Consider the following 72089-nt stretch of genomic DNA (forward strand, 5'->3'; position numbering starts at 1 on the left):
CGTAATCCCTTCCCTTATTATTATATATAGATGCTTCTAATTTCACTTTCTAAAATCGCCACGAGGATTTCTGGGCTCCATATATTGACGCTTTATCTTGGTAAGATGAAGACTTGCTTAATACACTATTTTGAGATCACCGCTACATGATCACAAGCATCACCGCTGATATATAAGAAGGTATGTGTATGAAGAGAAAATGATACAGAGAAGACAAATGATAACAATATGATCTAGCCTTTTAGCCTCCTCTCAAAATTAGAGAACGAAATTACAGAAAGATAGGTTATAAGTGTGAGCATCTATTGGTGTGTGATAGACTTTCAAGCCTATTGGTCACTTGGCAATGCAGAAGTACCATGCTCATGTAAATAATCAACAGCTGTGTAAAATAAAAATCTCAAGAGAGGATTGGTAGATACAACACAGATATTAACTGCAAGAGGTAGTGCAACCCAATGTAGTAGCAACTCTACAATACCATCGCCACTACGTACAACACTATTGAAAAGTATATGAGCAAATAAGCCATATATCTACTTGAGTCTTCCTTTCATTCTAATGATTCAAACAACATAAGATGATACTCAAGACCTCTTCCTTGTTGCCCTAGCTAACTCAATAGCCTGCAAGTGTTTATCACCATAAACCTTCCAAAGTTGGCCAGACACCCAAGATCCATGCGTTTGCATAATGAGCATAGCAAGCAAATGTCTTGTGTATATACATAAAACTAACTTCAGGAAGAAAAGGGCCCTTGAGCCCAAAAGAGTTAAAAGAGGAGAGCGTTTCAAGGCTTGTGCTTCCATACACACTAGAATCAACTAATCACAGGGCCGGAATCAGACAGCAGCGAAAGACAATTTAAGATGAAAACTTCTCAACCACAGGAGAGAAAGACAATTCACCACAGCTCGCCTTCTCCACAGTGTCGCACAGCTCAACAAAAAACTCTGAAACCCGTCCGCCTTCTCACTACACACCTCAGCAAGCCGCATCGCCATCACCGATTCGCACTCTTAATGCTCGTGCCACATCACCACCGAACCCTCACTGTGTATTGAAGACCTCACCACCGGCCTGCCCACATTTCGTGCTCTCTCGCGAGTTGAAAGTTTTCCATACTGTCCTCAGCTCATGTCGCATCGTATTAAAGGCTCTAAAACGTGCTCTAAACCCTAATCATCCACGTGGACGCCATCCGTCAAAGGACGCCCAACCTAGCCCAATACTAAAGCCTTTCTTCAGCAGGCCAAAAACAAACACCCTCAACATCAAGAAAAAACCTTCACATTCACCAAAGAGCACTCCTCACTTGGAGAAAGTGCAAACCTTTTAATGCCAGTATGTCTGCCCAATCTTTGCAAGCACATGAATTAAATCGAATCTGAGAAGATGCTGAGTATTTTTGTGAAGGATAAGGCCCAAAAAGCGTGAGCGTGGCGCGTGTAGAGAGAGAGACGGAGAGAGATGACTTGTGGCAGGTCGTTGGGCAGTGGATTTTTTGCCTTTGGATACTGTTCGATATTGTCCTGAGTGCAGGTGGGAGGGGGGGTAGGAAGCGCACGCCGAGCAGAGGCGGAGAAGGGGAGAGAATAAGAGAGACACGACGCAGCTGCAGGCATCCACGCGATAGTGGGCACATAGGGTATGCAAGGGTAGGAGTGCGTAGGGAGTGTGAGAGTGGAGTTGGTTCAGATCGAGCACAGGCCAGTGCAGGAACAGAAAGATGGAGGAGGTAGGGGTGAGAGCATCAGGCAGGTCGCATGAGCAGGAGCTCCTTGTGAAGACAACCGTGTGCAGAAGGGCGAGACGAGGTGCACGCAGGAGATGATGCCAGAGCTGCTTAGAGAGAGCGCCGCTTGCAAGCAACTTGGCGCGTGCACCGCATGCAACCAAGAACTTGCGTTTAATTGTTAAACTGCAGGCGAATCTTGCCAACTAATTATGCCAACTAATTAATTAACTAAAGCATTGCAGACCCGTATGTGTGTATGTACTTGAAGCTTGCAAACCTTTTAATGCCATATTGTTTGCAAGCTTCAAGTACAGACACACTTCCTTTCACGAAAGGTTGGGCTTTGGACACGATAGAGGCTCCCAAAGGTCTTTTAAGCTTGGAAATGTGTACCTAGATGAAAAAAGCATAAAGAGTTAACATGTTTATTCGTGCAAATAAGGCAAATACCCATGTTTTCCTACTATTTTTTCAGGCATTTAATTGAAGGCTTCGTGGAACAGAGAAGCTGCACACAATATTCACAGCTGCAAGTCTTTTGATTTTTTAAATTGCACACAAAGCTCAAAGAGTATAAGAAGATATATATGTTCGAATGTTCTTGTTGAAATCTTTGAAGAAATTGTTTTTGCAAACAAAAGAACCAACATCACACGTGGTAGACAATACTTGAAGCACACATTGCTTTAAGCACTATGAAGCATTAAAAAGTTGTGGAGAAAATAGTGCAGCACTTGGAGAAGTAGTTGAAGCATTGAAAAAAACTTTAAAGCATTTATAAGTAGGAAGAAGCACTCATAAGTAGTAGTCCTAAGTACTCCGAGGCACTCTAAAGCACTTAAAAGCACTGCAAAGCACTTTGAGACATTTTAAATCTCTTCAAAGCACTCAAAATGATTGTAAATCACTTTGAAGCACTATGAGGCACTCCAAAGCACTTGGAAGAGGTTTGAAACACTATTAACCAGTGTTACGCGCTCTCAGGCACCATGTAGAAGCATCGTGGAGCAGCATGAAGCACTTCAAAGCACTATATAAAGAATTTCAAAGTAGCTGGAGCCATTATGAAGCACTATGAAGAATAAATGGGGAGTTTTGAATGCTTGGACTCGCATCCGTTTAATGATACTCTCCCACCAGTATATTCGGAGAAAGGTCGGTTGAAAATCATTCTCTCCCGCGCCTTATTGTTCCCTAAAGTTAACCCTTTTTGAATCCTCAAAGAAAGTGGTGTCTAAGATGTGCAAGAAACACAACATAGTGACATTGCTAAAAGAGTGTGGAAATGAAGGTTGACTGCAAGTCCGCCTTGAAATAAGGGAGCTACCACATGGACTTCCCTTGTGTAGGGAAATCGGTCTCCTGGCCTTAAGATTTAACGGTATTTTTTAAGTTGCAGTGTTGAACTGTGTATGAAGTCCTACTATTATGTGTCTAAGACAGCGGCTTGGAAAACCAAGGTCTTTTCCCGCTCTCGTGACTTTTCAAATGTATGTGTGCGCCCATAAATCGGTATCTGAGTAATATATGCTTTAGGAATGAAAGGAGATCATGAACTTTGAAGTGAAAGCTTTTGATTTGTCGAGAGGAAATGGTTCCTATATGACTTTTCTCTATCTAGTGATGGATTAAATTTTAGTCTTCGACAAGACGTAAGTTCTTAGCTAGACACATTGTGATCACAAGAAATTCACATGATCACGTGATTATTAAATCCCTTCTATCATGATGGTGTTTGCGACGGTCACCTTGCATTAGATACCACTAGCAAGAAAGTATTGCAAGTTGGATTTGTCTAGCCTAGCGTACAATAGGATGTACATCACTGCTGTAAAACATGCCAAGAGTGTCAAAAAACTGGTGACAGGCGATGCACTTATGAGATCACAAAAACTCCCATACTTTCGTATGGACCTTTTGAAAAGTGGGATATTGATTCTATTAACCCAACACCTAGAATATCTCCGAGGTAGTGTGGGCATTTTAAGACACTCAAGAAAGTGGGTGATATGACCTACAAACTCTTAGTATTTGTGCAATCTTGCATTCATTCTCAGCATTCATTCAATATCTCATGTAAGTCATTTACAAAAATGCTTACATAAAGACAACAATGTTATTGATCGGTAGATTTTCCTTGATTTCATTGAACCTCTAACCTAATTGCATGAGCCCGAGTCTATTTGTCGCGAGTATCATGGTCTATGTACATGTCATCCATGTATGTCGACAAACATTAATCAAGTGGAAAGATAGACTTGAGGAAGGTAGCACTTGGGAAACCATTAGCATTCTTAAGAAGAAATTTTCCACTTTTGTATTGTAGGACATAAATGCTTCTACAAGGGAGGAGTAATGTCAAGAAAAGGGCCAGAGGTCAGGGGCCAGAGTCAAAGGCTCAAAGGTACCTATATAGAGGGCAATCTATGGGTAGAGAATTAGAGTTTAGGCTCCCTTTGATCTTAGACTCCACATGCTCTTTGCAAACACACCTTCTCCATTGAGCCTTCATGTAGGCATCACATAATCCAAAGAGTGAGAGCCTCTCACACGCATCTTGGAAGGGGGGGAGATTCACTATATGTACACCATAGATATGCGTTCAAGGACTAGTTATAAAACCCCTTAGCTGTGATTTTTTCACCAATAAATAGGACACTTTCCTAACTCATTCTATAGTTTTTTCTTGAATACCCTTCTGTATTTGAAAATGTAAAATAATATAGAATATAAGAAAATCCCTCCTTTTGAACCCACATGATATGTTTTTTTAAAATTGTAGTGACCCCCTCCCCAAGACATGCATGCAGTCCCATTGCATGTATCTATTTATACTACCTACCTTGACTTCCCAGAGCACAAAATTGATTGTCTTATTGTTAGCTCCATTGAGAAAGGCCACCACACTTGGAGCGTTATGGAGGTTCTAGCCATCACGTTACAATTTCTCTTGTGTGATGTCCCTCTTCATTACTGTGCCAACACCATGTTTAAAGATATCGTGCTCATGTCATCTCAATAGTAGTAAAATTGAAGATTTTGGCAACAAAGAAACATTGAGTGTCTTGCTTTAGATTGTGATGCGGCACAGGTAATACCCAGTGGTGCTTCACGTTCCATTCACTGCCTTTCACCTTCTCATTGTGGATCGAGTAGAAAAGGGTGTTGCATAAACAACGTGTCATGGGTCTTATCATCCAAAATATAGAAATGGGTGGTCTTATGAATCTCACCCGCCACTTAGCACACAAAAGAGATTTGAATAGGTTTGGTTACCTAGCTTGATCTCATTTTGCACCTTGAATGCATTATTTTTGAAAGGTTCACTGCAAAACCCACAATTTCATCTGGAAAGTTCCACAAATATTCATTTTAATCGATCTACTTGCCTCTTTCTCTTGTAGCATAGAGAATTAACATGTCTATTAGTGCAAATATGGCAACCGCAAAGCGCATGACCATCCATGTTATCTAATAATTTCCTTTTACACATTTGATTGAAGGTTTTCTTAGAGTCCACGGGTTGCATACAATATTCACAATTGCAAGTCTTGTGATCTTTAAAATTGCGCATAGATATCAAAGAGTATGAGGCAGATATTTATGTCCGGATGTGGTTGCTAAAATCTCAGATGAAATTGCTTTTGTAAACAAAAGAATGAACATCACACATGCAGGTAGACAATACTTCAAGCACACATTGCTTTAAGCACTATGAAGCACTGAAAGGTAGTGGAGAAAATTATAGAGCACTTGGAGAAGTAGCTGAAAGCACTGAAAACAACATTGAAGCATTAAGAAGCAGTACGAAGCACTCAAAAGTAGCCGTAAGTACTCCGAGGCACTCTAAAGCACTTTGAAGCGCTGCGAAGCACTTTGAGACATTTTGAATAAATTCAAAGCACTCGAAATGATTGTAAACCACCTATGAGGCACTCCAAAGCACTTGGAAGAATTTTGAAGAACTATTAAACAATGTTACACACTCTTAGGCACCATGTAGAAGCGCTGTGGAGCTGGAGGAAGCACTGTGGAGCACTTCAAAGCACTATATATGAAGCATTTCAAAGTAGTTGGAAGCACTATGAAGAACAAATCAGAAGTTTTGAATGCTCAGACTGGCATCTGCTTAATGAAGGCCCCCCCACCACTATATTCATATAAGGTCGGAAAACAATTTGAAACTCATTCTCTCCCCCGACTTATTGTTCCCTAAACTTGACTAGCTCTCTTTGAAGCCTCGAACAAAGTGATGTCGGAGACACCTCTTTGTGGAACCACCACTTGACCATCCTTCATTCTAGCTTAGGAGATGTGTTGGGGGGTAGTGAGGTGCAAGAAACACGCCACAGTGACATTGTTGAAAGAGTGTGCGGTCTGCAGGCCCTGTGGAAATAAGGGAGCTACCGCACGGACTTCTTTGCGCACGTGATCTACCCCTGATATGTTGGGAAATCGCCTACGCGTAATTATTTTACCCCATCGCTAGGAGGAAATGACTTTTACCCCATCTCTAGGAGGAATAAATTTGAGTTTCCGACAGTGGGTGAGGGCATCTGCAAGTTCTTAGCCTCTGGAGTCTGGACCCAATATATATATATATATATATAAAAGCTGTCGCGTGTAATTTCTTGTGTGAAAAGTTAAAACATTGTCTTTCTGCAAAATGAAGAGACAGCGTTTGATGGAGGGCGAGGCGCAGCAACTGCAAAACATAACAACGGCCACTTCACCACCGAGAATAATAACTGCAGTGCTCCCACATTCGACCTCATCCTCACTGCAGGTCATGACCATATCTTCCTGTCTGAAGATCTTCTAGTCTACGAGTTGCTTCGCCTGCGTGCAGTTCATCCCTCCTTCACCCAGGCCATTGCAACACTCTTCGGCCCAAGCCTTAATCCTCAGCCCAAGCCGTAAAATATTATACTCTTGCATTTGCAGTTTATTACAGATAAGTCCAGTCCAGGTTATTAACGCTAACTCTCTCTCTCTCTTCATGCGTTTCTCTCAAAGATATATATGCTGGCAGGCCCATATTGTACCTGCCCTGGTTTTACTGCATGGTTGATACTGCAACCCAAGGTACCCTCCGTCGTCCTCAATATGACACCATAGCATTTGACGTAGGCTGCAATACATGGCACTGTAAAGAATGAGGATGCAAGAGAGCTACACAAGACAAGCACAAAGCACACAGAGATGGAAAGCTTCTTCTTCTTCTTCACAGAAAAGAGAGTACAAAATGACTAAGTGCTAAAGCTGAAAAGTAGCACATATGTACATGCGGTCACTAAGTGTGAACTCGCTAGAAGCGTACTAGGCTGGCACTATAAGTGTAGTCCAGCTGTAGAATCACTGGTAGAGATCCTCCGTGTCGGTCACCTAACGCGCCAGTGAGTAAATGCCGTAAGCGGCCAAGACCCGTAGTGGATGCCAGCTCAAGGTGTAGAGCTCGACATCTCAACACTCCCCCTCGAGCTCTGCATGTCGCAGAGTCCAAGCATAGTCCGGAAACGTCGAAGCTTCTCAGCTCCGAGGGCCTTGGTAAAGATATCCGCTATCTGCTCCTCTGTGCTGACGTAGACCAAGTCGATGTCGCCCGCCAACACTCGCTCTCGAACGTAGTGGTAATGGACCTCTATGTGTTTGGTCCTAGCATGGAACACTGGGTTCCTAGCCAACTGCATGCTGCTGAGGTTGTCACAATGAATGAAAATCTGCTGGTCCACCTGCACTCCCAAGTCCTCAAGTAATGTACGTAGCCAAGCTACCTCGCACGCCGCAACTGCTGCACCTCTGTACTCGGCCTCTGTGCTCGATAAAGCAACCGTAGGCTGCTTTTTGCTACTCCAAGTAACAGCAGCACTCCCAAAAGAGAACATGAAGCCACTCGTAGATCTCCTATCAACAATGCTACCTACCCAATCTGCATCTGTATACACATACAATGCTAATGGTGCATCTGCTGCATAGAACAATGCGTAGTCAAGAGTCCCTTGCACATACCTAAGTGTGCGTCGTACTCCATCCAAATGTGGCTTCCTCGGAAGCTGCATGAACTGACTCTCCAAGCCTACTGTGTAGCTCAAGTCTGGCCTTGTGATAGTCAAGTAGATTAGACTACCCACCATCTTCCTGTACATATTGACATCCTCAACAACATCACCCTTCTCTGCACTCAGCTTTGCATTCACATCCAAGGGAATGGAAATCGGCTTACAATCAGCCATACCATACTTTGACAACATGTCCAAAGCATATTGTCTCTGTGACAGCCATACACCCTCTGGAGTCCTGATCACCTCAATGCCAAGAAAGTAGCGCAACTCGCCTAAATCTTTCATTTCAAACTCCTGTTTGAGAAGACCCTTCACATGGTCAATCTCCATAGCATTGTCACCAACAATAATAAGGTCATCTACATATATGGTAATGACCACAATCCCCACATCACTCTCACGTACATAGAGTGAATGATCAGCATGAGCTCTCCTAAAACCAATACTGACAAGATACTTGGCAATCCTGTCATACCATGCTCTAGAGCCCTGCTTCAAACCATACAAAGCTTTGAGAAGTCTGCATACATAATCTGGGTAACCTGGATCGACATAACCAGGTGGCTGATCCATATACACTTCCTCTTGCAACTCACCATTCAAGAAGGCATTCTTTACATCCATTTGATGCATAATCCATCCTCTAGATGCAGCCACTGTTATGACAGCTCTCACAGTCGTCATCTTTGCCACTGGAGCAAAGGTCTCCTCATAGTCTATGCCATACGTCTGTGCATAACCCTTTGCAACCAGCCTTGCCTTGTGACGCTCAATGTTACCATCAGCCTTATGCTTGGTTTTATACACCCATTTACAGCCAATAGCTTTCTTGCCACTTGGCAATGGCACCAACTCCCATGTGTCATTTGCTTCCAATGCAGCCATCTCTTCATTCATTGCATCATCCCAATGCACATTTCCAACTGCATCCTCAAAACATGTGGGCTCCACATCCTGTATCACCTTAGCCATGTAGGCTTGGTGATGCGCTAGATACCCATCATAAGTCAATTTCTGAACTGGATTTCTGACTCTATTAGATCTGCGCGGTCTTGGGTCACTCCTTTGCCCCCTAGCATCTTCTTGTACTTTCCTTACACCAGGTGTCCTGACAGCCGGAATTCCAAATTCCTCATCAAGACTTTGTTCAGAACCATCTGAATCCATGTCTACATGTGAAAAACCTGATGATGCATCAACCATAAAGGGAGGTTCATCAACCTTTTCCTTTCCTTTTCGTGATACATTCCCTGTACCTGTTGGTGGAGTAACCTGCGTACGTAGTCTACCATTCCATGGTTTCTCAACAGAGCCACGAGAAGAGGACTCTTATGGTCCACTCAAAACCTGTGACTGTGGCCTCACATTTTGTACAACCACATCATCTTTTACATCAGCCCCAATAGTGCCATGTGCATTACTGTACCAGCTGCTCATCTCATCAAAGACTACATCTCTGCTCACTCGTAATTCTCGTGTAGTAGGATTGTAGCACCTGTACCCCTTTTGTTCAAGGGAATATCCCACAAGAATACATTTCTCTGCTTTAGGATCCAATTTCCTACGCAACTCATCTGGTACATGCACGTAAGCTATGCAGCCAAACACTTTCAAGTGTGCCAAATCAAGCTTTGTACCTGTAAACTTTTCCTCAGGTGTTACATCATGCACCGCAGCTGTAGGTGTCCTGTTCATAATGTACACAGCTGTATTTACAGCTTCAGCCCAGAAATGATGAGGCATGTTCTTCTCATTCATCAATGCACGTGCAACCTCTGCAATGTGCCTGTTTTTCCTTTCTGCGACCCCATTCTGCTGTGGAGTATATCTGCATGTAAACTGCCTGTGTATACCATGCATTCGCAGAAAATCTGAAAAATCATTGGAGAAGTACTCTCCCCCTCCATCTGACCTCAATGTCTTGATTTGCATATCTGTCTCCTTCTCAATCATGACTTTGAAGTCTTGAAAGTGACCAAACACTTCACTTTTGTTACGCATGAAGTAGACCCATACTTTTCTTGTATGGTCATCAATGAAAGAGACATAATACCTGCAACCATGTATACTTGCAGTATCGGTTGGACCCCAAACATCTGTGTGCACCACCTCAAGTGGCCTTTTACATACATTGCGCTCATGTGGAAATGAGCCCTTTGACTGTTTTCCAAACTGGCATGCTGCACACACTTTATGCATACCATCCACCTTGAATTTGGGCAAACCTTTTACAATCTGTTTTGATTGCATGCTGCGCAATCTCTGCTCATTGACATGGCCAATGCGTTTGTGCCAAATGTCAACATCAGCCACAACACCTGTGCCCTGTGCAAATAATGCAGCTTTTACCTCAGGCATGTCTACATTCAGCGTAAACATTCTGCCCACACATTTGCCCTCTGTGATCAGCTTACAGCCATTCTGGAAATCTTCTACATAACAGCCATTTGGATTGAAGCGAACCTGCAAACCTTGCTCAACCATTTGTCCAACAGAAACAAGATTCTTTGTAATGTTTGGGACATGAAGTACATCTGCTAAGTACTTTGATTTCCCACTCTTCGTATTTAGAGGTATGTCCCCTACATGAGCAATGGGGTGAGCTGTGTCATCTCCTGTCTGCACATAGCCTGACACATCTGGTTTGCGCATATCTCTAAACCACTCTCCACGAGACGTCATGTGATTAGAGGCACCTGAATCCACATACCAAACATCATCTTGGGTGGAATTCTCTGCAGTCATTGTATTCATTACATGCTGCATAACAAACATGCGCTCGTTTTTGTTGTCATCTGCATCTCTGCTAGTAGATGCATAGTTGCCCTGTTCTCTCTTTCTACTTGCTTTTCCCTTTGGACAGTCACGTGACATGTGACCTCTTTCACCACAAGTCCAACATTCTCTACTATCTGGAGTATGTTGCTGTCTGCTTGATCCTGCACCATGACCTCTTTGCCTCCCCCTGCCTTGAGACTGGTTTCCCCTACCACCTGTATTGTTTTGATTTGATTGACCTTCCAGAAATTGGCCCCTGCAACCCCTTGGGCCTCGACCACGACCTCTACCTCTACCTCTGTTGGAGTTAGAATAGAAGGCCTGTTCAGAATTATTTATGCCATGAGAAGAAGATGTGTCAAGGTTCTTCTCCTCAAGAATAAGCATAGAAATCAAATCTTGGAACACGGGGATGTCGTCTCTTGTATTCATGGAAGACCTAAAATGTACATACTCATCTCCTAGACCATCCAAGCATGCACGGACAATGTCATCGTCTTCCACTGAGACTTTAATAGATCCAAAAGCCTCAATGATACTCTTGATCTTCAAGGCATAATCATTGATTGAGAGGTTGTTCCTCTTAACCTGATTTAGCTCCGACTTTAGTTGAAGCTTCCTGGCCTTGGTGTTCACCTCGAACACTCTGCCTAAGTTTCTCCATGCAATGGCGGGGGTTTCAGCATCCTGTAGATAGCCCATCATGCCATCTGTGATGCTCATAGAAAGCCAATACATCACTTTGCTCTGGCCTTGTTGCGAGTCCCTCAAAGCTTTCCTTTGTTCTGCTGTAGCATTTGCCTCGGGAATCTCTGGTTCCTTTTCATTGTCTCCTTCTACATAGTCCCAATAACCTTTTCCTTTTAGGAAATTTGTTATTCTGAACTTCCATGCAGGGTAGTTATTTTTCTCAAGCTTCTCAGTAACAATCTGACTGAAACCGTCAGACATCTTGAAGCACTAAGACAAAATAGCTGCAATCTGAAAAAACCTGCAAATCTGCTGAACCTGCTATCGTGGTTCCTGTAACGCTTTCTACACTCAACGAGTGTCCACAATCAAGCGTTTCACAACCACTGTACTTGTACAGTAAATCTCTGTATACTGCACTTTGGAGACCTGTTCAGAAACTTGTGCATCTGGTCGTGGATTGCGAACGAAGGGATGGTGATGCTCTTGCTCTCTAAGCCTCTCTTGCCTGCACCAGGCTCTGATACCATGTAAAGAATGAGGATGCAAGAGAGCTACACAAGACAAGCACAAAGCACACAGAGATGGAAAGCTTCTTCTTCTTCTTCACAGAAAAGAGAGTACAAAATGACTAAGTGCTAAAGCTGAAAAGTAGCACATATGTACATGCGGTCACTAAGTGTGAACTCGCTAGAAGCGTACTAGGCTGGCACTATAAGTGTAGTCCAGCTGTAGAATCACTGGCAGAGATCCTCCGTGTCGGTCACCTAACGCGCCAGTGAGTAAATGCCGTAAGCGGCCAAGACCCGTAGTGGATGCCAGCTCAAGGTGTAGAGCTTGACATCTCAACAGGCACTGGTTACCACACCCGGCACATCGCTCCTTGAACAAAGATTTGCATCCCTGTCGTGTCCAGCCCATCTGCAGTTTGGGGAGTTTGGTCTGCTGGGAGTACATTCTTGATCATAGGCCATTTACAAGTGTCCACTTTTTAATCCTCAGCAACCCCTTTACCGGTGACAAGGTGACTTTGCCACTCTCTACAAGGAGGTACGTTATGCGTGGATTTGGAGGTGAATTGCGCTTGGAACAAAGTAATGAGACTGGTCGTATTAGCATCATTCGTGTATCACCTCGGGAACCTGCGCACAGATCGATACACGCCTACTGACCCAATGTGCCAGCAATTGGTGCTCCAAGGCCGTTGCATACAGAGTGTACTAGAGACATCCATACCGTTGCACAATAACATTCCCCATGTCTGCTACTACCATCAAGGCACACTTGAAACCTTTTATCACATGCACCATCACATCTTGCCGGAGTTGTCTTTGTATGAAGGATCACATTGGCGCCAAGTGTGCATGCCCGACGACTTTACTAATTCACAGAAAAGCATGCTAGATGCCAGGTATGAAGTGCTTCAAGTGGATGCCGAAATCCTGCTTTTGGTATTTAAGAGAAATCCAACGTGCAAGAAAAGTCGAGTTTTTGTGTACAAGTACGACTTTGAGCATGGAAGGTGGTTGCGTGTCTTTGACGACTATACTCTCATAGTCTCTATCCCTTATTGGAGAAACTCAGAGTGCAAAGACTTGCATGATGTTGCACGAGCTAACATCCTGGTGCTCTCTATCGGCGATCAAATAATCCTTTGCAACCTTGTTTCAAATACTTGGAGGTCGTTGCCCCCTTGCTACAACCCTACATGCAACTGGAGTAAGAATTCCTATTGTCAAGGTGGCATGTGCTCTAGATCCTACATGCAGAATAGAGCAGGTGGCATGTGCAAAAGAGAACATTCAATGGAACAAATCCAAGTTTGAAATTTCTCCGATAGGAGAGAATAAATTAAGATTAAGTAATTTTGTTTGAATATGATAACAATGAGAGTAGGGTTAGTGTAGATGTTTATGTGCTCCTTTTAGTGTATATGTAACATATCTCATTGGATATTAAAAGTATCGATTTTATCAAAATTGTCGACCAAATATTCATCCCAATCTTGAACATTTAAAACTTGCAACCCAAGTAATGTTTATCAGTAGATGTATCCAATGTTGTAATCATATTTAGAAATAGATTTTGGTCCAGTCTATATGTCTAGTTGCTAACTGAATTAAACATGGTAAGTGATGTACGTATTAGTTAAGTACGTTGAGTTTTTTGGACAAATGACTTGGTTGTATGCACATATATTACAAGAAAATATTGTGCCTTGGTTAAACTAATTATATAGTGTTTATCTATGGCCTTCAAGATTATTGACAAGATAAACTAAAAATAATAGGTATCTCTCATGTTGAAGATTCGCCGGCCGCACTTCAAATAAGCGTTTCTACATCCAATCTTCCCAATGTTGAGACCTAGAGATTAGGAGGGGGGAAAAAACGTCCTAATGATAGATAAAAAATGGACATCTCCATTTTTCTATGAGGCATTTGTAATTAAGCTAAGACAAGATAAGATAAGATAACCAAAAATATGGAAAGATAGGTTATATGAGATCATAACGTTCCTCGAAATAGAGAGAAATCTAGATGGAGTTTTCACAACAAAAAGAGCTGAAATTTTAGCCCGAAAGATCGTCCATGATCGAAAAACAAACGTCTATATTTTTCCTTGAGAGTCTTTTTGGGATCAAAGAATAGAACTCAAAGAAAAGAAGTTCCCAATGCCACACAATAATTGCATGGGCTTTTTCTTTGGACAATACTCTCTCTAGTGGAGAGATTTAAAATATATAAGAAAAATACATCCTTACAAACAATCGATGCTCAGAATGAGCCATGGAAACCAAGAATTATTGGGGGATCCATTGGCTAACAACGGAACTACCATGCCACTACCATAATAAGAGAGAATATAGATCTAAAGAAAACACCCACAAGGAATTAGAGGAGAGTATATTAATGCAATATGGGGGGAGCTTCACAACTCCATCACCAAAAAAAGGAGTCTCCACCTGCACACTAATGTCTCCCCCTTTGAACGGAGTTAGCTGTGCGAGGAGTTGCAGCCACCAATAGGAATCCGAAATTGGGTTTCTAAGGAGAGCCGTGTATCTTGGCAGACGATGGTGCAACTAAAAATTTCTAGAGCTAGCAATGGATCTAAGCCAAGTCAAGGTTGTATATAGGTGCATATATGCCAAAGCACAATAGCAAGTATGAGGGGTCAGTACAGCGAAGGGTATCAAGAGTTGCATGGTTTTTTGGATTTGGAAGTTTTATTTTGCGTTGGAGGTAATATAAGCGATAATAGGCACGGCAATGGTGTGTCATCGATATACGTGTGGCAAGCGGATATATATTCGCTACTTGTTGGGCATCCCATCGTTGCAATAGCTCCAATGACAAAAAAATTATCAATCCAGAGGGATGAGCTACCCGGCTAGGACATGGAAACACTCACACGGTTAGTGAGCTAATCGTGGTAACACAAATGGTTAACTCTACGAGGTGAGCTTCTCGGCCTATGGACGAGCTAAGCCGCAATGAAGGTCAATCTCCATATCCACTTCTCTTCACCTCTAATCAACCCAATCACACATACTACGATTGCAAGACGCACACAACACTAATCCTATCACAGTAATCGCAAGCACACACACATAGATCTATCGAGCACCACACTCCAATGAAACCTACATGCACACACTAGCAAAAGAGGGAAATCACACAAGATTAGAGAGAGATTAACCACTAATTAGTGTAGATCTAGCTAATCTAAGCATCATAGACAATCATAAGAAGCATGAGAGAGGCATAGGAAGAGAGAATGAATCATTGATTAGTGTTAATCAAATCTCATGAGCAAGGAGAAGCTCAAGGACTCCATAGCCATACACCTCAAGAGCTCTCACCAAAGAGTGCTCTCAACAAATGACTTGAGAACCCTAATTTCTTTTACACACTGCCTTATATACCTAGGTTAAAAATATGCAATGTCCAGGCACCCAAGGCCTTTAGCGCTCACCACTTACTGAATCTGCAACCTAAGCACAATAAGTGACCTATTCTTTACAACTTGGAACTCCCATTGAACCCGTAACACATTAGAAATATTACAATGGTTTCAAATAATTCGGGAATTTACAATACGTGACCATTTTGGGAAAATGTGAAAAATGTGTAATTCTAATCTTTGCTGCTTCTTCGTATTCATCCTTGATTTGCATCTGTGCGTCTTTTGTTAACTGATGTTGACTCAAGTAACATTCCCCCCTTCCTATTTTAGTGCCCGTTCTCGGGCACTGTTGAAAAGTGTCCATGGAGGCTGTGGAAGGTTTTGATTGATTGTTGATGGATGGATCTTCATTTTGTCGTTAGATTTTTTGATGAGGTTCAATTTGCTACAACATCTTCATTGGTTTGAGTAGTCAATTTTGAGAGATGATGTTGCATTTGTCCGTTGTAATAGCATCATGATGAGGTTGATGTTTATTTATGAAAAATATGTACAAGGGAATTAGAATGATGAGGTTCTAAATTAGGGTATAATACCTGGATGACCAAAGAAAAAAAAACCAGTGGAAAAAAAGCGCCTTTGGGATACGTGCATCATTGGAGTACTTATTAGCATGGGAAATATTAATAAAGTACTGAAGGGATTATTTGCTGATAGATATGGAATTAAAAAGGCTGCAAATGTGAGAGGGTAGCATGATGGAACATTGGTTTGCCTGTTGTAGTCCACTCAAGGTGCATAGGTGGAAGCAAAAAAGAGTGTCTAATGCATATGTCCAGTGATGGGACATCCTATTTATGCAGCACATAAATGCATGGGAAATAATATGCTGTGCAAGAAAGATTTTGATGGGTAATTTAGAAAGATGGTGTAGCTATAAAAGCATATGGAATGGATTTGCAAGCTCGCACCCCTTTAAGAATGGTTTTCATTGACGAAGATATGTGCTCTCATCTTACTGTGCACTATGCGTGAGTGTTGGACTCCACGACACTCCACCGATTGTAAGTTAATAGACTTTGACTCTTATGATCATCTCATCCAGCATGAGCAACATGACTTTATATATTCTCAACTCTTCCATCTTGACCGTAAGCTTAATAACTACGACTCTCAGCACATAGTTTAATATGATTTGAAGCTTTGGGACTAATGCTTTGCTCATTTTATGGCTTAGCAGCTTGACTCTGACTATGCCAAAGAGTGTTTCTTGCACCCTGGTGACTTGACTTTTTACATTCTTGTGCTTACTAAAAACATTTCGTCATGTAAAAGTAAGCTTGAATCCTCAAAAAGAGGATTAGTGAAGGACCAAGCTGGCATTGAAGGTTTCTTTTTCTGTACATGTTTTATCTTCTTCGAATATGCATTTGTGTTGGTTGGGTCGTCCTTCTTTGACTGTGAAGACTCCATTACCTGTTTGATTCTCCAATTAGGCCTATTGATAGGAGTCTTTGATGTTGTCGTATGCCTCTGCTGGCTGTCAGCATCTGGCTTTTGACTAGGAGCATTGGAAGACTTAGGAACCCAAATCTTTTGAGGACCTTTGTAACTCCTTTTTTGACTTTGCTTCACTCTAGGTCTTGTTGAGTTCTTGAGATCTTCATGCAGATCTGGTGTAGTTGCAATTGACTTGTGATTGACTGGTAGCCAAATCTTTGTATATCCTCTGTAGAATCCTTGTCCAAGAGGAACATTCTTTGAGATCCATCCTGGTTCTGTATCCTCTTGTGAGTCGTGGTAGACTTTAGCATCTTTCAATGTGGTTCTGTTGTATACCTACTTCTTAGGTATCCTAGGATATTGTTGAAGTTGATACCTCAGGTGGGCCTTCTTTCTTGGGAGGATCTTGAAGTTACTTCATATGCTCTAACCTACGGTTTTGGTACCCATATGTGTCAGTTACCTCTATAGTACTCTTGTTCCTTTAAGCTCCAATGTGATGCTATCCATCCCATGTGTTTGTCTTTCTCTGTTGATTTCTTGTCTTTAATCCAAACCGGATCATTGACTTTGACTAAACTACTCGGAACAAACACCTTCTTGATTATCTTTTGCTTTCTTGAGTACTTTGGCTGAAATATCTTTGCTCTTCTAGGTGGCTCCTTAGAGGTTACCATTGGGTCAGCAATTGACTTAAAGTTTTGAAATCCTGTCTTGCTTGAAGAAGCTGATCTATAAGGGTTCTTTGATGTAGAGGCATATGTTGTCACAACTTCTTTGCTAGTTGGTGGAAGCTCCACTTTAGCTTTACCTTTGTCTGCTGATTTGACTGGCACTATCTGATTGATCTTTGGGCTTCCTATTTCTTCTTGATTGTCTGCAACCCCGTTCTTCTTAACTTTTGGCTTTGGTGGCATTATCTGCTCAATAGCTATTGTGGTTGCTCTTTGTTCTGTTTGATCTCCACTTCTTATTGCCTGATTTTCTTTAAGCTCTTTTGAAGTTTGGTCTGATGGAGATGAATCATCTTCCATAAGATCTTCTTTGATATAAGTCTCCATTTTAACTGTGCTCGAGGACTTTGTGCTGTCGTCCGCGGGTGACCAGTCTTGGGTCTTCATTATTTGATGCCTGTGATGACTCCGCCATGTTTGAATTCTATATTTTTGACATCTTCTGAGCCATTGGCATTCCTAATATGATGTCTTCTGGCATATCTTTTGTTGTGATCACATATAATTGAGTTGTAATGACCTGTGAACTTACCTCAATGGTGGTGGAGATGATTCCCCAACATTCTGCTTGTTTGTTTCCAGATATGCCCACAAATTCAGGAGCATCTTCCAACTGTGGTTGGCCACATATTTTCCAAGTGCGAAAAGACATGAGGTTCTTGTCTAACTGAAACTCTACCTTTACTTCTCTTGACAGCTTTTCTTCGTGTTCACCAATGATGTTGTACTTGATCTTCTCAGGATTCGTATCTGAATTGACTGCTTCGTTGTGGCAGTGTCCTTTGGTTGAGCTTTATCTGCATTTGCTTTGCTTTGATTACCTGATTTCGTTGATGTTGGCTCCATTGACTATGATACTGCACTTTTTTGCAATTGCTGAGCATTGTCCTCTTGCATTTGAGTAACCTTTGACCTTAAAAGATCCATTGTACTTTCTAACAAAATATGTCTCTTTGGAGGAGATTTTGATGGTGACCTTTGTGTAGATTTCTAGACTTTAGGTTTCGTTGACTTTGCCTTTTCTATCACCTGTTCTGGCAGCTTGAGACTTTGCACCATCTTTAGATAGTCTTTGATTTCAGTCGGGCCATTTGTAGGGGATTGTACAAGGTCATGATCTTGCTAATATTCGTTACGATGTGCATCTTGATATGCATATGTGAGCTTGATCACATGTAACTGTTTGAACACTATTGGACTTGTCGGCTTTTGACTTTGACTTGTGGAGATCAGTTGAAACTTTTGTCCTTGATGATCTTCATAGAAGCATTTATCTGTAGACTCTGATGGAATCAGGGTCAATTGAAAACTTCCTACAACCATATGATCTTTCAATGGTTTCTGTTTTGAAGAGGTATGTTGGCTAGAAGCTCTAGGGCTTCTAACTGCTGTAGCATTTTCTAGTGCCTGAGCTGAGCTTGATGAATGTGCAGCTCCCCCCTTCCTAGGGTGATCACATAGCGTGCTTCATTGTAAGAGTTCAGAATTGTTTGGCTCTGATTTAGTCTCACCTTTTGGGACTGCGAAGGTACACTTTGGGTAGCGTTGTTAACGTTTATCATTTGTAACCCTTCTACATAGTTTTCTATGTATCTTCGTGAAACATGACAAACTATTCCCCAAGTCAAGCTGTAGATAGTATTATCTTTGCCCTGATATTGTCTATCCCCTGGGTCTCCTATGATATGAGCTTTTGTGGTTTCAGAACCCAAGGCGTCATAGATGCTAGACTCTCGTCTATATCTACGATTGTTTTGGTCAAAATATATGCTTGTTTGGTCAACATCGAAGTTTGATTTTCGATAGAGGAGAGTTTGGCTCTAAACAGATTTCTAGGTTCACCTAGGTAATATCCGTCAGCTCTAGAGAGGATGGGCTATAATAGATTCTTTCCTCTGAAATGAACCATCCTTTTTGATGTATCACTGGACGTACTTCTATGAGCTGGTATGTGGGTCGTTTAAACACTGGTTGATACTTTTCGTACAGTTTTCCTTTTTGGTCTACATAGTGTGCATATGAATGATGTGTACCATACAATGCTAACATCATTTTGTTTGATATGTCCCTTAGACTTGTGAATGATTGCACACTTGTGGAAATGGATGCAGAATCATTTGCAAATTTAATAGTTTTTTCACCCTTCGGTGATATCTCAACACCTTTACTAAATTCATGCAAGAATTTTTTGTTCAAAGAATCAATTTTAAGCTTTTCAAGTGCCTGTGCATTTTTATGCTCATTTTGAACTTACAATGCTTTAACTCATGCTTCTAATGGTAATGCAAAATCATTTGATTACACTAAAAGTGACGAGTTAAATGCACTTACATCGAGATTCTCATTTCCAATTTGCTTTGTACCTTTCTTGTTGGTATTTGATGTATCCCTGTTGTCTGGATTTCTTGGACAATCTTCAGTAAAATATCCACCTTTTCTTCCACATTCTGAGCAATACCGCATGATTGGTGGTATTTCATTTGGTTCTATCATGTCAAGCTCTAGCTGAGAAGCTTCTTTTTTTGTGCTTGCCAAAATGTTGGCATCTTCTTTCAGAGCACTGAGCATCAAGCAGTAGATTGCTCCATCTTTACCTTTTTACCGTCTTTGGCACGGTTCTCCAATTAGACTGTCTTCTATTGGTTGATCTGTTGGATCTTGTAATTCTTGCTCTCGATTATAGGTTTGACCACTGTAATCCATGTACAATGACCCTGATTGCATATGCACCAAATGGATGCTTTGCGGACTTGTGCAAATTTCTGGATAACCATTTGGGTCACTTCTTTGCACTTCTATCTGCACTTCATCTTTAAGCTTGCAATACCTGGCTCCACTGAAGTCAGTGAACATCTGGGAGTTCTCTGAGTCTGGCTTTAGTCTGCTCAATAGGATCTTGGCTCCTGTGGTGTTTTTATTGCTCATAAGACACCTATGACCTTCTATATCTGTGTACAAAAATTTATTCCCATTGTATCCATAAAGTTGTAGAATCTGCTTCATTGCAGTTTTGCTTGTGCTGCCACTACTACTGGCTTGCTCTGTTGTACTTGAACTCACAGCTCGATTTGAGTCCATGTTGGCTCAATCTGTAAAAACTATCTCCCTAGTAGATGCTATTGTTGATTAGCAAAATTTTTGCTGCTCGTACTAGCCTAATCTGCAATCACATGTGAGTTGTGCCACTATTCGTCCGATTAGAAGCTCAATTTGCAATGCAATTGCTTGCACTTGCCAATTTTGATTTGCACAATGACTTTTAGTCCCTGGCGTTCTTTGTCTGAACTGTGGGAACAATGTCTAGATCTGTGCTAGAAGTGTGATGACCTCAGCTCAAATGATCACCAAAACTATTTTCGCACTTCTCGATTTTTTTTTCTACTGATTTTCTGTTGTTTCTGCCTTTTTCGTTGTTTGCTCGCTGTGAGATTTTCCCGGTGTTTCTATATTTTCTTTTTTTTTTGGGTTTTTCTGGCACTTTCTGGCTTTTCTGGCTCTAAAATTGGTCACTTTGTTAAAGTCGTAGCCAAATGTAGATCTAGTAACCAAATCGAGCTCTAATCACGCGTTAGTGTGCTAAGAATAGCCAAAAGCGACCAAATTGAGATCTCGCATGTGAACACGCTCTAAATATCTAAATAAGGTCAATATCAAGGCCAAAACAAATCTCTATCCCAAGTCGAGGTCAAATATGGTCAATCGTCAGACTCTACGGTCAAATCAAGCCAGAATGCAATATTGCGCGTGAAACAGCTTTAAAACGTGTAATCTGAAAAATCGTAGACCCAAAATCAAAATCCGCGTCAAACAAGGTCTGTGTGTGTGATCTGGCTCGAATTTGCTAAAAACAGCTCAAATCGACAAAATCGGATAATTTCGGATGAAATCTGACTCTCGAAGCTCTAAATGCGTCTATTCGTGTTTAAATGCATGTGAACGGGACGTGTGCGGATGTTTGATGCATGTGCAATGTAATGAAGAGAAACAAAACAAAGAAAAACAAACAAAAACAAACAAAACAAAAAATTTTATTTTTTGACTTTTTGTTTTTGTTTTTTTGTTTTCTTGGTTTCTTGTGTGTGCGCCAGAGAGAGAAAAGTGTGTGTGTGTATGTTTGTTTGTGACTTTGTGAGTTTGTTTGTTTGTGTGTTGACTTTCTTGTCTATTCTTCTTTTGTTTGTTTGTTTGTGACTTTGTGAGTTTGTTTGTTTGTGTGTTGACTTTCTTGTCTTTGCAATTGGTGCTCCAAGGCCGTTGCATACAGAATGTAATAGAGACATCCATACCGTTGGTGCAGCTAAAGTTGGTCCGAGCTAGGAGATGGTCAATGCTAGGTAGAGGTAGCATGTGAGTGCAGTGCAGAAGGCTAGGGCAGGTACCAAAGCCCTAGGCAGCCAAAGGATAGCGGAAGTGTATGCTCGAAACGATTTTTTTAGGCCAAAGGTGTGCTGCAAAGAGCCAGGCAGGTTGGTGGTCGACATGTGGATTTTATGTCCTAGAATGTGGTCTTTAGTGTGCTTTCCAGGCTAGTCTAGACAACTCGTCAAACGGAGCCCCGATGTTCTAGATATTGCAGTTCAAAGTTGAAGTGTGTAGCAAATCCCCGACGGACAGGGCAGTTGGGGACAGGTGGCCCAGGCTGATGTCAGTGTATACATGTGTAGTGCTCGAGTTGTGGAGCATGCCTGTCTTCTCGGAATGCGAATCGGAGCTCTGGATAACAAGATATGATCAATTGAAGATTTTCAGGAGGTCGGGTCTGAGCCCACTTGGCCGCATTGGAAGATGTGCCATCTGGCATTTTTTGGGCCTCGCCAAGGTTCTAGAGAGTAGCATGCATCATGCGGGTCAAGCAGAAGTTGACGGCTCGTGATTTTGAGCCCTGAGCATCGAGTTACAGTGTGGAGAAAAAGCGGAGCATTGGACGGTTGAATGCTTGCATATACATTTCCCTTTTTTGGCGGCCTCCAACGGCGGACTCAGAAAAGTCAAAGGGTTGCCAGGTTTGCATCGCACTGGCCCGATATAGTGAAGGTCCGGCATGGTTTCGCGACACGACAATTGGGTAAAAGAGCCGGGAATGGTAGGGCATCCGATGCAAGCAAAAGAGGTGTTTTTGGTTTAAAAAATGAGGGGATTTTAGGGGTTTTTGGAGGCTTCTCACGGGCAGCTGCCACGTGGCGCTCACAAAACCCACATGCGCAGGCGGCAGTTCGAGTGGCGGGCTATAAGGGCAGGGGCGTCAAGCCCATATGGTGTATGAGGAGGTGTGGAGAGCTCTTGGGAGCTCGTGGCCATGGCGCAAACCCTGATGGCGTTGTGCAGGGCGAAAGGCCGGCGGTTTTGGCGAGTGTGGCGGGGGTGTAGGTGGCGCGCCCGTGGCGGAGGAGGGTGTGGTGGTGCCGGTTGGCGGTGATGACGTGGCAGCCCCAGTGAGGGATGGTCACACGGCCCTAGGGGCACCTAAATTTTGAGGAGAAGGAGGAGGGCAATAGCGATATCGCTATTGCCTCCCCCCCTCAGGTAAGGGGAAGTTCCCACAGTAGGCGGGCAAGGTCAGAGAGAGAGAGAGGGAGAGTCGGAAGCTCGAGGGTAGTCAAGTGGGCAAGGCCAAGTGGCCGGACAAAGAAGGACAAACCAAGGTGCAAAGCCAAGCCAAGCCAAATGCAAGGCCAAAAGAGGAGCCGGACAAGTGGACTTAAAATCAAAATTTGAGTAGTGCAAGGCTAAGCCCAGAGAGGGTAAAAATTGAAGGATAAAACTAAAACATAAAAATGCCAAGGGCAATAGCGACGTCGCTAATACCCCCCCCCCCCCCCCCCAAAGAGCAAAAGAGAAAAGGAGAGCAGATGAAAAAAGGCGGTGCCTCCCCTCCCAAGAGATACCAAAAAAAGGTGCCTAGTTTTTGTGCTGTTTTGAAGCCATGCAAGAGGAGCTCACTGACAGAGGGGTGTGCCTGTCAAGCCCTTTGCATTTTTCATGTGTAAATGTCCATGGTGATGGAAGTGTGAGTCTGTACAAGTGTTTTTGATGAGTGCAATTGAGTCATTGTTGCCTCCCTTGCTGTGGTTTCCCCTTCCCCCCTTCTCTTTCTCCAGCTTTCATGGTTCTCTCCGGTGCCGACTGTGTGGAAGTGTGTGCCCCCCCGGACCGATGGTGTTTTGAGTGAGAGAGTGAGATTGAGTGGCTGTGAGCGTGTGTAAGGGTGGAGACAAGCAGTGGTAGTAGGTGTATCCTGTGTGGTGGTTTTGTGGAGTGTGTGAGCAGTGGCGATCGAGCAGGCGGTGGTCTGCTAGTGTGAGTTGTGTGTTTGAAGGTGTTTTCGGAGAGGATAGGGGTGATGTGAATACCCTGAGCTATAGAGAGGCCCGTTTGTGTTCCCCCTCCACCGTTGCACAATAACATTCCCCATGTCTGTTACTACCATCAAGGCACACTTGCAACCGTTTATCACATGCACCATCACATCTTGCCGGAGTTTTCTCTGTATGAAGGATCACATTGGCGCCAAGTGTGCATGCCCGACGACTTTACCAATTCACAGAAAAGCATGCTAGATGCCAGGTATGAAGTGCTTCAAATGGATGCCGGAATCCTGCTTTTGGTATTTAAGAGAAATCCAACGTGCAAGAAAAGTCGAGTTTTTGTGTACAAGTACGACTTTGAGCATGGAAGGTGGTTGCATGTCTTTGACGACTATACTCTCATAGTCTCTATCCCTTATTGGTTAAACTCAGAGTACATAGACTTGCATGCTGTTGCGCGAGCTAACATCCTACCGCTCTCTATCGGCGATCAAATAATCCTTTGCAACCTTGTTTCAAATACTTGGAGGTCGTTGCCCCCTTGCTACAACCCTACGAATGGAGCAAGAATTCCTATTGTCAAGGTGGCATGTGCTCTAGATCCTACATACAGAATAGAGCCGGTGTGCAAAAGAATCTTCAAAGGAGTAAAGCCCATTATTAATTTCAACCTTAAAGTTGTTTTTGTTTGGTACTAGCTGCTATTGCTCTTGCAAGTATTTTGATATACTAGCCCTTCATACTATCATACTATCATGCTGGGTCTTTTTCACTAGTTTTCATTAATTAAACGCGTAGATTCTCTTCACTCAGATAGCCTAAAGTTTGCCTTGGAGCTTGACTCTTGTTCTTACGTTCGACCCCGTCTCTCCCCCTGGCCTGCAGGTCGCGACGACAAGCAAGAAAGGGCCTGCTGCTCGCGATGACAATGCCATGCAGCAAACCATACAGTCTATGGTTGACAATCCCCTGCAGCAAACCACACTCTACGCAGCATGGATAGACAGAAGCTGCCTATCGGCTCGGGATCTTCCTGTTGCGTTCATGGAGCTGCCGGCCTGTCCATTAGCTGTGCGATGCCCTGTGTATGGATCCCTCATCCTCGTCTCTGTCTCTTTATGCTTGCAGACGCCCTATGCATGCGGTCCCTCATCCCTAGTGCAGACGGGGCCTCGCTGTACACAATCGAGAGAGAGAGAGAGAGAGAGAGAGAGAGAGAGAGAGAGAGAGAGAGAGAGAGAGAGAGAGAGAGAGAGAGAGAGAGAGAGAGAGAGAGAGAGAGAGAGAGAGAGAGAGAGCGAGCCCTTGACTACGTGATGGCCCAAGAGAGAGAGGCGTTCATTGCGCCAACACGTCCACTGGTAGAGAGAGAGAGAAAGAGAGAGAGAGAGATATCTGCATCTCCCTTCATCATGCGTCGACTGGTACAGAGAGAGAGAGATATCTGCATCTGCAACCTCCACGCACGACTCGCTGCACCATTCACCTCATGCTTCTCGCCCCTGCGATAGCTGCAATTCTCTCCCATTGACCCCCATGCCAAAAATCTACCCCCTCTCGTACCCTCTCTCCTCCACGTGCCAATTTTTCTTTTTTTGCTTGCTAGAGATGAGAGCATCTCACTCAGATTCCTATTAATTGTCCTGCTTCCCAAAATTAGAGCGACATATTAGCCTTTCATACTAATAAGGCCTATCTACAATGTAAGGGTTAATTTTGTCCTTGTGGTTTGCCTTGCTAAAGTGACATGCCTTGTTCATGCATAAAAGAGAACATTCAATGGAACAGATCCAAGTTTGAAATTTCTCTGATAGGAGAGAATAAATTAAGTAATGTTGTTTGAATATGATAACAATGAGGAATGTAAATGAGTAGGGTTAGTGTAGATGTTTATGTGCTCCTTTTAGCGATAGATATTAGGAGTATGGATTTTATAAAATTGTCGACCAAATATCTAAAACTTGCAACCGAGGTAATGTTTATCAATAGATGTATCGAATGTTGTAATCATATTTAGAAAATAGATTTTGGTCGAGGCTATATGTCTAGTTGCTAACTGAATTAAAGATGGTAAGTGATGTACGTACTAGTTAAGTATACTGATTTTTTTGGACAAATGACTTGGTTGTATCCATATATATTACAAAAAAATATTGTGCCCTGGATAAACTAATAATATAGTGTTTATCTATGGCTAGAGGGAAAACAGATTCAACAAAAAGAGCTAAAACTTGAGCCCAAAAGATCGTCCATGATAAAAAAACAAAAGTCTATATTTTTCTTTGAGAGTCTTTTTGGGATCAAAGAATGGGACTCAAAAAAAAAAGTTGCCAATGCCACACAAAAATTGCATGGGATTTTTTTATATACAATACTATCTCTAGTGGAGAGAGTTAAAATATATAAGAAAAAGACATCCTTACAAAAAATCCATGCTCAGAATGAGCCATGGAAACCAAAATGTCCAAAAAAAATTATTTGGTGATCCATTGGCTAAAAAGGGAGCTACCATGCCACTACCATAAATTTTGGGCATGGAAACCAAAATGTCCAAGAAGAATTATTGGGTGATCCATTGGCTAAAAAGGGAGCTACCATGCCACTACCATAATACGAGAGAACCTAAATCTAAAGACAACATCCACAAGGAATTAGAAGAGAGTATACCAACGCAGTATGGGGGGAGCTTCAAATCTCCATCACCAAACTTAGGATCTTTCCAATGATGTGTTGGTTGATAGCGTTTTGACAAAGCATCTATGTACTTCACCGGGTTGTCCACTTTGGACAAGAGAGGAAAAGTCAAACTTTCTTATATGGCCCCTTTTAGAGTCCAATTGTTTGATGGGCTACCAAGGGATAACATGCACCACTTGACTACATAGTATGACAGAGGGAGTCGTGAGAAGATCCCATTTATCTTCCTTCTTATAGAAGAGAAGCTCAAAAAGACTAGATCCTGAGTAAAACAAATTCTTCACAATACGGCATTTAAAACCATAGTCAATTTTGCTAGCAATTACTGCTAAATCCAAAAGTTTACCATTGAAAAACAAGACAACAACTCTTTCAAGGACGACAAACAATTGAGACCAGACCACTCATAAGTTAATGGTGACTTTATGTTTACCAAAAATATCAAGTTCAGGTGTCAAGGCACCCTCGAGAATATTGGCCATGACATTGGGGTCAAAATCCTCTGAGCCTTTCCTAGCATGACTGACCGTTGTGTGTGGATCCAATTGGAATGTCAGGGGAAGGAAAGCCATGCTCAATGAGTCAAGTATGGGCCTGGTTCGATGAGGGAGTTGTGAAGGGTATCCTTGGTGAAGAAGAGTTTCCTCTCAGCTCGTGCATGCTTCGCCTAAGCGAATATGGTGCCATAGAGTTAACCCTAGGAAGCCATATCCACAATCTCTCTCTCTCTCTCTCTCTCTCTCTCTCTGTCTCTCTCTCTCTCTCTCCCCCCCAGCTGCAACCACATGCACTGGTTGCATCACTTTAACAAGTTACCATCTCGCTCATTTTATCTCTATGTATCGACTAGCATCATATATCTCTCTCTTCCATATTTGCTATACACACATGCACCCACTTGCACATCCAATTCCTAACTCTTTCTCACTTTATATTTACCACTAAGCATTCCTTCTCCCTAGCTCTTTCCCTCACACTATTAGAGTATCTCTCTCTCCCTCTCATCTTTGAGTGTCCACTAATTACCCCTTTCCATCAAAACATTTAAAACCTCTTGTTTATTCATCAATCTTTAGTAATAAGTAACCCAAACTTCATTTTCTCCCTCCCTCTCCTCTCGAGCCAACTCTCAACCATTGGTGCAGTCAAAGTGTCTCAACCATAGAAAATGGCACAAGCTGGTATGTGTAGGCTAGCAAGTGCATGGCAAAGGGCTACAGCAAGTACAAAGATCCTGGGTAGGCAAGTAGACAAGTGGCAATGGTGATGTATGCATTATGTAGTTTTTTAGACCAAAAGGACTCTATGAATGGCTTGGTAGGGTGACATGTGAAGGAGGTTCAAACTGCTGGTTTCTGGCTTGGATATGTAGAGCTTAAAGTGGTGAAGGAGTAGGTTCATATTTCTTGTCAAACGCAACTACAAAGTGCAAGATAGTAAGGTTTGAGCCCACGATTTCAGAGCCAGTTTGAAGTGACGGATGTGTAGTTCTTGAATTATGGAGCCTGTCGATCTTTTTAGATCCGAAATCTGAGCCCTGGATGACAAGTTACGGAGCTATAAAGTTTTGCAAGAGGCCGAGTTTGTGCCCAATTTCCCGCTTCGAAAGGCATGTTTTCATAGGTTTTTGGAAGCTTGATGAGGTTTGAGAAGGTAGAGGAGAACATACGGAGCTGACAAGGGAGAAGTGGCATGTCAATTGGAGCTACAGTTGGTGAGATACGACCTAATGAAGTTTGAATCATTTATTGAACAAGGGAAATGGGCAACCTTCTTCCATTTTGAGCTACTCGGTTCAAGCCCATTAGGGAGTCCTGATATGGCGAGATCTATGGGAATTATAGCCAGTGGCCAAGTTTACCAATCGGACTTTACAGATCAAAAATCCAATCACTTGGCAAAAGTTTATAGGGCCTTGAAAGCAAGGGCAAAATCATTTTTTTGATGTCTTTTTGGAAGATTTTGGAAGCGTTTAAGGCTCAACTCACGAGCGAGTGTAACGTGGAAGGTTTAGAGAACCCACATGTGGGGTTTTGGGAACTGGAGTTTGGGGTATATTGGCTACAATAGGCACCCCCATATGGCAATGTTTTGACGATGGAGCTCTCCTTGACAGTCCTACTCTGGCGGCCTTCTGGCACCCGTGGGCGGTGAGTTGGTGGTTTTGATGGTTGACGGTGGTGTGTTGGTGGCCCTTAGAGGCAACGTGCACTCGTGTATGTTGTTGATGTGGCAGCCAATGGGGCCCTAATATCACGTGTCTACTGGCAAACCTTTTTGAGGATAAAGGGTAAGAGCATCAATGGTGCCATCAATGCCCCCCTCAAGGGAGATGTCATGTGCTGATGGAGGAAGGGGAGATCTCGTGGCCCCATAGGGTGCCATTGACATGCACTAGGAGAGCAAGTGGTGGACTGGGCGGCTAAGTGGCAGTTCATGAGCCAATAAAAGGTAATGCTTATGGATGTTGTCGATGCTTATGTTGATAGATGCGGAGAAGTTGTAGATAATGTTGTTGCTGATATATGGACGTGCCAAGAGTTGGTACAATGCTTTGAAGAGAAGTGATTGAAGTTCATGGCAAAAATTGTAGAGGTAGTTTCTCAAGAATTTTTGAGAAGTGATCACTCCGGTAGAGGCTGATGCGAGATTGAAGGCGGTGTTCCATGATGTAGATTTTTCAAATTTCTTTGATCAATTTGAAGCCTTTGGAGGAAGTTCGAGGTTGCCACTAGGGTCTAAGGGAATTATTTTTTGAAGTTGTCAAAGTTTCTTGAGTGCTCGCATCCAAGGATTAGGGATAAGGTGGAGGACGGTGCTGATACCTATGAAGATATGGTCTATCTAGCCAAGATGAAGAGTCAAGAAGTGAAGCAGAAGTTGGAGTTGGGCTTGTTGAAGCCTGCAGATTATGTGTTTGTTGCAAAGGTAGAAAAGTATTCTATGGTTCACTCAAAGGTGGTGTCAACTGTTCAAAATGCAAAGCAAATTGAGGTAAGGCCAATAATTGATTATGTTCCTTGGAGGTTTTTGGTTTATGAAGAGCATGTGCCAATGATGGATGAGTCGTCTGTCATAAAATTTAATATTTAGCTTTATCCAAATGATTTTCACATGTTAAACTGATCGTTTAATATGGAAAAATAAAAGGGAAACAAGAGCTAGACATAGATATGTGGTTTTAGACCAAGATCAGCACGGGTCAAAAGGAAGATGGTTACATCTCGGCAAGGGCTCAAAAGGAGATGGTCTATTGAAGAGCAATGTGTTAATAATTTAGCTGGTTAGCTCCATTAAAAACCTCCAAAGATTAGTGTTACAAGTCCTTAGACCTAGGACCTTAGAATTAGGCAAGCTAGGCATGTGCTTGAGGTGTTCAAGTAAAAAATGAGCCCTAATTAGGAGCATGAGAGAGAACACTCTCTCTCTCTCTCTCTCTCTCTCTCACACACACACACACACACACACACACACACACACACTCAAGGCAAGCCCAAGACTCAAGAGACACTAAGGTCACATGTCAGGCCCCTAGCAATATTGCCCTCCTAAGGTACCTGGACCCTATTGGATGACCTATAGGAAGGTCCAATGAGAATTTAGATTTAGTTAAAAAATAAAGTTCTTTTTCTTAGAAGTATTTGTGCTATTTTAAATCACTATTTTCCGTGTCCTAGCCACTCGAATCTAGGTGATTCCCCCTTCTTTAATTTGCCGTGATGAGCTCGGCGTGCACGGTCCTGGCATTGAGGCCGTCGCGGTCCGTGCTGCGCTTTGCGCCTATCATCACCAATTAACCATCCTTCGTTCTAGCTTAGGATATGCGTTGGGAGGTAGTGGGGCACAAGAAACACGCCACAATGACATTGCTAAAAGAGCGTGTACATGAAGATGCGGACTGCAGCCCCCCTTGGAAATAAGGAGCTACCGCATATACTTGTTTGCGCACGTGATCTACATGTGTGGAGGGAAATCACTCTCTCATCCTTAAGATTTATTTGTAATTTCCGAACCGTAGCGTCAGCTGTGTGTGAACTCCTAATATTATACATTTGAGACAACATCTTGGCAAACCAGGGGTTTTCCCCGCTCCGGTGAATTTTGCAAATGCATGTGCACGCCCATAAATTGGTTTATGAGTTAGAGATGATTTAGGAATGAAAGGAGATCATGAACTTTGATGTTTGGCCTAAGAATCCATATAAAGCATACATCTCTACTACCACCTTCCTACCCAAGTCTTCCATAACTAATTTAGCCCTTTACTTTCATCTTTCAAAATACGTACCATTGCTTCTGCCCTCTGCTATGCTTGACACACTTTGGCTGCACCAATGCCATATCGACCTTCATATCGACCAATGCAAAAGCCTTTATCTTTTCGTCAACTTCTTGTCTAACTAGGAGCAATTAGTGTGCTCCTCAGTGGGGGTACCAGAAGGTGGACAAGGGGAATGGGGAACACACCCAAGACACAAATAGATGCCTCTCTATAGATCAGGGCATTCACATGACCCCTATCCTCTCAAAAACACCTTCAAAAGTCACAATGCATGCTAACATGCCATCGCTTGCACACCTCTTAGCACACACATGCTAGCAAGACCATTCTTTCAACTCACACACACACCAATGCTTGTTTCAACACATCCACCAACGCACGTTGCTACTCAATTTTCACTCTCTTTGCACCACAAAGTGGTTTCATGGGCACAAGCCTCTACCGGCCCCAACACACATGCAAAGAGCAAGAGGAAAGAGATAGGAAGGGAGAAACAACACTAGAGAATGGAGGGAGCGGCTTTCAATCTCTTAGCCAAATCATACACAAGAATTTATATGCCACGAATGGAGAGCTCATCAAAAAACGGTCCCAAGGGCTTACTTCTGGCTGTTCTTGCACCTCATTGTTCAAAAACAGATAAAGAAGCCCATATTGAGGGCTCCACCCATTTTTAGTACCTCGGATTCTATTGGATCCCTTACGCTTCAATTTAAGTATTTCATAGAAGGCTTCAAACTTTTGGTTGACTTCCCTCTCCCACATTCTCACATTGCACCCTTGGAGGTCGAGGACGGGGGGGGGGGGGGGGGGGGGGGGGACACTAGCGCTAGTGCTAGTGCTCCCTTCCACTTTTCCTTCAAAAATGTTGGGGGCCAATGGCTGTGTGAACCCGCCCATCATAAAGAGAGTGCCATCTTCCATGTTAGCAGTAAGAATCACCACTCATCTAGCGTCCACAATTGACATCCATTGTTGCCACCATCCCAAACCGCCACAAGAGCCACCCTGTCCACACTTGCAGAGCCTAATGGCCACCACAACAATGCTGCGCAAGACTCTCCATGCCCACGGGAGAGGAGAACTTCTCCCTCTCTCTCTTGATGCGCCTTATGGGTCTCATGCCCTTTCCGCTGTGCACTAGGCTCCCTGTCCTTTGCCTTTGCATGTGGATCCATCTACTGGCCACATGGCGGCATTCGGTGCTCTAGGCCCCTTGTGTTCTAAGAAACCCTCTTATGATTAAGCATATAAAAATGTCCTTTTTATACCACCTTCCCAATACTTTCATATCCTTCCCAATGGTTGGAATCCCAAGCCATCAAGCCATACCAAAAGTCCTCATGCTCGGACCTAACTCACAAAGACCCTGCCACACACTGACACTTCTGAGCTTGTCAACAGAGAATACAAAAACGAGGGAAAAAAAAACGGGCACTTCCCCTTTGGTACTTGCATCCAACTTCAACCTGCCATAACTCGGCAACTACAAGCTTGATGGATGAGCCACCAATTTTTTCTATCTTAACATGATGACCTCTACCTTATAGAACCTAGTGGAGCCCAAAAACTCCCCAATTGGCATGCCTTCCAATGTCGTCCAAGAGCCACATTACTCGCCCCCGATAAATATTCACCTCAACATAAATTGTACCATGGATATCTGATTGATAATGTGAGAAGACTACCATGCTCCAAAACTTGACCTCTTCACGTGTATCTATTGACCTCAACTTTGGTCATCTATTCGTGTTTGTCTTGTCCACTGGGGATAGACAAAGCCTTCTAACTTTGAACCTCAATATCTTTCACATCATGGCTTTGTTTTAGGACCCGTTTGGCTGGGCTTCTAGGTCTTCTTGAACACTACATTTCAAGGCAGTAGAAAAACACTTTAGAAAGTTCAACCATACATGCCAGTCGGTCCTATCTAGAGCCCTCTTGGCCTTAATTCCTACCAGCACCTGCTCACTCATGATCCTTATACCTGCTCAAATCCTTTGCCTAGCACCTATATTCACCCTTAGCACTACTTGTAACCATTCCCAGCTTCAACCAACTTTGTGTGGACCATCGTCTTTGATCCTCTCCCACCTATTACTTTGGATGAGGGTGAGACAAGGGAAAGAGAGATTGATGATTCAAGTTGCATCATCACCAATCTCAGTGAGGATGTGGTTCACCCGAATAAGTCTCCACTTGTAGAGGGGTTGATCCTTGCATCACCTGTATCCCACTTGCATACCTTCATTCATGGAAACTTCAGTATCTTCAAAGACCCAATCAACTTCATCTTAAAAGAACACTTGGTCCAAAAGGTCTATACACATAGCATCATCTGTGACATCCATAGGCACGTCCAACTCCTCCTCCCCTTGGTCAACACCCAACACATCATGAGCATAAAGAATATGCCCAACCCCCTCGATTTCTTCCTGCTCCTGTGAACTTGGTAGACTAGCTTGTCTTTTCATAAGTGAAACTTTTCCCTTCTCTGCATAACTTCGAACCATTTGCACTGCAGCGCCACTTACCACTATTACTCCCATCAGCATGGTCACCAACATAGCATTGCATACTCTTTTTAATAGCATATCCTCCTTGACAAGCTTTGGCACTTCAAACTGCTCTTTTTAAACATTGACTGTCACTATATCATTCGCTAAACAACAAGGCATCTTTACCTTTACCAGCACCGATTCATCAGAATTGATCTCCTTGCCATAGGATGTGGACTCATCCGCTCTTTCCTCCTCACTTGTCTCTAAAAAACTTGAACCGGTCTCTTCATCTCCACAACATCATACACCCGCTCGATGTAAGCATCTTTACCCGCTTGCTGCTTTATAAATGATTGACAATCACCACAACTTTGCACACTTTTTTCATTTGTTTCCGAACCCTCGGTATCTACAATTGAAATGCACTCTACTATCTTTTCATTCAAAGTACCCTCTATTCAAACCCTCTACAAGAACAAGATTTACCTCTTCAATCTCCTCTAGAAACCCGACATCTACTAGCTCTTATGCACAACGGTTCTCTTGAACAAGGGGATTATCTTATTTGACAATGTAACGGAACTGGACTTGCAACATTGAGAGTATCGAAACTAAGATGGTCATAGTGAGAATTTCTTAAGATAATTCATCACAAGCATAAGAAGAATACTTGATTACTGATAAAAACATAACCCTTATACCTAGTTAGCTTGGCATGAACAATACTTGTAAAAGAGAGAGAGAATTAGAGAAACTGGCAACTTTGGAGGACCGGATTTACTTGGAGCCTTCCCCCCCTCCAAAAGGCTTTTGTATTATAGATTCTCCCGTAAAGAGAGACTTGTCTTTGAGTTTCTTAATACCTAGTTGATGCAATGAAGATGGAAAGCTTCATGTATTGAAACTATGCCCGTAAATTTTGCAAAAACATCAACTTGTCCCCAGCATCAGTCCCAAGACCTCAAACACCTTCAAAGGTGGAGAGAGCTAGCATGGAATGAGGGTAGCGAAGAGGAAGAAGAAGTATTCTTACGAGAAAGAAATACTTCCTTCACCATAGATTACTCTTATAGCTTAGCTTAGCATACTAATATAGATTGTAGAGAAAATGAGCATGCCATGGAAGCTTCACTCTTGGTTGGATTTGCATTCCATATCCAAGAGGTGCTCATGTAGGCTCTCTACTTCTCAAACTTGGAGAAGGAGATGGAGTTGTGTATCCAATACACAATCGGAGAGTGTCTGTGTGTGTGCCTTGTGGATTATATAAAAGAGAGAGAGTTCTTATTTATTTTCTGGTAGCCTCTTCAACAAGTGCCCTCCTTCTTCGCTTTAAGAGAAAGACCTGAACTTTTTTAATTGTAGCATTTGGACAAATGTCCTCCCTTTTCATTTCTAAGAGAAAGACCTTAACTTTTAAGATTGTAGCATTTGGAGAAATTTCCAGAGAGAGAGAGAGAGAGAGAGAGAGAGAGAGAGAGAGAGAGAGAGAGAGAGAGAGAGAGAGAGACGTGAGATGTAGGTGATGAAAACCCCTTGGGATGTGAAGGAAACTTGATTCAAAGCAATATTTACAGAAAAGCTTAGCTATGGCGAGATGGAGACCGTGGTAATAGAGAGAGATATTGAGAGATAGAGAGCCTATAGTGAGTTCTTTAGAGGAAATCCCATATACACGGAGTTTCTACTCTTGTGTGTGGTGACCGTTGAAGTCAGGGTGTGTGCACAACTTTCTTCTCATAGTGCTAACTTCCAAAGCCCAAGTTCTCAAGTGCCACCCCAAAATGCCACACCACTCTCAGAGTGCTTTCTCAAAATGCTTCCTCTTGATAGTAACCTCTCAGTGCCCTTTTATAGGTGCAGGATGCATTAGTTAAGGATACTCTGATTAGGTTAGGTCCCTAATCAGAAGAGATAAAGCAAGGAGTTGGGTCCCAGATGGTTGACCCTTGCTTTGTCTAAGGAGAATTTTCTTTTAATGATATCTCCTAGGTGGGCCTTTGTGACAATCACCTAGAGAGAGATGGCAATATACAATGGGTTTTAATACAAGATTTTTGACTTGAGAACGGGGAAAATAGATTACCCTATGGATATTTACTATGGAGATGCGTCGTTAGCGAGATGCGGGTGAATCAAAAACTTTGCTGGTGCATCGATGTAGTGCGTTTTGGGGTTGGTCGGAGCATGCCTTCGGCGTCATTTGTTGATTCAGTGTTGATATCGTGTGATTTGGCCGTCCTTCTTTGTGGATGTCGAGCTTCATTGTTGTTTTCTTGTGAGTGCGTATGGCATGCTGTGTTGTTTTATTGTGTGCGTACACATGTGCTCGTGAGTGCGTAAATGTGTGTGTAGGCCATGTGTTTATAGTATATGGGGTTGTGTGTGTGTGTGTGTGTCGGCTAGAGTAGGTGTGTGGGAATGAGAGAAAGAGAGATATTTTTCTAAATTTATATTTTACGTGCTTGGCTAACTACACAAAGAGCGTGAGTGAGAGTGCGAGAGAGCGCGTGGTGGGGAGAGGATAGAGGACACGGTGAGGGATTAGTGTATGGATGTGTGTGTGTGTGTGCTGAGAGAGAGAGAGAGAGAGAGAGAGAGAGAGAGAGAGAGAGAGAGAGAGAGAGAGAGAGAGAGAGAGAGAGAGAGAGAGAGAGAGAGAGAGAGAGAGCGAGAGAGATTATACTATTGCACCCTACATGGCGGGCTGAACGAGGGTGGGAGAGAGAGAGGGCGGGAGTGAGATATGGGGAGAGAGGGTGAGGCTAAGGGGGTGAGTGGGTGAGGAATGGGGTATGTGTGTGTGTGTGTGTGTATGGGTGTGTGTGTGTGGGTGTGAATGAGAGAGAGAGAGAGTTTATCTTCTTGCGCTCTACAAGCTGCCTAGAGAGACAGGAAACCAGAGGGGGAGAGACAGTCAACGGGGGTGGGGAAGAGAGATGGGGAGTAGCGAGTGGGTGTGAGTGTAGGCATGTGTGGTGGCGGGTTAAGAGAGAGAGTTTATAGACTGCACTGGTTTAGCCGACCACCAAGAATGAAAGAGAGAGAGTGAGAGGCATAGGTGAGAGAGAGTGTGAGTGAGGAGAGAGAGGGTGAGCAGCAGAGTGAGTTGGAAGTGAGTGTGTGATGGGGAGAGGGGGTGAGTGGGTCATGGGGGGTGATGATGTAGCGGCCCTCCTTGGTTGACAAACAAGAGGGCGAGAGAGAGTATCTTGCTGAGGACGGGAGAGTGTGGACGAGAGGGGAGAAATGATGAAGGAAGGTGTGTGTGTGTGAATAATAAAAGAGAGAGAGGGAGACTCTTGTCCCAAGCATGGTAGCCCGCCTTGGGTTGAGAAACAAGAGAAAAAAAACATGTTTTATGCACCCTATGGGCTTGGTGACACAGGAACGAGAGAGAGAGAGAGAGAGAGAGAGAGAGAGAGAGAGAGAGAGAGAGAGAGAGAGAGAGAGAGAGAGAGAGAGAGAGAGAGAGAGAGAGAGAGAGAGAGAGAGAGAGAGAGAGAGAGAGAGAGAGAGAGGTTGGTGGAGCCACGCAAGAGAGAGAGAGATTGTCCTCTGGTGATAATGGAGGGGAGATGGAGAGAGTGTGGCGAAGCTAAGAGGCAGGCCCCCGCTGTGGGCGCATGCATGGGAGGGAAGAGGGTGGCGGGGTGGCACGTTAAAACATTCTTTTTTTTCGTTAAATATTAGGCTCCCCCCAGAGTAGGGTTGATTCTCACGACCACTGTTTCAGAAGCCAGACATCATTAGCCCCCTTCTAGCTAGAGGAATTCATGATTCTAGCTCTGCTTCTCATTCTCTAGCAGTGGAGTTGGAGGGTTCTCCCTCCTCTGGAATATCTAGCATGAACTCTGGATCAAATCGTAAGAAGTACCTTTTGAGCCTCCATCCATTGACTCTGGTCTTGTGAATTCGCCCATCTGCTTCCATCAATTTGTAGTTGTTGTTGGCGTATCGCTTTTCGACACTGAGTGGCCCTTCCCATCTGGGCTGAAACTTCTTATCTTTCCTAGTGTCAAATTTGTTGTCATGCCTCAACACTACCATGCCTTTATTCAGACCCTTTTCTTAAAGCCCTTGATTGAATGATAGTTGGCATTGCTCTGCTTGTGCTGCATAGTGATTTATCGCATCTTCCCTATCTAACAGAAGCCTTGCTAGATCCAAGGTGTGGTTGCGAAGATGGGCAATTGGGCGCTGTAACTGGCTAACCATAACTCGGAAGCTAGCTATCTGTACCTCAATGGGTAGAATGGCCTCTTTCCCATATACCAGATGAAAAGGGGTGAAACCTAGTGATGTTCGGAATGTTGTGCGGTAGGCCGAAAGAGTGGCCATGAGATGCTTATCCCAATCACTTGTGTGGTTATTCACCTGCTTTGTGCTGATCTTACAGATCATGCCGTTTACCTTTCCAAGTAGACCATTGCCCTGTGGATAGTAGGGAGTGGAGTGTTGTCGTGTGATGCTAGATTTTTCATCAGTTCTCCCACCAAATTGCCTCTAAAACGTGGCCCTCTATCATATATTATCTCTAGAGATGTACCAAAGCGGCAACAAATGTGCTCAAATATGAACTTTGTGACTACTTGGGTTGTAATGCCTATGGTGGCTGCTGCTTCTGCCCATTGGGTCATGTAGTCTACACCAACGAGAATGTAGAGTTTACCTGATTGGGCCCTTGGTAAAGGACCAATTGCATCTATTCCCCACTTCTCAAACGGGCCATATGAGATGATAGGACTTTGTGGCTCATAGATTAGTGTACGATCGCTGGACACTTGACAAGCTTTGCATATTTTACACCAATGATGCACATCCCTGTTTAGACTAGGCCACAAGAATCCTGCATGTAGAATCTTCCTACTGGTAATATGTAGAGCAAAATGGCCACCGTAGACACCATCATGGGAACTTGAGATTACCCCCGTGATCTCACTAGAGATTGGCACTCGCCTGAGAATCTGGTCTTTGCCCTTGAAATATAGGTGGTATCTTGTTGCCTTTCTAACAAGACATTGTTTTTTACCTTTGGTATATCCTTTAGGACATTCTCCTGTATCTAAGAAACTGATGATATCAGGCATAGTATAGCTACCTTGAAAGAGGAGTAGTTTCAGTTTGATTGCTCCTATGGGAACATATTGTATTCTTTCCTTGGCTAGAGCACATGCCTCTTGATTTTCTACCCTACGAACATGAAATAATTGCACTGTTTCAAACTTTCTTAAAAGATCCTTAACTTGGCGTAATTGGCCAAGTAAAACCTGATTTTTACAAATCCAAGTGCCATTTATCTGCTTTATCAAAAGCATGGAATCACCAAATACATTTAGACGTTGAATCCCATGGAAAAAACATTGTTCTAATCCAAGAATTAGAGCCGTGTACTCTGATTTGTTGTTGGAGTGGGAGTATAGCAGCTGCCCAATAGAGAATACCTTTTTCTTTTTCTCATTGAAAATGATGACGACAGCTGCAAATTGGTCCACTGTTCTTTTGTATGCTCCATCAAAGAAAAGAGAATGAGCTCTTTCTAGCTAGGAATTTCTACCATTGGTGTCACTTCTTTACCTTCCGTGTTGACGTTTAGCTTCTTCTCATAGTAATAATGAGTAAGAATACCTGCTAAACTAGCCCTAGTGGAGTTTTCTACCTGCATGGTGTAATCAAACTCTTGTAATCTAACAAGCCACTTACAAATTCTAGGTGAGACATCCATGTATTGTATCACATACGGAAAGACCTCTTCCATTGTCAGAATTACAAAGGTCCTAGGCAATAGATAAGAGGGGAACTTTGTAGTGGCAAACATCAATGCAAGCACCATGTGCTCTACCGCGGTGAATCCTTTTTTTGATGGGGTCATGACACGACTAGAGAAGTATATAGGACGCATGAAAGAGGTTTGGGGTCCTTTTGCATTAGTACGGCTCCAAGTGTATCACTTCCTACACTGGGGTTAACATAAAATGGCTCGTCCCATCTAGGGGGTGCAATGGTGGGAAGTGTAGCCAGGATCTGTTTCACTTTGGTAAACTGTTGCTCATTTTCTTCACTCCATAGGAAGAAATATTTATGGGTGACTTGTTGTAGAGGGAGAACCACCTGAGAGAGAAAGTGAATGAACCTGCTCAAATACCTTACCTTCTAAAGAAAAGAGAAAAATTTCTTAGTTGTGGTGGGTGATGACAAAGATACCAAAGCTTGAATCTTGCTAGGGTCAGCCTCAATTCCTTTTGCTGAAATTTCATGGCAAGAAGAGTGACCTTGCTTTCACCAGTCTGACACTTATCAACGTTAAGCTAGCCACCTAAGGTTTGCAGCCTAGCCAGGCCATCATAGACCTTGCTGAAATGGAGGGAGCGAGAACTGTAGATGCAAAAATTATCTATGAAAACTCGTATTGACTTACCAAAGTATGACTAGAATACAAAAGTTACATAGCGTTGGAATGTGGCCGGAGCATTGGTGAGACCAAAAGGCATCACCTTGTAAGAAAAACATCCCCATGGTGTTATGAATTTTTTTTTTCTGGTCTTCTTCTACAATGGTAATCTGAAAGTAGCCTGAGTAGCCATCACATATTGTGTAGCGCTCATGACCTGCTACCTCATTGAGAATTTCATCTTGGAATGGGAGGGGAAAATGATCCCTCTTCATTGCTGCGTTGGCAGGTTTGTAGTCTACACAAACTATCCACTTACCGTTCTTCTTTGGTGTGACTACCACTCGAGAGACCCACTCTGAGTCCTCGGCGAGGTAAATGAAACCTACTTATAGCAAATTCCCTACCTCTTTGAGCAATGCCTCTTGTTGAATTACCCCAAGCCTTCTGAGCTTTTGCACTACAGACTTACTTCCTTCCTTGAGTATAATGCAGTGTTATACCACTATGATGCCTATGATCTCGTCATAAACATCAATGAGCAATGTGATGAAGTTATTGTTTGAGGACAGATCAAACGAGTGCCCAATTGGCCGGACACGTAGCCGGACATCACATTTGTATTCTATTATTTTGCCGAGCTAGTGTAGCGATACTCTATGTAAATCCTAATTCCAGAGTAGTAGGTCAATTCCATGAGTTGTAATACTCTCATGAAATTGTAAAGGTCCATGTGAACCGGCCACTGGCTATTTAGAATGCCCTAGGTATAAAGGTCAATAACTTTAATGTGGAAGGGAGGTTTATCTTTAGAAGAATAAGGGAGCTCAAAAACCGTACGCTCAAGCTACGAGATGCTCCAACCTTGTAATCATCGCAGTTAATGAATGGGTAATCTGTTTTTAAATCCGAAATTGCAAAAGTGTTCCTCTCTCTTTGCTCTTTAAATTAAGTGTAAGCATTGTTAGTTTTGCCGTGGTTCGCGACAACGTGTCTGTGAGCTATAATTGCAGATTTGAGTGCTTAAATCATTGTTTTTAGTTGTTTTGACCATAGGAGAGCGTTCTTAGACCATAGGGCGACCTTTCTGGATTGATCTGTTGCAGTTTTCAGGACCTTTTTCATGATGGATCATGATTTTGGTACCTTGTCAGATTGCGACCAGACCTGCTAGGATAGTGTCCCTAGGTGTCCTAGACCTCCCCCTCAACTTTCGTTGCATTTCGAGTCTGTTCGAGTGTCGAAATGGCGTGATGACCTAGAGCTGTGAGAAAGGACATAGACAAATTTCCCTGATCATTGAGTGTTGGTTTTCTTGTAGAGTTGTTGTGTTTGCTTGTTAAGGTTCACTTCGTGAGATTGACGATCTCATAGAGTCTCCGTGCCCCCATACAAGTCACTTTCCCTGAGTATTGACATTATGTTAGTGCCAGAAAGCTATGCTACAGACGTCCGCCGCGGCGACCCGCTAACATTGGCACCATTGCCCGGGATATGATCCTTAGATGGTTAGTGACCTAGTGCTTTTTTAGAGTGTTATTTTTCTAAGATTTTTCTCTCCATTCCATTTATACCTTAGCAGTGAAGCAGCTAAACACAGGGTTTAGTGCTTGAAAGAGTCTAGAAGTCGAGGACTTGCTAAATCTATTCTTGAGAAGTAAAGAGGGTTGTGAGTGAGATAGCCAGAAGTATTTCATTCTTTGATTTTTTCATTATTTTCAGAGTACTGTTTTGTTTTTCGTTTTGACTTTATTTTGTACCATTTCATTTGTTTTTGTTTCATTTTTCATTTTAGTACTTAGGAGTAGGGTAATTAGAAACTACCACCATCAAATTTGGGTTGAAAGATTGAAGAAAAAAAAGGGTGAAAACCATATTTTGACTGAAATGACCATAACTCTAGAATTATGAAAATTTGATGGTAGAGAGCTCAAAAGTGATCCAAATTTGAAAATTTGTGGATCAAAGGCATCAACAGACTCTCTAGAAGCAATCTGAGAAGTTTGGCCAGATTCTGTGGAGGAACATGGTCACGATCCATGTACCCCAGAGACCATTTTTGGTGAAAAGTTACCAGTTACAATGAGCATCAGTGGGATACTACTTTGATCAAATTTTCTTGAAAGAAAAACTCGAAAATCACATCAAAATTGGTTGTTAGGGCAAAAATAGCCAATACAAAGATTCAGACACAAAATTGGGCAAATCTTGAGATTTTGGGATCCAAATTCAAAAAGGGGTGAGATCTGGCTTCTATAGGGCATAGAGAACCAACATAACAAAATTCATGAAAAAATGTTGCCAAACATGGATCGCAATCCATGTACCTTTTTGGCATTTTGGGTTTATATTTGACAAGTACATTCCTGATAACTAGTGGAACAACTTTGCCAAAAGGGAGCATGTCAAATAGCCAAATACAGAAACTAGTGAAAAACCGCAGGACAGACAGAAAAACTTTCTTTTGAATGGCAAAAACTAGTCCAAATACAAAACTTTTGATACCATAGTATCTAGTAAACATGTTGATTCTGACGGTACCAAGAAATGTCAATTTGGCTTCCAAACATGGATAGCGATCCATGTACCTCATGAAAAAATTTTGAAATTTTTTAAGCTGAGATTTGAGAAGTAGGTAGCTGAGAGGAATCTCAAAGCTCGAGCGAAATTTTTCGAGCAATCCCTAAAACGAGCGAGACAGGGGAAGACACATATACAAAACAAAAACCAAACATGATTTCTTCAGTGACTTTCAGCACAACAAAAAATTAATTCAAGATTGCATCTATTTTTAATGGTAAATCAACCACAAATTTTTGACCGAGAAAACCCTTCGAACAAGGTTTGGGTAGAGTGTTTCCTTTGATGGGCTAGAACACTTCGAACCATTACAATGGCATGTTGATATTCCTCTCCTTGGAAATCGTTGCCCTCAAAATATTGGAAGCTCATTGCAATCTGCTACCGCCATTGATCCTTGCTGGATATAAATCTCATATTCCTACCTCCTTACACGCAAGACCTCATAGATTTTGTTAACAATTTGGGTGTTTATTATACATTAAGCATCACATATGACACATTGGTGTGTGTATACCATCGTTGCAATATGTCATAGTTCCATTGCTTCCATAAAAAGGGTGATGAAAAACTATTCCCCAATTTCAGCCCCCCAATCAAAGGGTTCAACCACGAGCTTTACACTAAAAAGGTAAGGTTGTTGCCATTGAAATAAATCTCATGAATAAGGAGAGTTTGGGAGCTCTTCACTTCTTATTCTTCTCCTCTATCTCACTCTACCTCAAGTTATTATGGGTTGATGTAGGATACCATATTATGCATTTTTAAGTTACTCTAGAGAAAATTGTGGGAACTTGAAAATAATTCTATTATTGAAATGAGGTCATTCTTTTGAGAACTCAACATCATGGTATATATTAAAGTATGGGTCAAACCATCATATGAAGTCTACCATCGAGGGGGTGGGAAAGTTAGTGGTGTTGCCATAGACGGTGGTGACAAAGGTGTCAAGGGAGGCGGTAATGGTGGGGGATTATAAGGAGTGCTTCGATAAAAGAGTATGCAAGGTGGATAAAGTTATGAACAATTTTCTTAGGACAAATTCTCCCCATGCAATGGCGGCACCGTCTCTTGGGGGGGGGAGGAGTTGTAGCAGCATACCTTGCCGTCTCTGCTTGAGGCTCTTCATGCTGTTGCTGTTGTCGACAAATTAATTATCTTTTGTCTACTTGAGGCTCTTCATGCTGTTGCTGTTGTCGACAAATTAATTATCTTTTATCTAGAAATTTCTATTTTTATTACAAGCGTGGCTCCAAAGGGACGCTGAAAAGCAACATCTTATGATAGCTTCAAAAAGCCTAAAAGTTGTAGACAGCATTTCATAGGCACCATGCCTATATCACTCCCTGCAAGCAGGCAGTGCCAATAAACTACCGTCAATTGTTTTGAAATGAGGCTGGAAACATTGAGCATGGAAATATAATTAGGAGCACAATGCAACCCAATGACAAGAATGGCATTTCTCCAAGTGATGCTTCTAGCAGAAACCACAGTGCAGCCTTAGTTTTGAGCTCTTTAAAAATGCCTTAAGTCAGGATCAAAAAGAGCTTGGATACATGTTCTAATGGAATGCTCTCCACAATGCTCTTCTTAAACTCTGGATAGTTATCCTCATTGGGAGGGAGGACAACAAGTTGTCCTCCACCAAAAAGCTTTTCTACAGAGCTTACTAGCAATTTGCTGCTCCAAAAACTTGTATAGCGATAAACCTTCCATATTTATGGGCTCTAGTAAGAAAGAGAGAGAACATGCAAAGCAAATCCTTGTATTGTTTGCTCGAACCCTGGAACACCCTCCAAAATATGGCGATTTCTAGCAGCCTCATCCCATTAAAACTCCCTGAATCTGGCTGTCTCCAAATGGCTGTCAAGAAGGGATCCTCCATTTGAAGCTTTTCAGGTATCATAAACATGCAAAGATTGAAGTCTGGTGCAGGAAGCGCCATCAATGCCTTCTTGCCACAATTTGGATATTCATTCGAGACGGTTCAGATTGATAAAGCCACAATAGGCACAGGTTTGCATCCAAACTGTAAGTCTGCATGTTAACCTGCTCCGATAAATACGCCTCAAGGTCCGAAAGGATATCTGGATTGTAGGGAGTGACTGCCAAAATTTGTTCCATAGTGTACTGAGGAGTAACCTCCTTCTCAGGTGTCGTTGCTACCCGATCCCATTGCATTGTCAAGAGCGCTTCTCTCTCGTAGCATTGGAGCCTCTCTCTCTCTCTCTCTCTCTCTCTCTCTCTCTCTCTCTCTCTCTCTCTCTCTCTCTCTCTCTCTCTCTCTCTCTCTCTCTCTCTCTCTCTCTCAGAGTTTTAAAAAAAATATGTCTAAAAGAGCGCATGTCAGCTCTCTCTCTCTCTCTCTCTCACAGAGTTTTAAAAAAAAACTGTCTCAAAGAGCGTGCGCCGGCGCGCGCTCTTTCAGACAGTTGTTTTTAAAAAACACTGTGTGTGTGTGTGTGTGTGTGTGTGTGTGTGTGTGTGTTTGTGTGTGTGTGTGACAAAGAGAGAGAGAGAGAGAGAGAGAGAGAGAGAGAGAGAGAGAGAGAGAGAGAGAGAGAGAGAGAGAGAGAGAGAGAGAGAGAGAGAGAGAGAGAGAGAGAGAGAGAGAATACCGCTGGAGGAAGGATTCTGAGAGGGGTTGCGATAGATGGAGCACCTTGTCCTCGGCAGCGGTAGCAACATCAGCAGAAGTAGCCATGGGTATCGACTTGCCTGCTGGGGGATGCAATAAGAAGACAAAGCACACTGCTCCTAAGAGTGAAAATGTCTATCTGAAGCTTATTGTCAAGCTCTACAGGTTTCTCGTTCAAAGGACAGGCAGCCCATTTAATGTTGTGTTTTTGAAGCGGCTGTTTATGAGTAGAACTTATAACAGGACGCCTCTATCTTTATCTCGTCTCATACGTTACATGAAGGGAAAGGAGGATGAGGTGTAATTGTGGGAACTGTGACGGACGATGTTAGGGTGTATGGAGTTCCAGCATTGAAAGCCTCCATGCTGCACTTTACACAAGACTGCCCTAGCCCGGATCTTGAAAGGTGGTGGAGAATGTTTCACATTTGACCAACTTTCTTTGAGGGTCCCAACTGGCTCAAATACTATACTTGATCTAAGAGCTCCAAAGAACGCTCACGATGCTGTGAAGCACTTTGGGAGAGCTCGAGGTGTACCGCATAGTCACACAAAGCCTTATGTTCGGTCCAAGGGTCGCAAGTTTGAGAGAGCTCGTGGTCGACTTAACAAAAGAGGATACAGAGTTTAGTTTTGTAGCTTTTGGATACCTTTGCGCAATATTTTATCAAACACTGTGCTTGTAGTTGGCTTGTTACTGAAACTTATCTCTGAGGTCTGCTAGCCTTTGTCATAATTGCATTGATTGGGTACTTTGTGAGGTGTATTTGTGCGAGCAATGGTGAGGTTTCAGTATGTGGCCCTTTGGAACTGACAAGCCGCTGTTGACTTCTAAATTGATTGCTGACAAAAAAAAATTCTGGTTTAACAAATAAGTAATGCATGTAATCATCATGTATCATGATTCTATCAAAGCCACCGCATCATCGACCATGGTCGGTGATTCAAGAGGAAGATGTAAGATAGCATGTGTGTATGCTATGGGTTTCTTGTTTGGAGGACCACCATTTATCAAGGTTGAACTACTTTTTGCCTTCTGTGTAAGCAAAGATTGGTATCTAGTCTATTAGTACTCAATACCCATCAAGACATGAGATGTCTTATTTTGTGACGTTTGTCTTGAATTAGAGTGATGGACTAATTTTTCCTTTTTCTAAAGAGAGAGAGAGAGAGAGAGAGAGAGAGAGAGAGAGAGAGAGAGAGAGAGAGATATCTAAGCTAATCTCCATCGTTCTTTTTTTGACAGAGAAATAACATTTTGCGAGGTAGTGTTCACCAAGAACGTTTGTAGGGACCACTTTTAAAGAAAAACCATTTTTCCAAACATACATATTCCTTTCCTTGAATTTGCAAGGAGAAAGTTTAAGAAAATTAAGCTTATTTTTTGGGGCTTTACACTATTTTTCTCTATATTGGGGTGGAATTTCTCCTTTTCCCCTTAGCCTCAACTGGCCTACTACTCAGTTCAACATATTGATAGGTTCATTATTATATCTATTGCAATCATGCCAAGATTCCAATGGGTGCAGCATTAGCCCTTTGCAAGTTGTCCAACCAAAAACTTAGCAAGTTGGACTCGAACTCTCATTGCTCCATGCACGCATCTTCAGGTCAACTGAGCTAACCACGTAGGAGGCTTCATATGCTGCACGGAATAGTGCAACGCATTAATAAAAAAAATTAACAAGGCCTTCCCAAAACCTACCTGGCCACGCTGTTATCAATGATTGTAGGTCATTGACCCCACGCTATTTCTCGTGTCAACATGCTATAGTAGACGACTCCACGCTATTCCTTTTGTCAATCCCATCCTTTCTCTTTACAACATGCATCGTCTTTTTTTTCCCCAAAAATTGTTGGGACTTACTGGCAAGACGACATGGAAAAGACAATTGGTGTATAAATGGACTAATGAGGTGCAATAAATTGCTATCAAATTGATGAGTCTAGGATAAGAAAGGATGCACATTCTCTCAAGTATAAATGAAAATCAAGAACCAAAGTACTAGACACAGGAGCACTACAAATGACCTTACCAAAAGAAACTTACTATGACTTAAGCATTAAGTACAGGGCTAGAGCTCTTATTAGTCTATCAATCTTACTTTATGCTCAAACATGTGAAGCCGACGCAAGCCTAAGAGAGAAGATAATATTTTCATATATGTGTTTATTTTATTAACAGTAAACTTTGATCTTTTGGAGTTTAAGAGGTAGTCTATCCATTAATAACCCTTTTTGTTGTGGTGCATGAATATATAACAAATGATAAATATTTTGTTGACGATAAAATTTACTATGTCATGTACAAACACTTGCTCGGAAAAAATCGCTCGGTGCATGGTAACACTCGGTAGCTGAGACATAGACAAACACTTTTCCCAAAAGAACCAAATGCAAAAAAATTGTGAAAAGTGGTCCAAAGAGCCAAAAACAAAACATTCTCTAAACTGCCGTAACAGACTGTAGAAGTTAGTTTTGGTTGGGCAAAATTGATCCAAATTCAAAAATTCTTGGTGAGCAGTCTACAAACATCATAAGCTATTAGCACACCAAAAATTCAGATCCAAAAGTGGTGGAACATGGATCGTGATCCATGTACCCTTGACAAATTTTTGGAAAAAAATTTGTCAAGCCTGTAGCAGAGACCATTGTGAACAAAAGTCTCCAAAGGAGTTTTCTCAAAAAGGTCCAAAAAAGCCATCAAAAGTTCCATAAATTGTTCAAGGTGAAAACTCTAAAACAGACCTGTGAATTGACTTTTGCCTAACCTAAACAAGTCCAAATCATACAAAAACCATATAGCAGGAATCAGGAGACCAAGAACAAGCTGTGAGCCAAGTTTTGAGTGCAATCTGACACATAGGTACATGGATCACGATCCATGTTCCTTCATCACAGTCTGATACCAAACTTGCACCATAGCTAGAGGACATCACAAGGAATCTAGTGGTCTTTTCAAAAGTGAAATTGGATATCAAAAACTTGTCTAAAAGCCCAAAACTGCAAAGTACTCTGAGCAAGTGCCAGAATTGACCTAATTTTTAATCCAGAGGTTCATTTTCAAAACTTTTGATACCATAGGACCTCCTAATCATGCTCATTGTGATAATACAAAAAAAAATCAACTTGGGCTCCAAAATGGATCGCGATCCATGTACCCATAGTGACAGCTTGAACTGAAACTTTCCAGATTAGTAGTGCTTACACAAAAAAATATATCCCCATGTCCAGTTTTGGAAAAAGTTGAGCAAATTTGGATCAAAAGGGAGCAAAACACGTGACACACAGAAAACCACAGTGCAGACCTAGTATTGTGTATTTGACCTGTCAAAACAAGTCCAAATCCAAAAATATTTGAGATTTAGCTTGTGGACATAGTAAGGAACAAACCCATAAGAGGAGAAGTCCAGATGTGGTTGAACATGGATCGCGATTCATGTACCTCCACCTCAGAATTTGATGAAAATTGGTATATAGCTTGCATATGACCTTGTCTACACACAATAAAAATTTGGAGAAAAAAAATTGACAGGGAACATGAATCGCGATCCATGTACCTCTCAGCATAGTGGGGGTATCTGACTTGATGATCTTGTAAACATACTTGAGTATATCCAAAATCTCAAGTTTGAGCTAAAAGTACCTTCTGGAGACCAAGATACAAGACAAAGTTCCTATGTTTTGGTCCTCAGACTGTTTTGAGTGCTGTTTCAAGTGCAGTTCACTAAAAGTGCTCTAACTTTTGATAGACAACTCCAAATTGAGTTAGGTATAGCCAGGAAGAAATCTTGCGGGCAATAGGTTTTGGTTTTAGAACTGAATTTTTCTAGGTTTCCTAAATCCAAACTTTTAGGGTACCCCAAGAGTAGTTCTCGGAGACCAAAAAGTCACAAATTTCTTACTTTTGAGAGACCTTACCAGGAGCAAAAAGGGATAAGTTTCACTAAGCCAAAGTGGGCTTGTCAAGGACAATCTTGAGAGATCAGTGAGTGATCCTTGACCATGACAAATCATCCACCACCAGGGTTCTCTACTCCACTCAGAGACATGAAAAAAGATGCAATGCCGACAACTGGGGGATTGGGAGAATACATACAGGAGAGGCATCCTCTGCTCAACAAACCGAACGTGAGATTCATCAAAGCCAATGAATCCATGAGAGTGCTTATAGATTATGCTTGTGATGGCTTGTATAGATTCGCAAACGGAGATCCATACATCTTTTACAAGTGTGTAGAGCCCAATGCCAAGGAACTGACCACCCATAAGAACCTCTATGCATTCACATATACAGATGCAACGGAGTGCAAGTTTTGATGGTAGATAAGTATGGAAGAGAGTACAAACTTGTCGATCCAATTGACTTAGAGAGATACACATACAAGGGTACTCCGATTCCTACTTACTTTCAACCAAAAACGATGACATAGCGCATATCAGAGAGGATTCCGCTAGAATTTTCTCCAAGATGAGAGGAGCAAACGAGAGATGTCCTTCCAAGAGACAACAAATTGGTTAGATTAGTGACTGAACCATAATGATTAAGATCATATCATGTGGCTCAATGTGTCAAGACAAAATACGATGGGTCAGGGGATGCATATGCTCATGTCTCACTCTTCAAACAAGTGTTGAGAGCTGAATAGATTGTAGATTTTCATACTCAGTATGAGGGATTTGGGCTAACATTGGAAGGAACAGCCTTGACTTGGTTCCAACCACTAAATAGAGATGATTTTCCAAACATGTCACAACTCTTACAAGAGTTTGTAGAGGAATTCTCAAAAAAGGGAATCAAACATAACACACTGTCCCAAATGTACGCTTTCAAACAAAAAGCGAATGAAAGAGTGAAGGAAGCTTTGCTTCGCTTCAAACAATAAATTGATAGATGTCCTGTGAGAGAGTTACCGCAAGATGAGAGATTGTCAGTTCTCTTCATAGAGGGCTTGAGGAATGAAACTCTCAAAAAGGACCTACATTTGAAAGGATGTACAATGTTTGATCAAGTCACTAAAGAAGCTCTATATCTAGCTGACAATTGCAAGGCCTATGGAGAGGTGACTGAAGATAGAGACAATACAACTAATAGTGCCTCTTCTTTGAAGAGCAAATCAACCACAAAGCAAGATGTTCAAACTATTTGGGAACCAATCATTGAACAAGTGGTTGAGGGGGTGATTAGAAGAATAAACCAATGCTACATACAGAAACTGAATGTACGACAACCTCAATTGAGGATATGCAATACTTGTGGAGGGGATCATCCCACTCTATGGCGTAGCACTCAACCAAAACTGCAACAACTGCTAGGGCAACAATGGCATCTTATAAACAATGGGAGAGTGATAGTCAACTACACTCAACAAGCATATGTGCCACAACCCATGAGAAACCTATACTTCATGGATGCAAATACGCTCGTGTTCATAGCGAATCATCAAGAGTATGGTTCAAAGAACATCCTCACAAGGCAAGAACAACCATTAGCTGGATCACCAGCTGTGAATCAAGGAGGTCCATGCTATGAGTGTGGAGGTGATCATTGGGCACAAAGTTGTCCAAACAAGGTTCCACAAATAGAATTATTTGTATTCTATGAACATTGTGGGATAGACCATCTATGCCAACACTGTGCTAAAAATCCAAACTACAAGGGGAAAGCAACAATGAATGTTGTAGGCATAATGCCTTCTTCAAGCGGATCCAAGGTAGAACCCACCATTCCTTTAAAGGTGATGACTCGAGCTCAAGCTCAACAAGCTGCCAAAAACAAACCAGCTGAAAAAGCCACATTGCCTGTTCAAACAAAATTTGAGAACAAATCGGTAAGAACGTTTGAAAGAAGATCATGGAAAGGTAGATGAGACAAAATGAAATTGAAGAGGCTGAAGGAGAAAGTGGCTTTGGAAATTGGACTGAATCAAACAAGAGAGCAGCTTAGACAAGAGCAAGAAAGGAACAAAAATGTAAAGGGACCTAAAGAGTCAAAGACTAACTCGGGAGGTTCAGTCTTGGTCGACAAAGTGTTTGAACCTTTGGATGCAATCTTGAAAGCTTATGAAGCTAGGCTAAAACCCAACCAAACCCAAGAGGATAGATGACTAACGTACCCTCATACAGGGTATGAAAAAGAGAGGTTGCAAATGTGCAAGGAGATCATCCAAAAGGCCCAAGCTCTTATGGAACCACATGTTCCAGATGCTCCAAAAATGGAGGTGCTAATCCGTGATAAAGTCCAAGAATTGGAGAGCCAGGGTATTGTAAACAGAGACCACAGATGGGTGGGATCACAAGCAATGATGCCTATTTTGGAGGTAGAAGAACCGTGGCCACAATCCTTATGGAAATCAATCGGAAACCAAAAACATGGTAGTGCTACATTACAGTCAGCACCTATCCCTGTGATAAACATGGATCGTGAATTTTTCCCAGGAGATATACGATCTCTATATGGTGATGTTGGGTCTATCGCATCTGAAGAGAGTAAACCATGCTCTCTAAAGACGTTGCCATCTTTCATTGGAGAACTTGAAAAAAAAACGGAGGTTAATATGGTAGCTTCTTAGTGGAAAGCCACACCAAAAATGATGGATACCAAGAGCTTGCATGAATTGATGTCTTCTCCTATACAATGCACACTTTATCTCTCAGAGCTACTAAAAATTAGACCGCATCTATGGGGCCAAATGGGCAAACACCTAGAACACATGGGGCTGAAAATCCCTTCACATGACCAACTTGCATATGAAAACATGGATGACACCTTGCCTAAGAAACCACAGACAAAGCCAGTACCAGTCCTGGGTAGGTCACTTAATAAAAATGTAACCTATCAGGTGAGTTCAACAGAAGGGTATTTAAAGTTCTTGAAACTTATAGAAATATATAGATATAAGGGCATTATTTTTTCAAATTTGAAAAAAACTTATAGATTTCAAAAGAAAAGGATACATTATATTCTTAAAAAAATTCACAGATAAGGGGTTTTACAAACATGTCTTGAACACACGTGATATGGTAGTTTTACACATAGTGCACCCCCTGAGGTACCAGTAAATAAGGTGGGTGACTACTGTGAAGGAGAAGAAGGAAACACCACCTCACCACTTGAGTACAAAGGCGTAAAGACGGTTGCTATATTAAATAGTGGGGCAAGAATTGCCATTGCAACCAAAGAAATATGGAAAAAATGGGGAAATCCTGCTTAGGAAAACTCGAATGAAACTGCCATTAGCGGATGGATACACGGAGAAACCAATTGGAATATTAGAACAAATCATTGTATCCTCGTGTGACAAGAGTAGAAACTTTGATATCATATTGGGCAGACCATTCATGGTGAGCTCAAAATGGTACAAGATTGAGGCTATGACTATATCTACTTGAGACACAAAGAGGTTATAACAAAAATCAATGTCAAGGATCATAGTTATAGAGATGTAGTGTGAACCCCGGGGGAGGATTTAAACTCCACAACTGATTTGGAAAGCAAAGCGCATATTTGGATGTATGGAGCTCCTGAAAGTGGAAGTCTTAGAAAGCAAGATTGCATCCTAAAGAGTTCAGTAGAAAATGAGGCATATGTACTAGAACCATTTCCAGAGGAGTTATTTGAACCCTTTGGATGGGATCAAATACTGGCTACTCTTGATGTCTACGTGAATGAGGTGACACCGACTAAATTTTGCGATGAAGATGGATATGATATAACTCCCTTATTTACAATAAAGGTGTTGAAGGAAGATAATGAGGTTTGTGAGTGTGAAAGCAAAAAAGGTGAGACAGATAGCTACATCATGGACCATGATGCCAAAGTGCAAACGAAGGAAGCAGAGCAACCACGAGAATATGTCATCATTGACATACCTGAAGAATCGATAAAATTTGTTTCAAGGAATTTGACTCCTAAAAAAGAGCAAATGAAAGCATAAGAAGGAAGAAAATTTCCAAGCTCAGCATCAAATGTTCAGAAAATGCAAGATCAAAAGAAGAACAGGGACAGAGAAGAAGATCGACTTACTCCTATGACGATTAAATTCAGCATACGCGGAGAAACAGGACTCAAAATCACATGTTCAGCTGTGATAGATCCAAAAGACGCCAATCACTGAGATAGAGGAGATAGTATACACAAGTTCAAAAATACCGACTCCTAGCTTTGGCATGGTAGAAGTTGTACTCAAGTTGAGTACCGGAGAGTATAAGGATACTTTCCACATTATCGACTCCCATCACATCAAGGAGAGTCTAGTCTTGACAGGAAGCTGGAGGAACGTCTTCTTTTGACAACAATCAAAAGCCACAACAACAACACCATCAAAAGCCCCAAAAGCACCTCAATTCAATGCAAAAAAGGAGCAACCAACCATCGCAGAAAAAGTTAAAGCAAAGGTAAACACTGAAGTATATCAACCTCGCCAGACGCCTTTACCTTCAACGAGCTTCCATCAAATTTCCCGCAAAGCCTCTATGTCAAGAGCCACATCACCAAAAATGCAATGGAAACCAAAACAGAAAGTCTATCAACCAAAGTTTCCATCACAAAAAAGCATCCAAAAGAAGCCAAAGAATGTCACCCAGGTGTTGGTATCCAAAGAGCACATCAAAGTCAAAGACCCAGTTTGGATACATGAAGCACAAGTTCAGCCTCAACAACAAAAGGTGATAGGGTGGGTAGCATCAAACAAGTCAATCACTGCTCAAGGCTACTTCGAAGGAAACATTAATGTTTGGGCCAAAAAGCCTAAACTAACATCCTGGATGTACTCACCTTAAGAAAGAAGTTCTACAATGAGCGAGCGAAGCTATCAATGGAATAAAAACAACTCAAGCAGGAGAAAGAACAACAAGAAAGGACAGAAGGAAAGACCTTCCAAGAAAGCAACACAACAAGTATGGGTACCAAAGTCAAACTTCAACGAAGCTACCCAACACAAACAGATGCAACAGTGGATGATTCCAATTAAGCTACTTGAAGCACAAGGATTTTATGAAGGTAGCACTCCAATATGGTTACCAAAAATTGTAGCTCAATCTGGAACAACGAAGAGAAATCAAGCAGCACAAGCTTCTACCCCAAAGCAAGCAATGACAACCAAAAGCCAACAAAAACCAATTACAACCAAGGCTAATGCAATCTACAGATGGATACCTTGTCATCAATTACAAAAGCAAGGCTTTTACAATGGAAATCATCAAGTTTGGATACTGAAGCCTAGTGTCCATCAAATTATAGAAGAAGATAAAATGCCAAATTCGGTCACACAAGGACCAAAAACAAGATGGGTTTCGAAATTGCTTGTGGAAACTCAAACACAAAGAACCCACACACATCAACAACCGCTTCTCATGAGAAATAACGGAAAAGCTACATCAACCCCTACAAGAGCTAAAGGACTTGTTTCACAAAGCAGTGTGAACATATGACAAGCAAGTCAAGGAGAGCCAACATATGCCAACCTACTGGAAAAAATGGTGGCATCCAGAGACCAAAACAAGGTAAAAGGCCTAAATTTTCAAAACTTATGGAATTGGGTTTCTGGCCTTGAACAGGTAAGTCCAAGTCGCCATTAAAAAATACATGGCATAAAAGTAAGAGATGGGCAGCTAAGCCACTAAATGAGCAAGGCGTTAGTCCCAAACCTTCATGTAATATTCTATGTGGTCTAAGTGTCTTAGTTATTCTAGGTACTGCTCAAGTTGGAAGAGTTGAGTATAATTACGTTGTGTCGCTCATTCTGGTATAGGTGAGCATAAGAGTCGAAGTCATTGTAGTGTAGTGATAAGTGAAAGAGGAGGTCCAAAAGACACTCACGCACTTAGCACAGTGAGGAATGAGTGGAGAAGCTTCTACATCAAAAACCCTTCTTGGAAATGTGGAAGCTATTGGGACATCCTTTGATGTCACATGTGCTACATTTGCTCCTTGAAGCACCCATCAACTCCATCTCTTACATTGCATGCTTTTGTGTGAGAATTTCTCATCACGATATAGAGTGTCCTATAATTGGCACTTACATTAGACACTCTTTATTTGTTTCTCCAACGCACTCACCTTGCATGACAAGTACTTCAAGTCCAAATTCTCAACTACAATAAGAGTGTATACCAAAGGCACTTTTTTTCCATTGGGTTTTTCCCTTTGGTCATCCAGGTTTTAAGACCCTAATCTAGAAACCCTCACATCATCTTCATGTATATATTCCTTCTACATCAGCAATAAGGACATGTATACCCAAATCAATTGACAACCACTTGGAGCATAAATAGCAGGTCTCCGTATTCTTGTCAAGAGCATCTTTTATCTTCAAGGGAGACAACAAAGCTCCATCCAACAATGGCAAGTCAAAGAATGGCCTACAACATCAAGCAATGACAAGTTCAGCAAGTGAGCTATCCACAACTACCATACGTAGCTCACACAGTGCTTCAACATTGGTGACCTATTGCATACAACTCAAATTGAAATGGACATGGAAAACAAGCCCAACATAAATTCCATGCCACAAAGGAATTAGTTCTACAAGCTTAAACACATCAACATCCCTCTTCAAGGCGGCGAAGACTGGCAACAAAGATGAGAAGGCACAACAAGAAGATAAGTTGACTAAACAATCAAGCTCAAATCACATATCAACAACACGAAAGATATGAATCACTCAAGGAAGGGGGGAGCGTCATCAATGACAAAGCACTTCCCAAGCTGAAGACCAACCTTGAAGACAAAGCTAAAGAAAACCCTATGACAAGACGGCACAAGGTCGTGTCAAGGGACGACACAAATTAGGAAGGGGGGAATGTTTAAGGCCAGACCAAACGAGTGCCTAGTTGGCCAGACACGTAGCCGGACACCACATTTGTAGTCTTATTATTTTGCCGAGCTAGTGTAGTGATACTCTGTGTAAATCCTAATTCCTGAGTAGCAGGTCAATTCCATGAGTTGTAATACTCTCATGACAATTGTGAAGGTCCATGTGAACCGGCCACTAGACATTTAGAATGCCCTAGGTATAAAGTTCAATAACCTTAATGTGAAAAAGGGGGAGGCTTATCTTTAGAAGAAGAAGGGAGCTCAAAAAATGTACGCTCAAGCTACAAGATGCTCCAACCTTGTAATCATCTCAGTTAATGAATGGGTAATCAGTTTTCAAATCCGAAACTTGCATTGTGTTCCTCTCTCTTTGCTCTTTAAATTAAGTGTAAGCATTGTCATTTTTGCTGTGGTTCGCAATTACGTGTTTGTGAGCTATAATTGCAGATTTGAGTGCTTAACACTAGGTTGGTAACCTAACAGGACATAAAAGTGTCCTTTCACGGTTTTGAAAAAAACCTCCAAAACCATAGTAGATCCACTCATTTTGTAAAATCCTTTCATGAGGTTATAGTTCAAGGCCTACTACACATGGAAAAAATAAGAAACTTGTAAAATTTCTCATCTTTTGGTCACACCAAGCCTCCAAAGTTGATGGACCAGTACATTTTCATCAAAACAGTCATTTCTTACGTTTTGTTGCATAAAAATAAGATTAGGGATTTTTGTAGGACTTGAGATAAATTCGCTAGTTAACTTCAATGGGTTGGTGATCAGAACATATGATTGCTTCTCACTCACTATTTTTTGTTTTGCCAAAATAAATAGGTACAAAAAAGTTAAATTTTTACCATTCTGCAAACCTATCATCAAAGTTTCTATAGCCACGCTCAAGACAAATAATATATGCATGTTTTCTTAGTTCCCTATTGTCCTTTAGGTTCATAAGGAGCCATGGAGCATGTCAAAATAATAATACATCTCTTACCAAGGGGAATCTTGGGGACAAAGATGAAGTGCTAAATACAACAAACATGAAAAAACTGGGTTCAACAATATGAGTTGTAGAATCCCATAGAAACTATTCAATATATAGCCAAATTTGATCCTTATGACTAGATATGGTTAGTACCTACAAAATGCATGTAGTTGTCACAAGAAACTAATAATATTGAAAAAGCTATACTTGATATACTAGAATGTTTCGTTTTCGTCTATAATTGAAAAAATCAACCATCGTTGTCTACTATGCAAAATAGGGTATTAGGTGCCCCAAAACTCAAGGAATATTAGCTTTATGTTACAATATGCGACATAGAAAATCAAAACTGCATTTAAATATCATGAACGCCACCAAAAAAATCATAGAAGAGCTAAAATTGGCTAAAAAACAGGATTTGACAATTTTTGTAATTTGGTCATAACTTACAACTTTAACATTTATTTCTCCCTATAAGCATCAGGACATGTTGAGGACTACTAAAGATAGTTCTCTTGCATTATAGACCTCACAAACATGAATTCTAGAGTGGTATAGTTGCAAAAAGTTGAAAAAAGCCAAAAACATGACCCGTTTCTTCACACAGTTTAGGTTGTGAAATGTTGTGCAAGGACAAAGTTAAAGATGGAATTGATATTCCAAAAAAATGTCGAGTTTTTTTCAGCTCATGAGACAATTTTCTAGACAGATAGCACCTCAAAATCCATTTTGAAACTCTTGATATAATTCAAGGAAAATGGTCACTTAACAGGACATAAAAGTGTCCCAGGACATAAAAGTGTCCCATTACCAACCTAGTGTTAAATCATTGTTTTTAGTCATTTTGACCATAGGAGAGTGTTCTTAAACCATAGGGCGACCTTTTTGGACTGATTTGTTGCAGTTTTTAGGATCTTTTTCATGATGGATCGTGATATTGGTACCTTGTCAGATTGCGACCAGACTTGCTAGGATAGTGTCCCTAGGTGTCCTAGACCTCCTCCTAAAGTTTGTTGCATTTCAAGGCCATGCGAGTGCCAAAATGGCGTGATGACCTAGAGCTGTGAGAAAGGACATAGGCAAATTTCCCGATCATTGAGTGTTGGTTTGCTTGTAGAGTTGTTGTGTTTTCTTGTTAAGGTTCACTTAGTGAGATTGACGATCTCATAGAGTCTCCGTGCCCCATCCGAGTCACTTTCCCTGAGTATTGACATTATGTTAGTGCTAGAAAGCTATGCTGCAAACGTCCATCGTGGCGAACATAATGTCAATACTCAGGGAAAGTGACTCGGATGGGGCACGAAGACTCTATGAGATTTCAATCTCACGAAGTGAACCTTAACAAGCAAACACAACAACTCTACAAGAAAACCAACACTCAATGATCAGGGAAATGTGCGTATGTCCTTTCTCATAGCTCTAGGTCATCACGCCATTTCGGCACTCGAACGGACTCAAAATGCAATGAGAATTTAGGAGAAGGTCTGGAAAACCTAGATACTCTATCCTAGAAATTTTGGTTGCAATCCGACAAGGTACCAAAATCACGATTCATCATGATAAAGGTCCTGAAAACTACAACATATCAGTCCAGAAAGGTTGCCCTATGTTCTAAGAACACTCTTCTATGGTCAAAACGACTAAAAACAATGATTTAAGCACTCAAATCTGTAATTATAGCTCACAGACGCGTAGTTGTGAACCACAACAAAACTGACAATGCTTACACTTAATTTAAAGAGCAAAGATAGAGGAACACAATGCAAGTTTTGGATTTAAAAACTGATTACCCATTCATTAAGTGGGATGATTACAAGGTTGGAGGAACTCGTAGGTTGGGCGTACATTTTTTGAGCTCCCTTCTTCTTCTAAAGATAAGCCTTCCCCCTTTTCACATTAAAGTTATTGACCTTTATACCTAGGGCATTCTAAATGGCCAGTGGCCGGCTCACACGGACCTTTACAAATATCATTACATCATTACAACTCAAGTGATTGATCCACTACTCTGTAATCAGGATTTACACAGAGTATTACTACACTATCTCGGCAAAATAATAGACTATAAATGTGGTGTTCGGCTACGTGTTCGACCAGTTGGGCACCCATGTGATGTGTCCTCAAACAATTACCTAGCATAGAGACATATTCTTTTCTCTCTTCACTAGTTAACTCACTGGAGAGCATCCGATGTAACATTTAATGGCCTAGTAACTTGTGTGTAGCGGAAAATAGCATGAACATATTGAGCATTTTGTTAGAATAGATTCCTAATGAGAATAACAAGAGTGCTTGGGGGGAGAGAGCAACAAAAAGTATAACACCTAGGCAGATAGCATGAACAATACTTCAAAAGAGAGAGAAATTAAGCTATTGACAACAATTGAGGACCCGATTTACATGGAGCCAGTCCCCCCTCCAAAAGGCTTTGTATTATGGTTTCTCCCATAAAGAGAGACATTTTACAATACAATTCTTTGTGTTCCTTCAATACTAGCTAGTGCAATGAAGATGGAAACTTCAAGCACTAAGAAAAACACTTATAAAACACAACATCAATTCCCTCACGGTCTCAAACCCAAGAACTCACACACCTTTGAAGATGATGAGAGCTATCGGGGTATGAGTCAAAGAGAATAAAAGCATCATGTTCTCTTACCTTTCCCCAAGCATGGCATAGAGGAGATCCTTTGTGGCGAGTTTTCTCCTCTTGGATTTCAACCAAGGTAGCTCTAGGAGGCTCATGGCGGGTGTTCTTTTGGGAACAAGCACGGTACACATGCCCTTGCTTGCCACACTTGAAACAGAGGTTATCCTTGCCGTGATAACGCTCAAGCTCTTCAGGAGAGAGTTTGTTTTTGCCTTTGTAAACTCCCTTCTCCTTAACTTTGTTGGAATTTCCCTTAGGAGAATTTTGGACATTGTCCTTTCCCTTCGGCTCATTGGAACCCTTGTTTTTCATGGGCTTAGAATTTCTCTTAGCCTCTGTTTGGAAATTGATTCGAGAAGCCACCATAGTATGGTGTATAACCATCGGTATGGTGCGTGGCCTTTGGGAGTTGACATACTCTACCATATCTTGAGTTAAGCCCGCATAAAATTGTTTCTTTTTCTCTCCAAAATCCAACTTTTTGAAGATAGTGTCTTTGAGTTGTAAATCCCAAAACTTGTATACATATTTGTGAATGGATTCGTAGGGAGAGAGACTCAAGATTTTCCATTCGGTGAGTAATTTGTCTTTGGCATATCGGTGGCCAAAAAGTGCATGGAAGCTCTTAAAGCTTTCCATGTTTGTGGAGCTTCACAGTTGGCCCATAGGCTAGACCACCAATGCCTGGTGGACTTTTGAAAGTTCATAGCTACATGGCATAGCTTAGAGGACTCCGTGAAGCCCTCATCTCTAAATGCCGCATCAAATTGTTGCATAAAGGCCAAGACTTTGTCCGTAGCACCAAAGGTGCCATCGTAGGTAAGGAAAGAAATTCTCTTCTCTCCCTCTGTGAACTTCTTGATCTTTGATGACCTCTTCCACGCGGCATAGGATTTCCTATGGCCTCTTATTTTTTATGGTTCAAAAGTTGTACCATTGCTTGATTAGAGGATGAAGAATTTGAGGAAGATGGAGAAGAGGGTGACCTCTTTTTCGCCTTGAACTTCTCTGTCTGCACCATCACTTTCATAAGAGGAAGAGGATGAAGAAGATGGAGAAGAGGGTGTCCTCTTTCTCGCCTTTTGCTTCTCCTGATTTTGTCATCCCTCTTTGAACTATGGTGTGGAGAAGTGTGTGATGGTCTTCTCTGTTTTGGAGGTGATGGAGAGTGTTTAGCCCGCCGTCTTTGTGGAGCCATCTCTGTCGAGGTGGTAGAAGACTCACTTATTTCTTGTTCCTTCAGTGGGGGCTCTTGAATTCTCCTTTGGTAAGGAGATGCATCATCAAGAAGCAAATTTTTGAGCCCTTTGTATGGATCCTCTTCTTCTTCCCGAATCGGAGAGAGGACTCTTTTGGAAGAATCGCAAGGAGGCTTCCTAGGTACTCCCTCATCACGGTGGGGAGCTTGGAGAATCCCATAGCACAAAGCTGCTGTTTCACTTCACTTTGGAGGGATGGATTGCCCATGGCTTGTTGAAGCCTAGAAACAAGGTAGTTAACAAGCATAGGGGCATCATTAGTAGCCTGCTCATTAGCAAAATCAAAGCTTATTAACGTCAATTTCACTCTCTTTACTATTGTCAACCATTCTAGCAACTTTTAGATGTAAACGTTTTAGGTGTACTTTGGCACTTCAAGCCCTAGTTGCTACTCCTCTTTACCCCTTTAGAAAAAACACTCAAGCTATTGTACTCGTGGCTTGAATACCATTAATTTCAAGGAACAGAAGAGAGGGTCGTTCAACACCAAAACATCACCAACTCCTATTAAGCTTCTAATAGCTCAATAGTGGTTACCCGTAGGCAAGCCTCATAGGACTCCACTATTAAGACCATATCTCTCAACGGTGATGCCCAGTTATCTCCACGAAGGCAGGCGCACTGCAAGGCTGAAAAATCTCTATTCTAATTACTCACATGCAATTAATAATACCAACCATTTATAGCTAGCTTGAGGACCTCCCTTCTTGAGCAAGAAAATAGAAACCTTGTGCTTTGATACCAATGTAATATTTAATGGCCTAGTAACTTGTGTGTAGCAAAAAATAGCATGAACATAATGAGCATGTCATTAGAATAGATTCCTAATGAGAATAACAAGAGTGCTTGGGTGGAGAGAGCAACAAGAAGTATAACACCTAGTTAGATAGCATGAACAATATTTCAAAAGAGAGAGAAATTAACACTAGTTTGGTACCAAAACAGGACACTTTAAGTGTTCTGTTTTAACAAATTTAAATTAAATGCTACTTGCATTAGATGGTTTATTTAAGAAAACCCTCTTGATATGCTTAAATATGTTAGCTAGAGGGTCTTTAAAAAATATAACTTTGCATTTTAGAATCTATTATGATCAAGAACTATACTCATCAAGGTGACCCTCGTAAGACAGCGATTGACGCCTTGAATAAATTTCCTTTATAAGCTCAAGAAAAAATGAAGAGACCTTGTAGAAAATTCTAAGTGACTCTTCCACAATTTTTCTATAGATAATTGAAAGTTCATGTGGGCAAAAAATTTTACTTTGGAGTATATAAAATAATGGAAAGCTCCATGTGTTTGATATGGCCATTTCAAGCATATCGTTGCATACAAAGAAAAATATGTTTTTGATGTATTTGTGAGTTTTAGAAAGTGATACATTACTTGCCCTTTCCATTGAGCACTCAAGGTGGCAAGTAGAAGGGATTTGGTATGCAACAATTATTGGATCATTTTAAGTATTCAAAACTGCATAAGAGAAAACTTTCATATTTTCATTCTTGAGACATAAGCATTCAAAACCTCAAATAATATCAAACTTTCCATGTAGATCAACTAAATGTATCAAAGTACGTAATACATACACAATTGGGGTGCCTAAAACTTTGGTTTCAATGTTATTATGGAGAACTCAAGATTATCAAGAGTTTTTGCACGATAAAGAATTCAAGATAGAGTTCAAGCAACGAGATTTAATTGAGTTAGGGAGACCAAAAAATACGTAGTTTCTTGGTTTAAACATATAAAGTCATTTGTAGTTGTCAAATTGCACTAGAATAGTACCAATTTCATGAGGGGACCTTTGGAAGACCAAAATTATGCTCCTATTCAGCACGTGCTCAAGTATGAAATTATGTCCATAGCTTGCATGTGACTTGAAAAATTATCTTTGAAGTGCATTCCATTGTTTTGTAACACTAAGTGCTAACACTTGGATTTTATTTTTTAAAAAAATCCATCTCTACAAAAAGATATAATCAGTTTATAATTTTTTTGGCAAAACAACTTGAAATTTAACTAAAATATCCAGAATTCTCTCCATACAGATTGTATTTTGATGGAGAAAAGTCCAGTGTTTTCTTTACCTCATAACCAATCCATGGTAGAAGCAAGGTGTTAAAAACTTCTTTTTAGCTTGACAAATAAATTGCCAAAACTTGGTAGAAAAACAGGACACTTTAGTGTCTCAAGACACTTAAGTGTCCAATTAGAGAACTAGTGTTAAGCTATTGACAACAGTTGAGGACCGGATTTATATGGAGCCAGTCCCCTCTCCAAAAGGCTTTGTATTATGGTTTCTCCCATCAAGAGAGACAGTTTACAATACAATTCTTTGTGTTTCTTCAATACTAGCTAGTGTAATGAAGATGGAAACTTCAAGCACTAACCAAAACACTTATAAAACACAACATCAATTCCCTCACGGTCTCAGACCCAAGACCTCACACACCTTTGAAGATGGTGAGAGCTAGCGGGGTATGCGAGTAGATTGAGAGGAAGAAGGAGTAGTCTTACGAGAAAGATGTACATCTCCTCACATAATCACGCATATTAGCATAGCTTAGCTTAGTAATTAGCATGGTAGAGGAGATGAGCATGCATTGAAGCTTGGCCCTTGGTTGGATTTACATCAGAAAGACAAGAGCTGTTGGTGTAGGCCTCCCTTCTCACAAGCTTGGAGTAGGTGATAAGCTTTCCATTAAAGCTTGAGAAGGACAGAGAGAGTCTTCTTGATTCACAAATGAATTTATGTGAGTGTGTGTGGATAATTCCTTGAGAAAATCAGTCCCCCTGTATCTCTTGGTTGACCCCTCTTGCTATTTCCTCATGCTGCAACCCTATTGGCCCTTTCAAGTCCTAGCCAATGAGTATTAAGGAGCATAAGTGATAGCCTTCTTAAATGTGGCTCCCTTTCCCCTTTTGTCAGAGCTTTAGGTAATTAATAAATGTAGCTAAACACTCATTGGACCCCTTTTCCTCCTTGACAATAGGACTCAGGCAAGCCATTGGGCTGTTGAATTCTCATTGGACCCCTTGGGAGACTTTTCAATAGTCTTTTGGAGAGCTTAATTCTTATTGTTTCTTTTATTAAGTGTTTTTAAATTAGTTAAACTAGATTTACTCTAGCCTAGTTCTTATTGGTCCACCTCCATGGCCATCCAATAGGATTTGAGTACACCTTGTTGGCATCTAGGCTAGGGAGCTGACATGTGTCCCTCTTTCCCCTTGTGTAAAGGAAGCTTGTGAGTGTGTGTGTGTTTATCTCTCATCCCCTACTTCCAGGGCTTGCCCCCTCCTATGTAGGATTTGTGAAGGCTTTTTGGGACACACACAAAGCATGCAATTTTCCTAGTGTTTTACCTTTGGACGCAACCTTTGAATTTTGGAACCTTAGCATCTTGGAAGTCTGAATGGGCTAAACCTTAGGGTCTTTTAAGCCCATTGTTGCACATTGTTCTTTTGCAAATGGACCCCTTTTTGGATCCCTATTTTCCCTCCTTTCGATCCCTAATGTGGCCGGTCTACCAGCTTAACCAATATTCTAGCTTTTTCTCCCCTGGTACTTCCCCATATTAAATGATCAGTTTAACATGAGAAAATTATTTAGGAGAATTAGATATTAGTTATTATGACATCCGATGTAACTTAATTCTATCCACCAAGGGTTGCATACGTGATGGTCCCTCTTGGCTCTCCGGTGGTGTGTTAGATTGTGTCAATCTTCTTGGGTCTTTGAGGATGACTTCCATCACTTCAATGCGACTATCGATCTCTTCAGTTGTTGTCGTCTCTTCTCTTGAGGTGGTCGAAGAGTCACTGGTGAACTCATCTTTTGATGCCTCCAAGATCATGTTGCATTGCTTCCCAGTCTTCATGTCATAGAATATGGACTTCCCTTTTGCATCCTTCATTTGGATCATTCCGGTACTTTAGTCATGCTTAGCCTCCATAGACATGAGCCATGGTCTTCCAAGAATGATAGGGTAGTCCTCCCCTTTGTGTGGCATGAAAAAGATGTCTAGCTCCACTTCTGTGCTGAACGCCTTCACTTTGACTGCATTCAAAATTCCTAGGCACTTCACTCTGATGTTATTTTCCATTTTAGCTCGACAGGGTGCCGGCCTACTTACCTCTAGGCCTAAATGGTGCATCATTTTCTCACTCATGACACATATCTGTGCGCCACCATCTATGTTTACGTTTGAGATACATTGCCCCTTGATGTGGGCATCCATGATCTATAGGATGTCGTCAAGATTCCTCCCTGAGATAGCCCCACCTATCCTTGGTCTTGACTTTCTAGTACTTACCATCTTCGTCCATTGTCTTCTCATACTTGGTGCAAGATGGAGTAATTGGGGCCAGGTTATCTTTGGACCTTGCATCAACACATCCTGAACTAGGTCATATGGTTTAGCATACTCACGTAGTGAAAAATCCACAATGTCGATCTTCCGCCGAGGCTTAGATGCCTGCTTGCTAGACTTTCCTTTTCCTTCATCTTCTCCTCCCTTTGAGAGGCTTCTTCGTGCCTGGCAAGCTTCACTCCCATGGCATCACTTCCTCTACTTTTCCTTTTGCTCTGTTCTTATCTTTGACCGGCTCTTCTACCTTTCCCTTCCCTTTAGCTTCCAGGCTAATGACACTCACTACTTGGTTTCGAGCAGGTGGTGGAGGTAGCAGTGGAATGAGAGGTTGTGGTGGTTGTACGGGTGGTCGAAGGATTTGGATCGGTGGAACCGACCGTGGTTGTCTGGGTGGTGGTGGTCTTACCCTTGGTGGAGAGATTCGATTCTGTCTTCCTCCTCTATTTAAGTTTTGTCTTCTTGGATGTGGGTAGTAATACATGTCATGGCTTTCCTCCCCATAATTTTCGCAGTGGTATTCTTGGTTTTGCCTTCGTGGTCCTCTCCCTTGCTCTCGATTTTTGACAGATGCATGCCCTTTCTGCAAAAGATGCATGTATAGACTTTGAAGTTCAGTAGTGATGAAACTCAATAGGTCTTGCTACTCTTCTGATGCCTTTTGTGATTGGGTTCTCTGAGTGGCTATTGCAATCACTAGGGTTAGTCGGATTGATCTTGATTCCTCTGACTCGTTCACTCTTTCTTGCATGTGAAACTTCTTGTCTTTAAGGCGGAATACCTCCACTACCAACTCATACGTTGCACGTAATCTCCCCTTCACCTTCTCTTTAAGCGGAAACCATAGGCTAGCAGTGAAATGGTCCTTCTTTAGGAAATTAGGCACCTCCTTCACCTTCCTCCAGTGAGGCAACCCATTGCTCCCACAAATCCACAAACTTGGATTCATAAGTGGAATACTCTAGCAGAACTCCCTTCTTTAACTCTGTCAGCAGCTGCCATAACTTTTGTGAGGTTGTGCCTCCACCAACCCTCTTCACAAAGGCACCACATAGTACGTCCCATGCATTCTTGGTAGCTTGGGGCAAAGCATTGTATCAAGACTTGGCCTCTACTTTCATCTGTAGAGGAAAGATTCCTAGCCGTGAGGCATTGTCATCCTTGTCGAAAACCACACAAGCAATGTCAAAGTCATCCAAAAAGTCGGTGGTGATAACTTACTCCTTTTTTCCACTAAATGTGGGAAAAGAGACACTTTCCATGGTGGTAAGTCAATGAGAAGGAGTTTAAACCTCTTATATATATAGATATGTATATGTGTGTGTGTGTGTGTATGTATATGTCACAAATGACTCAGCGTCTTAAGCGGCTTTCTTACAGGGTTGGGTGGATAGATTTAAAACATGATAAAAATGGAAAAATTGAAAGAGTGGTGGTAATCCAACATGGGGAGGATAATAGGTTTTGGGGATCTAAGGATTTCCCCTAGCACTGCAGCACCAGATAGATACACAATCTTCTGTTGATAGAAGATCTTTCTATCTACATATATATTCACATGCATGTGTTGCAAAAACCTAAACGGAAGTTGGTTTGTTATCCATGATGCATAGAGTGTAGAGCACTTACTTACACTCTTACGATGTCGGTGTTGACAAGTCAGTACATCCACAGGATGTCATCACCCTTCATCGCTTAGCACATATGGAGTGATGGCGACGCACTTGACCACTCCTAGCCTTTTAGCTAGCAGCAGCTGCAAGTAATTACCATAGTCGTCTTGTTGCATGAACTCCACTCCATTTAGCTATAACTTGTCTCCAGCCCACTGGGTTTCACCCGTGGTGGATAGTTTCTTCAAGATGAGCTGTACGCGGAGAGGACGAAGACCCTCTACTTGCCTTCCAAAGCAGCGAGGATAGTATCCAAACCACTTCTCTTCAAGGCATGGGAACCTTCTTACCACTTTTTCTTTGGGGTTGTCTGAGTGGACTAGCAAGACTTGCATGCCCCGCACAAATCGATAGGCGACCTTCCACCGCTTCGCCTCGGATGACCTTCTTTTTGGCAAATAAGACACATTTCTGCTTCCCAAACTTGAAGCACTTGTGTGGCCAGGTGTTTCTTCCTATGGGGTCATGTGTTTCAAGACTGGCCTCGCCATTCCTTTTCTTTGGCACGAGAAACCCCTTTTGGACAATTAGGAGCAAAGGCTATTCCTTTACTTACAGATTCCTTAAGAAAGAGAGGCCTTACCGACCTTTTTTCCTCCCTTGATATTATGCTAATTAGCATACCTTTGTTGATTTACAATGAGAATGTTGGAATTAGGGTTGCAGAGAAACACACACAGCTTAGAGAAGATGAAGGAAGCTCAAGGCACACAATAGAGAGTGTATTACTTAGTGTGCAATGAAAAGATAGATAGCCTTAGAGTGATGGGCGTATATACAATGCTCGGGGGAAAAAACCTCCGAAAGAGGGAAAAAATACCCCGACGGTCCTAGTGTGTTCACACACATCACTACCACATGTATATGGTAACAAACCCCCCCTGGACTGATGCGGTGAATGAGAGCTGGCACATGAGTAAAGGGAAGTGCCATGCCCTGAGGACATGATCAGTCCACAAAGGGGAGTAAGCCCAAAGCTTTGCGGAAAGCTTCAAGCTTCTCATGAGACAATGCCTTTGTGAAAAGCTGCAAGGTTGTCCTGTCTTGGCACATAAGCCAAGCTGATCTCTCTTGCTGAGAGCCTCTCCCTGACATAATGGTAATGCACCTCAATGTGCTTTGTGCGAGCATGAAAAATTGGGTTCCTTGCAACTGCCAATGTGCTCTGACTATCACTGTAGATAGTGTTGGCAATGTCCTGTCCAACACCCAAATCATCCATAAGGCGTCTGAGCCATACACACTCAACCGTAGCTGTGAAGACTGCTTTGTACTCAGCCTCACAACTCGAAAGTGGCCACAATAGGTTTCTTCTTGCTCAACCATGATATACATGAACTGCAAATCATGAAACAAAAACTACTTGTGGACACTTGTGTGTCAAAACAACCAGCCCAATCTAAGTCCAAAAAAGCATGTAAGTCTGGCGGTAATGATCTCCCCTTGGGATAAAACAAGCCAAGATGTAAAGTGCCACTAAGGTAGCGGAAAATCCTCTTGACAGCGTGCCAATGCTTAGACCCTGGGCTATGCATAAATCTGCTGACCTGTGAGACTGCAAACTGAATATCCAGCCTCGTCTTGCATACATAAATGAGGTAGCCAACAATAGTTTGGTAAAGAGTGAGATTAGCAGGATCACCCGCATCATGTAGACTCAACTTCAAACCTGTTTCCATGGTAGTGGCAATAGGTTTGCAATTCTCAAGTCCAAACTTACATAGCAATGTTTCTATGTAACTTTTCTGACTCAAGGCAATACCACCATCACACTGCTTAAACTGTATACCCAAGTAATGATGTAATAGCCCCAAATCTTTCATCTTGAAAGTAGCATTCAAATCAGCCTTAAATTCAGCAATATGTCTCTCATTTGGTCCAGTGATCAGCAAATCATCCACATAAAGAACCAGAATGAGAAGTACATCACCCTCACGCTTTACATACAATGTGCTTTCTATTGGATTGTTACAAAAGCCTCGTTTAACCAAATGAGTGTCAGCTTTCTCATACCAAGCATGAGGAGATTGCTTCAACCCATACAAAGCCTTTTTACATCTGCACACTTTGTCCTCTTGTCCTTTTATGACAAAACCGCGAGGCTGCATTAAATAAACTTCCTCAAATATGTCACCATTCAAGAAAACCGTAACAATGTATGATTGATGTACATCCCAACCAAAATGAGCTGCCAATGCACATAGAAAACGTACAGTAGTCATACGACAAGTGGTAGCAAAAGTCTCTTCATAATCTATGCCTTTTGCCTGTGGATAACCTTTTGCAACAAGTTGAGCCTTATGGCGATCGATCTCATCATCCGGCTTGCGTTTCAACTTGTAAACCCACTTCGTACAAGTGCATCATTTTCTGATTGCATGGCATTTTCTATAAGTGTCATTTTCTATAAGTGCATAATTTTTTGATTGCATGGCAGCCATCCAATTTTATGAATTCTGTGCTTCATCAAAAGAGAGAGGCTCCTCAACATCATGTAAGCTAGACACAACCAAAGCATAACAATCTGATGCATAAGATGCATGGTGAGAGCCTGAATGAGTACGAACTAGACAAAGGTGCATCCAATTTACTGTCATGCAAAGTGTGCACCAGCCATTTTGGCATACCTCTAGCCTGCTCATTTTCAGCCCTTTCCTCATCAAGTACATCATGTACATCTACATCAGTAATAGGCTGATCTAAAACATTTTCAGAAACCCCCATAGGCTGTACATTTTTCTCATTGGAACTTACATTCGTATTTCCACTGCTGAAAAGAGGCAACAAAGTGTCATAAAAGTCCTGTGAGCTTACATTATTGTCTCTAGTACATGTCAACAAGGACTGAACAGAATCTTCCACAAACACTACATCTCGAGATACTAGAATACGTTTTGTTTGCAGATGATACAACCTGTAACCTTTGCTTTCAGCACTATAGCGAACAAAAATACATTTGACAGCCTTATCATTCAATTTTTTGCGCTGCACTTGTGGCACCAAAACATATGCCAAACAGCCAAAAACACGCATGTGCTCAATAGAAGGCTTTCTTTCATGCCCTGCTTCATATGGATTAATAGACTGCAAAGATTTTGTAGGACACTTGTTAAGTACATAAGAGGCACACATGACGGCCTCAAGCCAAAAAGAATGCGGCAAAGCTTGACTTTTGACCATACATCGTGCCATTTCCGTCAGTGACCTGTTTTTCCTCTTAGCAACACCATTTTGCTGAGGCGTATAAGGCACTGTACATTGTTGTTTTATCCCACGACTAGTAAGAAATGCATTAAATTCATGAGACATATACTCCCCCCCTCGATCGGAACGGAGGGTGCCCATAGTACATTTCGAGACATTTTCAGCCATAGCCAGAAATCATTTGAAGCACATAAAAACTTCGAACTTCGCTGTAAGCGGAAATACCCATGCATGCCTGGAGTAATCATCAATGAAAGTCACGAAGTACAGGTAATTGCCCAAGGACGGAGTTTGCATGGGCTCACAAACATCACTATGCACAAGATGCAACCTATATGTGGCCCGAACTGAACCATCCTTTGGAAATTTAGAACACTGCATCTTACCCAAAATACAGCCTTCACAAACATGTTTGACAGGTGCTTCAAGAGGCGGCAAAGAAGCAACCATATCAGATTTCTTCAAACGCAGCAAACTGGCAAAATTCAGATGACCAAAACGTGCATGCCAAAGTTTTGCATCTGAAATAGCCCTTGAATCTGCAGCAACATTTGCAAAATTTTATCCACACTTGTCATACAAAGTGAGCTTATACAGCCCACGGCACAAAAGGCTAGATGCAACAATTTCATCACCAAAACTGAGATCATGAACTGTACATCTGTCATCCACAAATTTGACTACAAGTCCAATCTAGCAAGTGTAGATACAGACAAGAGATTCTTCTTGATCCCAGGTACATAAAGTGCATCAACAAGTGTGAAGGAACTGCCATTAGCATCAATCAACACAATCTTTGCAACTCCCTGAATTGGATAAGAGGTGTTGTTGGCACAAGTGACTGAATTCACATGAGGGACAGACTCGAGAGAGGTAAACAATTCACGATGTGAGGTAATGTGCTTTGTAGCACCACTGTCGAAATACCACACATGTGAATCTGCAGCAACTGACAAGCATGCATCATGGACAACAAGATTGTAAGTGCACTCTGCGCTAAAAGCCCATTCTGCATCAACATCACCATTACAGTCTCCTTTCATAGAAGACTCAACAATGGCTGCATTTGTAGTGGAACCAGCATTTGCAGTGGAACCACCCTCTTTCTTCTTAGCCTCTTTGGCCTTCAACTTAGGACACGACTTGATCAAGTGATCATTGGCTTTACAATAATGGCAATGCATCTTCTTTTTGCTCTTATCACCAAAATTTCCAAACAAATTGCTGCCAGCAGAAGCATTAGGAACATAATTTTTTCCACTCAGAGCAGAACCATAAGAAGTGACTGCATTGCTGTTACTACCCTTTCTTTGAGAAGCAATAAAAGCTTGCTCAACTGCACACTGTCTAGTCCTGTTTTTTATGGAAAGTGACTCTTGCAACAGCAATGTAGATAATGCATTAAACTTGACAACTTCTAGATTTCCTTGGGTCATAAGTCTCCAAGTACTAGCAAAAGTTTGGTAAGAATCTGGTAAGGCATCAAGAACAGTCTGCACAAGGGAACTATCTGAAATAACTTCACCTGCAGAAATAAGTTTCTCATTGATATCCTTGACACTAGCAAGGAAAGTGTCCATATCATCTTCCTCATGCATAATCTTTGACTCCAGCTCTTTACGCAGCAAAGCAATTTTAGCCTCATTGCGGCTTGCATAAAGACCTGCTAGAATATCCCAAGCCTGTTTTGCAGATTTTGCTGAACAAATGTGAGGAACAATGGTGCGCTTCACAGACACGCAATCAATGCATGAGCCTGCGCATCCTTAACATCCCAACGAGCTTGTTCTACCGTAGGCAAAACAACTAACAGCTGCAATCCTTGCAGCAAGACCTGCGACATCCTCAACATCGCCTACATCCTCAGAACCAGGACGTACATCAATGCCCTACACAATGTTCCGGACACCCTTTGACACAAGAACATGTTGCATCATATAAGCCCACATAGGGTAGTTGTCCCCATCCAACCTCTCCTCAGCAGCAAACATCTTGAACACATCTGTGTTGTTGTTGTCAGCCATGGTAAATGCTGCACCTGATGTGAAAACTGCCCGAAAATAGGAGAAACGGAGCGGGAACAACCTGTGCTAATAGAACAAACCGTAGAAGACTATAAGGCACCTGTTATGCAGAAAACGACAGTGACAGAAATTCTGCACAAAATGACGAAATAGCCTGTGCAGAATTGCCTGTAGTCGAAACAGAGGCCGAAATGAGCCCAAATCAAAATTCTGAGCAGAGCAAGCTCTATGAGCTCTCCCAAAATATTTTTCGACCTGCGAACGCTTGACAAAGCTCACTGAAATCGGAGAAAGTGAGCAGGTGTGTGC

The 72089-nt window shown here is 41.8% G+C and overlaps 3 pseudogenes; 2 read left to right on the forward strand and 1 right to left on the reverse strand.

Moving 5' to 3' along the window:
• Positions 1-6404: 6404 nt before the first annotated feature.
• LOC147432739 (uncharacterized) lies at positions 6405-29509 on the forward strand (annotated as a pseudogene).
• A 14187-nt stretch (positions 29510-43696) lies between these two features.
• Positions 43697-44351, reverse strand: LOC147432740 (eukaryotic translation initiation factor 3 subunit K pseudogene; annotated as a pseudogene).
• A 521-nt stretch (positions 44352-44872) lies between these two features.
• On the forward strand, positions 44873-45439 carry LOC147432741 (large ribosomal subunit protein eL18 pseudogene; annotated as a pseudogene).
• Positions 45440-72089: the final 26650 nt, after the last annotated feature.

The sequence above is a fragment of the Adiantum capillus-veneris genome, chromosome 20 (genome assembly GCF_014529385.1).
Source record: "Adiantum capillus-veneris isolate H3 chromosome 20, ASM1452938v2, whole genome shotgun sequence".
Lineage (NCBI taxonomy): Eukaryota > Viridiplantae > Streptophyta > Polypodiopsida > Polypodiales > Pteridaceae > Adiantum > Adiantum capillus-veneris.